Genomic DNA, 54730 nt, shown 5'->3' with positions numbered 1-54730 from the left:
CACCCGACTGCCCTCTGATCTGGCCGGCCAGAGGGTAACGGATCACCTTCCATTTGTTTTGCCAGGTCAGATCGGACCTGGAGGTAGCCAGATGTAAACAGACACAAGTCTGTTTACATTTGGCCCTCCATAGAGGAGAATGAAGGATCCGATCGGGTACGGCTAAAAAAACACACATCCGGACCCGATCAAACTACTTTGGGCTTCCTGTTGCACCCTTGGGACAGAAAGTGCAGAGAAATTGGTAGAGTGATATGGGCATAGACAAAAAAAAAAAAAACACTTTTAACCCTTTCGGCTATGCATACATTTTAACATAAAAACATGGGAGAGCAAGTGTGTAGAAATTTAAAGTAATTTCCAAATTACTTTCAAGATAAAGTTCACTATCTTTACTGGTCCCTAAGGACTACTTAAAAAAAGTCAGTTGAAAGGGATACCTATTTTTAAGATATATTGTAAGATGTACTGTAAGTTCTTAAGTCTGGCAGAAATGTGTTTGTATTGGGATAAGCCATCTCTTGTCTGCAGTAGGAGAAGAAGATATGAACACACTGCTTCTAGGCTTGTCAGTTTTCTGAAATTCTTGTTTATCAGCAAAATAGGTAGACCTTCAGTGACTTAATGCAGGTCCAAGTACAGTTAAACCTTGGTTTGAGAGCATAATTCATTCCAAAAACATGCTTGTAATCCAAAGCATTTGTATATCAAAGCATTTTTTTACAGGGTATAAAAGAGAAGAGAGGCACCTCTAAGTGTAGCAATAAGTTGCTAAATGTTGTACCTTCATTAAATGTAACCATATTGCTACACTTAGAGGCTCCTCTCTTCTTTTTTATACTCAGTTGTGACATGACGCTACTCTTATATCCAGACATTGCTTGTATATCAGGGCAAAATGTATTAAATCGTTTTGCTTGTCTTGCAAAACGCTCTCAATCCAAGGTTTCACTGTAATAATATCTGGCAGATTTTCCTATTGTGATTCATTATATGGGTCACTGACCTGAAAAATTACCCATATGTAAGAATTTAAATATATAAATATCCCATGCAGAGGATTTTATTACACCATAAAATAAAAAAGAAGTACAGAAATAGCTGAGAGAATAAAATAATGATATTTACCAATGTTGAGATGTATGCCAAAATCCTTGCCGTCTTCTCTTTCTGTCAACACTCTCTTCAGAAAAAAATATCTGGCTGCTTGGCTTTCACCTAACACTATATACTAGGTAAATACTGCTCCGCCTTTTAGGGGCTTACCACTTTACTTTTGCATAAGTAAAAAAAAAAACAATTATTTTAAAGGAAATGGAAAGGATGCAATGCTATGATCTACAGTATTCACATATTAAGAGGGTCATTTCTAAAAGTGTGGAGTAAACATGGCAGCTTCTATCATGCAAATGTCAGCAGTGCATTTCTCTCTGAATTTAAATGATACCTGTAAATTAGACGCTTGGAGTGAGAGGCCCATTTACATTATAACACCGGCATCTGACTGTCTTGTGAACTGCAAATTCCTTAAAACATGCCTGGTGTCACATACTGGGGGCTTTGTTCTGCCCATACCCCTGCACTATAGTCTATAAAATGTATTTCTCTTTCTCATTATAGACTGGTCCTATCTGCAGTAGAATCATCTACACATTGTGATGACCAAATCTGACAAAGTTGTTTTGGATAGATAATGACAGTCCATAGCATAGCATAGCATTGGTGGAAATAAAAATGGCTGTTCAAAAGCCCATATCAGGCAGAGTAGGAAGTAAAGGTACATCTCCTCATGTCCTGCTATTTGAGGGGTTACTGTCCTTACTAAATAATGATCTGTAAATAAAATTGTAATTTTGCTTCTATTACATGCTACAGCTTACTATTCATTTCCACTTCCTCCTGTGATGTTAAACAACTATGTAACAAATCCAAAGATTTAAACAGCAACACGTCTATTTTCGTGGGTCTGGTTCCACTTTAAAGGCATTTAAAAGAAACAACTATCTCTATGGCAGTGGTTCTCAACCTATCTAATGCCGTGACCCCTTGATAAAATGTCCCAAGTTGTGGGGACCCCTAAAGTAAAATTATTGTTGTAGCATTGGTTGTCAGCACCCAAGGCAAGACAAGCAATTTGCGCCCCCAAACCCATGGACATTTAGCGCTCTCTGAGTCCCTTCCACTCGTACAGTATTTAAACCCCTTGTGGTAAAATTTGGGATGTACCACTCGTTCTTTTTGTTCTCCTTTCTTTCCCTTTTATCTATCTCTATGATAATTTTTTTTCCCCCATCCCTCTCTCTAGCCATCTTTCTTGTTCTGTCTCTTAGGCCCCGTACACACGACCGAGTTTCTCGCCAGAATTCAGCCAGAAACTCGGTTCAGAGCTGAATTCTGCCGAGAAACCCGGCCGTGTGTACACTTTCGGCCGAGGAAGCCGACGAGGACCTCGGCGAGGAAATAGAGAACATGTTCTCTATTTCCTCGTTGTTCAATGGCAAAAGTCGGCCCGCCGAGTTCCTCGGCGGCTTCCACACTGAACTCGACGAGGAACTCGATGTGTTTGGCACGTCGAGTTCCTCGGTCGTGTGTACGGGGCCTGATTCTTTCTTTCCGTGTTTCTTTGTTCCTACCCCTCTTTTACTCTCCCTTCCATGTATTCTCTATTTTTATTCCTTCTCTTACTCCTTAAAGTGGAGGTTCCCCCTGAAAAAAAATTCTAACAATACATTCAGAAGACTGATTAACTGCGGGTATGCTGGGTTTTTTTTTCGTACATACCTCGATATCGCCGTTTCATCCCTCGGCTTCCGGGTACGATTCTTGTGGGGCTGGACGTTCCTAGTTGATTGACGTTCCTCCGACCGACGCATACTTGACGTCACGACTTTCCGAAGGAAACCGAACGTCGCTGCGCAGGCGCCGTATAGAGTCCGTCCGCTTCTGTCCGAAAGTCGTGACGCGCAGTATGCGTCGGTCGGAGTAACGTCAATCAACTAGGTCCAGCAAGAATCATACCCGGAAGCCGGGGGATGAAACGGCGATAACGAGGTATGTACGAAAAAAAAAAAAAACCCAGCATACCCGCAGTGTAATCAGTCTTCTGAATGTATTGTTAGAAAAATTTTTTAGGGGGAACCTCCACTTTAATGAGGGGTGAGGGGAATGGGATGAGTGGCAGTCCTGGCGTGGAGTTGGGATGAGTGGCAGTCCTGGCGTGGAGTTGGGATGAGTGGCAGTGCTGGCGGGGAGCTGGAATGAGTGGCAGTGCTGGTGGGGAGTTAAGATGAGTGGCAGTGCTGGCGGGGAGTTGGGATAAGTGGCAGTGGTGTGGGGAGTTCTGATCAGCCAACTTAGGTACCCTTGATTAAGGTCATCTGCTGATCCGAGAACTATAGTGGGGACTTTTAATCGCAACTCACATGACAGGTACTATTACTCACTGTGTCTCAGACTGTGTGGTGTCTCGCAGCAGTGACACCTATGCCGTGAACTGAATGGGCAGCTGCAAAAAGGCTGAGTGGGCAGCTGCAGGCTCCAGGAACAGCACCACCTTGGGGGCCACAGGCTCCAGGGACACCCTGCTGAACAGCTGAGAAAAGGCTGGGAGAGAAGCGTGGTGCTTGAGGAACAGCCCAGGATTTGGTGACCCCTGGCAAATCATCATTCGACCCCCAGGTTGAGAACCACTGCTCCATGGGGTTGATTTACTAAAACTGGAGAGCGCAAAATCTGGTGCAGGTTTGCATAGAAACCAATCAGCTTTCAGATTTTATGTCAAAGCTTAACTGAACAAGCTGAAGTTAGAAGCTGATTGGCTACCATGCACAGCTGCACCAGATTTTTTACTCTCTAGTTTTAGCAAATCAACCCCTATGTGTTGTGGGTGAACCTGTCGCTCTTTTGTTTGTTTTTTTTGCAATGACACATGCTACACAAGCACTGTATTTTTCAGACAAAAATGAGAAAATCAAAAGGGGAAATCTTTTATTCTTTATAAAGAGGTAAGGAAACAACATACTTTGCTCATCTCTTATACTCTAATTTCTGGAAATATGATAGAACATAATTAAAAGGAAGTGCAAATATAATGTATGTTCACATTTGAATTTGTTCTGGTTATGGTAGAGAGGCAACATTGAGCAGAAACTTTAGGAATTCAAAGGAGTATAGACCTAAAGGCTTTTTTTTTCTAAAATCCAGCTCCCCTATGTACCAATATACCAGTACAGTTGAACCCCGGATTACGAGCATAATCCGTTCCAGGAGTATATTCGTAATCCAAAGTACTGGCATATCAAATCGCGTTTTCCCATTGAAGTCAATGGAAACAAAAATAATTAGTTAAGCATTGACTTCAATGGGATGCAATATTGAATGCGGCCAGAGGTGGGGGGCGCCAGAGAGAGCGTAAAACGGCCAAAAAGGCCAGAGGACACTTCGGCTCGTTTTCTGCCCCCCTTACCTCAGGCCAAATGAGGTACTGCAGGCCAATGTTTGGCTTTTCTCGGCTCCTGCGCCCCGTACCTCAGGCCAAATGAGGTACTGCAGGCCTATTTAGCTTGAATTATGCTCATCTTGCGAGTCAACACTCGCAAACCAAGTCAGAATTTAAAAAAAAGTTGCTCCCAAATCAAAACGCTCTCAAACCAAGTTACTCTTAAACTGTTCGACTGTAATGTATCTTTCTTTGGTTTTGAAGACAAGGTCTACCTCCATCCATGTCTGTTTGCAGATCATTTCAGAACCTTCCTGGTATAAACACAGGACAGATAAGCCAGTATGACCCAGAAAAGAGTTTTCCAGCTGTCCTCATTAGCACACCTTCATCCATCAACTAAGTTTTCACAGCACCCCCGGCATTCCTCCATGTGTGAATTTGCCTGACTTCCCTAGCATCCCTTCAGATGGGCTCAGGGTGCATGTTAAATTCTTTGGGGCCACATGCAGCCCATGGGACACCCCTGATGTAGTGCAAGAGCCTTCCTGATAACAGTGATTGGATAGATGGTGTGCCCGTCTATTATATAGTTTTAACCTCCCTGGTGGTATGATTATGTCAGATTTTAGGTGCTGAAAGCGGTACAATTATTTTGCATGGAAATTTGGCGTTTTACATTGTAGGTCTGTAATTCTTAGGAATAACTCACTTAAATCTGTCCAAACAAGAGTTTGGACAGATTATCATACATCTCCGGTATGATAAAGTTTGAAACACAAAATCCTAAATTATAATATAAATAACTATAACAAATAATAATGTAATTATAATAAAAATGATTCAATAATATAATCAAATAAAAAACACTGAAATTTGCTCAGTTTCAGAATTGTCGCTGTCATTACTTTCAGTGTTTGATGACCAATTTCCCCACAAATCACTATCGCTCAATTCTGCAAGTGATTCTAATTTATTATCGCTGTTTTCTAGCTGCTAAAACCACTTTTGACGTAAACTGACACTTTTTAGTTGCTATGGACAATCTCCAGTTTCCAGGTAGAAAGAACAGTATTTATAATATAAAAGTGCATACAGGGCACTGGACAGACCACTAGGGACAAAGGGTGTGTGTAATAAGTTAATACAGTACTGTAATCTGTAAGATCTGTGCGTCGGAACGGAGCTCAGCGGCACTCGGGCACTGTGTGAATCGAGCGAGGAGACAGCTCGATCACACAGCAGGAAGACATCGCAGGATGCAGGGGACAAGATAAGTAACTCCCTGCCTGGATACTGCGATGCGATTCCGATTCTGGCTCATGAATACCGCTAATGGTACTGGGTTTCCACCCCGAGCCAGGTTAAGCTAGTGCATCGTTAGTTCACTTACCTTTTCCATCGATTTCCCTTCTAAATGTTTTTTTTTTTGTTTTCTTTGTCTGAATTTCCTGTTCCTCCTCAGTAAGCTGTTCTGGCTGACTAACCCCCAGCCAGAACAGCTCGGATGATGGAGGCAAGCTTACTGAGGAGAAACAGGAAGTGAGAAATTCAGACAAAGAAAAATAACATTTAGAAGGGAAATCGAATGAAAAAGGTAAGTGAACTAACAATGCACTAACTTAAAGGAATCTATTTAGAAAATAAAAAATAACCTTTACAACCCCTGTTATATGTCATATGTCAGGTTCTGAAAAAAATTAAATGCAGGAAGACTTAAGCCAGCAGAGGTCTTGACCCCTCCACTTAAATTCCAGTTCAAGTTTCAGTTTAAATGTAGTCAAAGTTAACTTAAGTAGGTGAATATTCCACACCACTACTTTGTACTTTAAAAATGACATTAGCATTTGATGCTACCATGGGAAACCCTTTATCGTCATCATAACATGGTGGATTTGATCTCTGTAGGTGCAATCCAGCCATTTTTCTCTTCATGTGATTTTGCCTTGTGCTTCGTAAACTCCTCTGTGATTTCTAGAAGACTTTTTCCTTTGGTCTCTGGGAGGAAAAATCGAACGTACAAAGCGGTGCTGACACAAACAACCATAAACGGGATATAACAGAAGTGACCGAGGCCTTGCTGAAATGGAAAGGTAGAAGTCAGTCAGCAGAAAAGTACCAAATGTACTGAGAACAATGTGTGAGGAAAAGAGCTTGATGTGTACCAAGAAATTACAAGGATTTTATAGTGCATGAGTACTATATGGAGCTATAACTAGCTAGAAAAATTTAAGAAAATGCACAGCAGAAGAGTGAGTAGAAAACTAAGGATCTCGGCAGAGAGAATGCAAAAGATAACCTAGCTAGGTAAAAAATAGTATGTCCAGACAATACAGAAGTATGAACTGTTATAGGTATGTTCAGAGAAAGTCAAATTTGAAAACAGATGACTATTCTTGTTCAGCACAAATAATATGAACAGTAAAATGTGAACTTGCTGGACCCAGTACTTAGTTAGCCTTATTAAAGTCACCACATTCCTGTGCAAATAAGTGCAGTGTGATTTAAGCCCATTCATTTTAAATGGGCTCAAATTGCACCACATCGCCACAAAGTAGTTCATGCACCAGTTTTAGAAATGCACTGCAACTGGATGGCATGATCATTTTGTACCATACGGTCCAGTGCATGCAAATGCACTGTGTTTGCGACCTGCATTTTAGGTATCTTTAACATTGCAGCGACATCCACTGCAGATCACAAGGGCAGTGCGATTTGAACACGGTGCAGGAAATGCACATGGATCACAGTTTTCCCACACCTCGTTCTAGTGTGAACTGGTGAAAGTGAAGAAATGTCATCACCACACCATGTAATCCTCTAAAGGGTCCAAAGCTTTATTTTTGTGGTCACATGCTAAACATATGGCAAAGAACCATGTGACCACGAAAAAATAGCTTTCAAGGAATCCTTGGTGTGCTGAGGACATATCTTCACTTTGATCGTCCACAGTTTTCAGCCTATGGTCATTACTGAACAGCCATTTTCTTGAATATGCGTGTGGGGAATATTGTATTTGGACCTAGTGTGAATCAGGGCTAAAATGAACTGAAGAACTCTTTGCCCCAAAGTCTCACATCACCAACATTGTAAAAATCGGCCTGCCTGAGATACTCCATTAAGTAAAATTATTAAACAAATAGGTAGATTCAGGTACGTTGGCGTAACTTTGCGGTGGCATAGCTTAAGGAATTTAAGCTACGCCGCCGTAAGTTAGCGAGGCAAGTACATGATTCCCAATGTACTTGCCTGCTAAGTTACGTCGGCGTAGCCTGAATCGGCGGGCGTAAGGGCGCCTAATTCAAATGTGTTTGAGGGGGGCGTGTTTTATGATAATGGCGCTTGACCTCACGTTTTCTAAGTTTTCTTTTACTGCGCATGCGCCGGGCGCCTACATTTCCCAGTGTGCATTGCGGCTAAGTACGCCGCACGGGCCTATTGATTTTGACGTGGACGTAAACAACGTAAATCCCGATTCATGGACGACTTACGCAAACAACATTAAAAAATCTAATTTTGACACGGGAACGGCGGCCATACTTGACATTACTATTCCAATAGGGCCTAGCTCTAACTTTACGCAGCCTATCTCTTACGTAAACGGCGTAAAAGTACTGCGTCGGCCGGGCGTACGTTCGTGAATCTGCGTATCTCCTAATTTACATATTCTACGCCGACCGCAATGGAAGCGCCACCTAGCGGCCATCCAAAATATTGCAATCTAAGATAGGACGGCACAAGCCGTCGTATCTTAGATATGTTTAAGCGTATCTCTGTTTGAGCATACGCTTAAACATAAGTCGGCGTAGATTCTGAGTTAGGTCGGCTTATCTACTGATAAGTCGGCCTAACTCTTACTGAATCTATCTACGTATATGTCTAGAAAGTGTGCTGACATTATATTTTTTATTCTGCAAAAGCAAAAACCAACTGAAAAAAATAATAACTCTAGCTCACCACAATGAAGGGAAATGCTAGCCCAACAATAAACAGCATGATCCAGATGAGGGAGCCGCAGACCATGTATGCAGCTGGGCGTGCCATTTGATCAAATATCTCTGCTGGCATGATTCCTGTGACCCCAGCTATTGTTCAGGAAGAAATAAGAAAATCGTTTTGTAAACAAAGAATCACTACTTATTTGCAAATGTCAGATACTATACAAAAAGAGTAACAAAGCCATAAGAGCCGGTTCACACAGGGGCGACCTTTCAGGCGACTCAGCCGCCTGACAAGTCGCGGTCCGCTCTATTCAATGGAACCGTTCTAATAGGAGCGACGCAAGTCGCTCCGACTTAGAAAAAGGTTTCTGTACGACTTTGGGGGCAACTTGCATTGACTTCAATACAGAAGTCATTTTGCAAGTTGCCTCTCAAGTCGTCTTGAGATCGCCTTGCCGAGTCGCCCCCAAAGTCGTGCTGCCTGTGTGAACCGGCTCTAAAGCTCCACTGACACAGCAAATAAATAAATAAATAAATAAATGATCTTAACAATAACAAAGTTCAATAAGAATTCATATCACATTTAGAATAAAACATGGTAGAGAGGATCTAAAAGTCATATAAAACATGAATAATATGGATCAAAAATACATGAGAGTAACAAAACAGTATAAACATAGACGATCACCAAAATGTTTAGAAAAAGCGTCACAGCAAACAAATAGAGTTGTTTAGAAACCCATATATTCCATTTAATAGAGAAATAAAGCATTTTGTCATGTAAGGTAAAGAAATTCTTTCCATTACCATGATAGTATCTATTCTCCTTACATTGTTTCATTGTCCTAACTGCCTATTGCAATATTTTTTAGATACAAAAAAAAAAAAATTAGACACAACAAAAAATGTCTTGGCTGTATATAAAGTCAGAAAATGTAAAAACAGATGACGCTTTGTATATATGGAAATAATTCAAGATCATTGTGCTAAGAGAACATTTTTTTTTTAATGAGAGTTGAAGATTGACATCAACATTTATAGCTCTGTATGTACCTGGACCAATGCCAAAGCTCAGGATGTAGGCAAAAATGCAGACCATGCTTAGGTATGGCATCCAGCTGACTTTTTCCTGGAAAGCAAAAAATAGAATTTACAAATGAAACTATAGGACCACTTTAAACATTAAATTGACACATAACATGACATTCAATTCAATATGGCAACCTGTAGGCCTTCTGTACACAGATGGTGTACAGAACTTCCACATAAATGTAAATTCCAGCTTGTGTGATTGGCCTACTGATTTTCCCAGAAGTCTGCACTACAGATACAGATACAGATACAAGTCTAATTTTAGGCAACCTCTGCAATGGGAATTAAGGGCCAGATTCACAGAGCAGATACGACGGCGTATCTCCTGATACGCCGTCGTATCTGTTGTTCTATCTATGCGACTGATTTATAGAATCAGTTACGCATAGATAGCCATAAGATCCGACAGGTGTAATTGTTTTACACTGTCGGATCTTAAGATGCAATACCGCGGCCACCACTGGGGGGAGTTCGCGTCGTAAACCAGCGTCGGGTATGCAAATTAGGAGTTACGGCGATCCACAACGGTTTTTCGCGTTCGCTACGTCGCCGCTAGTCTAGTTTCCCGTCGCAAAGTTAGTCGTTTTTTTTGCTGCCTTAACTTTACACAGCAATCGTATTGCTGTATAAAGTATGGCCGTCGTTCCCGCGTCGAAATTTAAAAAATAACGTCGTTTGCGTAAGCCGTCCGGGAATACGGAATTACGCTGCGCGCGTCGCCGTTCGAAAAAATGACGTCACTTCGCGCAAAGCACGGCGGGAGTTCGGAAACGGAGCATGCGCGGCAGGTCTGGCGCGGGAGCGCGCCTAATTTAAATGGCACACGCCCATTTGAATTGGCCCGCCTTGCGCCGGAGGCCGCTGGCGTAGGTTTTCATCGCAAGTGCTTGGTGAATCAGGCACTTGCGATGAAAAATTGCGGCGGTGTAACGTATCTAGGATACGTTACGCTGCCGCGATTCTACGTGAATCTGGCCCTATGTTTTTGAGATACTCCCTAAGGCCGGATTCACACTTGTGCGGTGCGAATTTCAGCTCTATTATCTCTGCAGAGAGATAAGACAACTGTTCAGCAGATCAGCTCCATTTTAGATGCAAATTTGGAGACCTGGCAGAGGGGAGAAGTGTATTGAGCTGAATGAGAGAAATCCTGAAGAGAAATGAACACATGTGCGAATCAGATGCATGCCCAAAGAAGATAATGGGCCTGAATTCGCACCTGAGCCGCACCGCAATGCCTAGAAAACACACACGTTTTTTCGGAAATGCGCAGTGCGAATGCATCGCACATATGTGAACCAGCTTCATTGGAATCAATGTATTTTATAATGTTATGCGAATTGGATGCGGTTTAAGCCGCAACCAATTCGCATAGGTGTGAACCCGGCCTAAGGGTTAATTACTTCTAAAGGAAACGGCAACTTTTCTCATTAGAACACTGCAAATGCATCTGCTGAACACAGACACTCCCATTCAGGAATCAGCCTTCCAAGGACATAGTGGAACATACAGCTTTTTGTTAAAGTGGCTGTAAAGGTAGAAGGTGTTTTAGCTTAAAATGATTGTAAATGAAAACCTTGTATTACAAAAAAAATAGCAAACATGCCATACTTACCAGCAGCCCTGATCCTCCTCTTCTTCGGTCTCCGTCTGCGTTAAAAAAACTAAAATAATGTGGTTGCATAAGTGTGCACACCCTCTTATAACTGAGGATGTAGCTGTGTTCAGAATTAGGCAATCCCATTCAAACTAATGTTAAATAGGAGTCAGTACCCACCTGACATCATTTAAAGTGCCTCTGATTAACCCCCAAATAAAGTTCAACTGTTCTAGTAGGTCTTTCCTGACATTTTCGCATCCTACATCAAAAGCCATGGTTGGCAGAGAGCTTCCAAAGCATCAGATGGATCTCATTGTTAAAAGGTATCAGTCAGGAAAAGGGTACAAAAGAATTTCCAAAGCATTAGATATACCATGGAACATAGTGAAGACAGTCATCAAGTGGAGAAAATATGGCACAACAGGGACAAGAACTGGACGTCCCTCCAAAATTCATGAAAATACAAGAAAAAAATGGTCAGGGAGGCTGCCAAGAGGCCTACAGCAACATTAAAGGAGCTGCAAGAATATCTGGCAAGTCCTGGATGTGTGGTACATGTGACAGCAATCTCCCGTATTCTTCATATGTCCGGGCTATGGGGTAGAGTGGCAAGACAGAAGCCTTTTCTTATGAAGAAAAACATCCAACCCCAGACAAATTTTGCAAAAACAAATCTGGAGTCTCCCAAAAGCATGTGGGAAAATCTGTTATGGTCTGATGAAACCAAGAAACTTTTTGGCCATAATTCCAAAAGATATGTTTGCTGCAAAAACAACACTGCACATCACCAAAAGAAAACCATACCCACTGCGAAGCATGGTGGTGGCAGCATCATGCTTTGGGGCTGTTTTTCCTGGAACAGGGGCCTTAGTCAAGATAGAGGGAATTATGAAAAGTTCCAAATATCAGTCAATATTAGCAAAAAACCTTCAGGTTTCTGCTAGAAAGCTGAACATGAAGAGGAACTTCATCTTTCAGCATGCCAATTACCCAAAACATACATTCAAATCAACAAAGGAATGGCTTCACCAGAAAAAGATTAGAGTTTTGGAATGGCCCAGCCAGAGCCCAGACCAAAATCTGATTAATCTTTGGGGTGATCTAAAGAGGGCTGTGCACAGGAGATGCCCTCGCAATCTGACAGATTTGGAGTGTTTTTGCAAAGAAGAATGGGCAAATATTGGCAAGTCAAGATGTGCCATGCTGATAGACTCATACTCAAAAAGTAGTTGTTTATTTATACTTCCTGCACCTAAAAGGTTTGTACTTAGGCATTTAGATTTGTTTTACCCTTTGGCATGAAGGGGTTAAAATTGATCACTCAGAGGTGAATGTTTTTTCTCAACAAAAGTGGAGTTACTCTTTAACACAAGTCAAAATTAGGCATACTTAATTTTTCCATAAAAGGTTCTTACAACCCACAACAACAACTGATGCATTGTTTGTTTAGACATTGAAACTGTATACAGGATTATGAATGGTAATAAATCTGCTAAAAGAATATGTGCAGAATTGGTACCTGCTGAGATAAAGCGATCATAAAAACCACAGCCCACACAGACATCATGCTATATCCTCCCATCACTAGAGCCCGACGACCAACACGATCAATAAATAAAGTCTGAAAAATGATTTACAGACAAAAAATAAGCAACAAACAAATAAAATGGTACAAACACTAGATATATAATTTCATAGGTATACAATAAGTTATTATAACATGTTTTGCATAGACAGCCATAGACCTGAATAGCATAACTTCAGATTAAACAATGTTTTATTTGTAAAATCAATTATTTGGCATCAGGATACTTACACAAGTGAACGAAGTAATGAGTTCACAGCTTCCTGTGCCAATAACAACATAGGGGATTTTCTCTGGGGGTATCCCCGCTTCATTAAATATGTAGGATGCATAAAAATACATCTGGGGAGAAAAAAAACAAGGACATGACAACTAAAGTGGGAGAAAGGATAAAGTGTAATAAAAAATGAATATTGGAAAGAAGGGAGAAAGTGAAATTGAATATACATATAGCGAATAGCAGTTATTCACATTTAACTTGACATGTTCCGGAATTTTGAAGACGTTTTGTTGCTAATCTAAGCAGTTTCTTCAAATTCAGCTATTGCATCACCTTAATGAATTGGAATATTCACATACAACATACATTTTGTGTGTACACCTGCAAACTGTATTATTACAGTATTTACATAACCTGCTACGCATGCATACACAGCCTAGCATATACTGTGTATGAACGATCTGGCAAGTGGAGTTTGCTATGTATGTTCTAGTGCCAGAGTGTATGGCAGTTAAGCCAATGCGTGCCTACAAATTTAAAGTGATTTTCTATGTTTTTGAGCCTTGCCACCGTTAGTATTTTTTAATATTTCAATATTTTTATTAGAAGTAATAAAAGTACAACAGTAAAAAATTTTGCAGAAAAGCAACATGAGTTTCTTAGGTTGCTATATCAATAAGAACAAAAATATCCATTATTATTTTTAAATGTACATACCACAGGGAAATAAAAATGTGTGCACAGCTACCATTAAAAAGTCTGTAAAAAAAGAAATTTTTAGAAAAATCTAAATGAACTGGTGGTAAATGGTGAAGCTGTACTATGTATGCGTGTATCTTTGTGCATATGTGCCTTAAAGGGTCACTAAAGGAATTTTTTTTTTTAGCTAAATAGCTTCCTTTACCTTACTGCAGTCCTGGTTTCATGTCCTCATTGTTCGTTTTTGCTTTTAATGTTGCTGTAAATCCTCTCTGTTCTGGACACTTCCTGGTTGCCTGTTTCCTGATAACCACAGTGCTGGGAGATTTCTCACGGTGGTCACTAATGTGATTATTGTGTGTAAAACGAAACTGGATTGGTGCTGAGGAGTTTTAGACAAAGTATCACTGCTCTCTATTGGCTGACTGCCCTCTAGTGGCTCTCTGTACATCAGAGAACCAGGAAACAACAACAAAAACGAAACTACACTGCAGGCACATTATATGATTGTTTTTTAATCATTTTTAAAAGGAATCAGTTAACTATTATGTCTCTATGCCCTGTAAACAGTCATTTCAGCTAAAAAAAAAAATTCCTTTAGTGACCCTTTAAAGCACCAGCCGAAGTATAAGAGTCCATAAAGTGATATTTGGAATGGAGATTCTAATGATAAATACTGTACCTGTACATATGCTACATTTTTTCTGATGACAGCATAGCTTTTAGCTCTCTTTTTACATGCCAGTTGGCCTGGGGATTGCACATTTTATTACTTAGCAAGTTGGTCACATTTGTTTTTATTTCATGTTGTATTATTTTTTAGGTAAAATGTTGACTTGTTAATTTCATACACCTTCTAGAAACAAAATGCACAAAAACAGCATCATTTTGATGTCCATAGCAAATTAGGACCACACCATACACTGTGAACACCAACTAGAGTCACAAATGCTATGTGCATACATCCGCACATGCATGTAGGCCTGCAATGCAAATATCATAACAATTTATGCCTGCTCTTATTAATTTGCTTTGGAAAATCAGGTCCATACTGTCTGGGAGAGGATGTGCTCACCATAACACTATAATACCCAAATCTTGTACCAAGTACAAAACCAATAAAACTAAAAAGAAAACCCCTAAAAAAAGAAAAAAGAACGGGAAGCTGCCCACATACAATATCCTGATACAAGATATAAGAAACTTTTCTCAGAAAAATGCTGTACTGTCCCTTTAAATAATGTTACATATGAAAATACGTATTCCATTCAAATACATAATCAGAGTGCAAATTCAGTAAATCCAATCAACTTTAACTTAACTTAACTGGACTTAAAATGTCCAACATGTCCCATAAACAGCTGGTGTTCAATATGAAACTTAATCCTATGCAATATTTACGCAACAACTTCTCCGATGACTTCTCCTCCACCACAATAAGAAATAGAGACTCTTACCAAAGAGATTGGACCCCGCAATATACAGTAGAGGTCATTTTCTCCATTAACAATATAGGTCCGTACTCACTGTTTAATCGCGTAGTAAAGTTTCAGACTCCCCACGGGGAATGGGCGTTCCTATGCAGAGGGCTCGTGATTGACGGCCGGCAATGGCGCGTCACGCTTCACAAAAATAGCCGGAGTAGGTCTCGGCTCTTCGCGGCGCTATACGGCGCCTGCGCACAGACATCGGAGCTGACTGCGCAGGCGCCGTGAAGAGAAAACTCCTATTTCGGCTATTTCCGTCAAGCGTGACGCACCATAGCCGGCCGTCACTCACGAGCCCTCTGCATAGGAACGCCCATTCCCCTGAAACTTTACTACGCGATTAAACAGTGAGTACGGTGCCAAAAAAATATATAAAGGCATACTGTAGCTCACGCTACTATGCTGAATGACATGCTAGAAAAAAAATAAAATTTTGTAGGGAGAACCCCCGCTTTAAGTTCCATATTGATTCACCTTTATTGTTCATAGGACGTTTTGGACTTTAATGAAATTAAGTTAATGTTCTTTTCCACATGTAACAATATTTAAAGGGACAGAGCAGCATTTTTCTGAGAGGTGTGCTCATCATAACCCAAACACAATGGGAAAGTTAGTTATTCACCTTAGATATTTTTTCAGAGTACTGTGATAGCAAATATGAATTCACACTGATATTCTTACAAAGACGGTATGCGATTCATATACTGCGTGTTCCGTTTTTTACATACTTAGAGAATAGAATGGTCCAAAGGAAGAAAAAAAAGAGGCACTTGATCATTTAAAACCGGAAATGTATTCACAAATGTTGACTTACGGAATCATTTCCACACAGTTGCATGGCACTGCTGAGCACTACTATAGTAAGAAGCTGCCGTCGTAGTAATGGATCCTGGACTAGGCTAAGCAGATTCTTTGGCTTTTGACCTTTGAGGGCTGCCTGCTCTGCCAGCATCTCCTCCATCTCATCGCTAAGATTGCAGTGCCCACGCAGCCGCTGTAATGCTGCAAAGAAATTAATTTCAGTAAGCAGTACCTCAAACATGTGGCAGAAGTTTATTTTCTGAAGTGCCTAAATATCCTAAAACTTAATGCAGAGTGTTCACAAGATACTCACCAGAGACACAGGAATCCCTGTCCTTCAAATCTATTAACAAGTATCGAGGACTCTCTGGGAGCCATGGAAGGACTAGAACTTGCAGAATACCAGGAATCACATTGCTAGCTAATAGAAGAGGCCAGGATTCTTCACTGCCAAGTATCTCCCTAGGAGACAAAACCCAAGACAATTATATCCTAGAGATGCCAGCAGTGATATCTCTCTCCCCAACATCTAGCTTTGTTTCTGCCCAATTGGAATTCCCCAGAGTTCATAATAAAAAAGAAATAAGAAATTTGACAAGCAGAGAAGGTGGCACTGTTGTGCAGACCTAGAAACACAAATGAAAAGCCTGTGTCACTGTGGTCCTCAAAAGAAGATACATTTAGATCGTTTCAGCTAAAATATAAGCTTTGGGTGCGCTGCACCTTTAAAGCGGAAGTAAACCCATCCATAAAACAGTTTCATTGCCGGCACGTGCCGGAAATGCAACACTCCCATTGGTTGTGCTCTCAACCAAACTGTCAAACCATCCAATGGCTGGTGTCATAACTGATCACATGTGCAGCATCATGGCAGTTGTAGATCAAACAGAGGCAAAGATGGCAGCTTCCCTGTCTGGAAACGATAGGAGGGTTTACTTCCACTTTAATTGTTGTTTTAAAGCAAAATTCTGGGTAAATATAGTAAAAAAAAAAAAAAAGAAAGAAAAAGAAACCTAAAATGTACTTTAAACGTTACAAGTAAAAATATGTGAATCTCTTCCTATATTAGAGAATGAGATAGGGTGGACATGCACTGTTAACCAATCAGAGCTCTACATTGCTCAGTGCTGTCAATCTAATACTGGTAGCTTGCTGACAGTGATAGGATTACTTTCACATTAAAGTCAGGATCTGGCTGAAGACAACATATACAAGCTCAGCCATGAGCTTTTTTTAAACACTTCAGTCTCTGGAAGTACTATGTATGTCCACAGAGCTGAAATTGTTAACCACTTGCTGATAGTCTAACGACGACACACATCGGCAGAATGGCACGGCTGCGCAAAGCAAAGTACCTGTACGTTGCTTTGAATTTACCGTGGGACCCGATGTCTGCCGGTGTCCCGCGATAGTGTCACGGAGCTGCAGAACAGGGAGATGCCTATGTAAACAAGTAATTTCCCTGTTCTGCCTAGTGACAGGACAGTGATCTACTGCTCCCTATAATCGGGAGCTGTGATCACTGTCGTGTCACTTGTAGCCCCCCCCCCCAAGTTAGAATCACTCCCTAGGACACACTTAACCCCTTCATCGCCCCCTAGTGTTTAACCCTTTCCCTGCCAGTGTCATTTACACAGTAATCAAAAAAGTGTATAATGTATAAAAGTATAATGTCAAAAGTGTCCGATGTGTCCGCCATAATGTTGCAGTCAAGATAAAAATCGCTGATCTCCGCCATTACTAATAAAAAAATAATAATAAAAATGCCATAAAACTATCCCCTATTTTGTAGAAGCTATAACTTTTGTGCAAACCAATTTTTATTTTGTTAATTTTTTTATATATATTTTTGGGGGATATTTATTATAGCAAAAAAATAAAATATTGCTTTTTTTTCAAAATGGGCGGTATTTTTTTTTTGTTTATAGCGCAAAAAATAAAAATTGCAGGAGGTGATCAAATACCACCAAAAGAAAGCTCTATTTGTGGGAAAAAAGGACATCAATTTTGCTTGGGTGCAACGTTGTACGACCACGAAATTGTCAGTTAAATCGAAGCAGTTCGAATCGCAAAAAGTGTTCTTGTCAGGAAGGGGGCAAAAATGTTAGGTTCTTGAGAGTAATCACAGTTTCACCACCGTGTTACCTGATTCCCACCACTTGCCCCATCACCAGTCCAAAGGCAGTAAAGACAGCAGAGGATAGGGCTACTGTACCACGGAGCTTCTTGGGAGCACTTTCTCCAAGGTACATAGGCTGGACATTCATGCTGACACCTGAAAAGGAGGTGATAAAATTACAGTGCTATTTTTTTACTTTTTTATAAACAAAATCTGAATATACATACATTTTATATATATCTATATAAATATAGATATATACACACACACACACACATCTCACAAAAGTGAGTGAGTACACTCCTCACATTTTTGTAAATATTTTATTACATCTTTTCATGTGACAACACTGAATAAATGACACTTTGCTATAATGTAAAGTAGTGAGTGTACAGCTTGTATATGTAAACTTGCTGTCCCCTCAAAATAACTCAACACACAGCCATTAATGTCTAAACCGCTGGCAACAAAAGTAAATACACCCCTAAGTGAAAATGTCCAAATTGGGCACAATCAGACATTTTCCCATCCCGTTGTCATGTGACTCGTTAGGTCTCAGGTGTGAATGGGGGGGAGGTTTGTTAAATTTCCCAAACTGCTCTAAAGATGCTGTTTGCAGGACTTTTTCTAACGTCCCGCAAGCGCACCGCCCTAGTGTGAAAGCATTGGCAGACAGTTTTCAGGCACTTTACAGGTGTTTATGAAAAAATGGGGGAAACTGCACTAAGATGGTAATAGTAAAATGGACAACCTGGTTGGACCACAAAAAATTACTATAAATGGAATTAATAAAAAAATGTGGAAAGCAGCAAAACCTTCTGCAAAACATACAGTGAACAAAATATGAGAAAAATATGGTTGCGCTAACCCTATAGTGCTTACACAACTGAATGCGAAACTAAACATATTGTGAATACATCAACACTTAAAAGAAAATTACGAATAATCCAAGAAAACACACTTATAAATAGCAAAATAAATGTAAACCGTAAATATATAATAAAATGATCTAACAATGATATCTAGCTTTACAGGTGCTATTTATAGCGCTAAAACGCTGGAAAACTGCCTCAGTGTTAAAGGGGTTTTATGAATACACACTAATGCCGCGTACACACCATCACTTTATGTGATGAAAAAAAACGACACTTTCTGTGAAGTAAAAAATGACGTTTTTGAAACTTCAATTTTCAAAGACGAAGTTGCCTACACACCATCGTTTTCTCACAATGATCTTGCAAAGTGAGGTTACGTTCCACCACGTTTTACCATTGAAGCTTGCTTCATAAGTAGCTTCTGGGCATGCGTGGATGAAAAAACGTCTTAGAAAACGACGTTTTTTTTTTCTACACACGGTCAATTTCTGTGAAGTAAAAAGTGCACTTTTGAAAAACGACACATAAAATTGAAGCATGCTTCAATTTTTTTTGGTCGTTTTTTTACAAGACATAAAACGACGTTTTCCCCCACACACAGTCAATTAAAGTGACGTTTTTAAAAACGTCATTTTTTTTCATCACATAAAGTGATGGTGTGTACGCGGCATTAGAGTTTCACAAACACTGCATTGAACACAGACACCGAGTAGGAAATTACCAAAACTAGAGCAGACAGAATCTGGAGCAGTTGTGCATGGCAACCAATTAGCTTCGATCTTCGGCTTGTTAAATTAAAGAGGAGTACCCAAAAGTACCCAGCTCCCACTTCCGCTCAGAGTTCTCCTCTCCCCCTCCCTCCCTGCAAACTTCTGGGACTTGTCACAGGTCCCAGAAGTTTGCCCTGCCATTCAGGACACGCAGCGTGACTCGTGCATGCGCAGTGCACACCCTATTTTAAAGCCGCAAGCTGTCACCACCAGGTGCCCACACTAGTGATGCCAGCACCGGGGAGGGGGACTGAGGCTTCGGGCAGCCACATCGATGGACTGTGAGACAGGTGAGTGTGTGTTTAATTAAAGTCAGCAGCTACATTTTTTGTAGCTGCTGACTTTTAATAAACACAGAAACGGCTGGAACTCCTCTTTAAGCTTTAAACATGAAATAAGAAGCTGTTTGGTTACTATTCACAGCTGTTCTAGATTCTGTCTGCTCCAGTTTTGATAAATTCTCCACTGCCTGTTCTGTGTACATTGTACAGTACATAGCTAGAAAATGAAATGGTGCCAAAGAAATAGAAAAAAAAAAGAAGATGCTTGATCATTTTTGTCAGTGACAATGGTCTAACCCAGGGGTCTCAAACTCAAATTACCTGAGGGCCACAAGACAAGTTTTCATATGCCATGGGGGGCCGCATGCAAACTTTCAAACTTCAAAAACAACAGTACTGGTGTCAGCGAACACATTATTAACCCCCAGCACTGGTGTCAGCGAGCGCATTATTACCACCAGCACTGGTGTAAGTCAGGGTTTGACAAATTTGCTTGGAATCTAGGAGCCAGCTAAAAAAGTTAGGAGCCAGAAAACGCACCCCGTCCCGACGAGCTTGCGTGCAGAAGCGAACACATACGCGAGCAGCGCCCGCATATGTAAACGGTGTTCAAACAACACATGTGAGATATCGCCGCGATTGGTAGAGCGAGAGCAATAATTCTAGCACTAGACCTCCTCTGTAACTTAAAACATGCAACCTGTAGATTTTTTTAATCGTCGCCTATGAAGATTTTAAAGGGTAAAAAAGTTTGTCGGCATTCCACAAGCGGACGCAATTTTGAAGCGTCACATGTTGGGTATGAATTTACTCAGCGTAACATTATCTTTCATAATATTAAAAAAAATGGGGATAACTTTACTGTTTTATTTTTTAATTAAAAAAGTGTAATTTTTTCCCAAAAAGTATTGCAACGATCGCCATTTTATTCTCTAGGGTGTTAGGATAAAAAATATATATAATGTTTGGGGGTTCTAATTAGAGGGAAGAAGATGGCAGTGAAAATAGTGTAAAATGACATTAGAATTGCTGTTTAACTTGTAATGCTTAACTTGTAATACCAACGGCCACCACCAGATGGCGCCAGCTTACATCTGGTGGTAATAACTTGTAATACCAACGGCTCACCACCAGATGGCGCCAGCTCACAAAAAAAATGTTTGTTTTTTTTTCCCCTCTTTGCTCCCCCCACTTCCACTCTGCCTGCGGGCCATTTATAACTGGTCCGCGGGCCGGTACTTTGAGACCACTGGTCTAACCCTTCTCTACTCTATGAAAAATTATTTTAAAAAATCATCTTTACCTACACTTTAATGTAACATGTTGATTTGATATGCACAAGTTGTCAATATTTTTTTCTTACTTTTTTCTTCTTCAATACATTTTTATTAAAGTTCAAGCGTAAACTAACACGTGTACATATAAAATTCACACAACATAACATAGTTCACAGGTCCATAGCTTAAAAAGAAGATTTTAATCAGTAATGGCCCAAATAAGGAACTAAGGGGGTTATTTACTAAAGGCAAATCCACTTTGCACTACAAAGTGCAAATTACAAGTGCAAAGTGTACTTGAAATTGCACTGAAAGTGCACTTGGAAGCGCACTCGCTGTAGATCCGAGGGGGACATGCAAGGAAAATAAAAAACAGCATTTTAGCTTGCACATGATTTTATAATAAAATCAGCAGAGCTTCCCCTCATTTCAGATCTATCCATCAGATTTACAGCGACTGCACTTCCAAGTGCAATTTCAATGCAATGTCCAGTGCACTTTGCACTTGTAGTGCAAAGTGGATTTGCTTTCGTAAATAACCCCCTAAGTATTGTAGTCTGAGTAGCCTCTCAATTAGGTAGTCAACATAATAGGTTGACTAGAACATTTTCCAACATAATGGATTATGAAGAAAGTGTCTTGAAGAAATTACTGGAGGCTTACCCAAAAAAACAGTGCAGGCAGATTGCATGTTTACTGAAACGTCTGGGTTTTCTTACTTTAACAATTAACGTTTATGCAGAGCACAAGTTCAAATGGTAATATGTAGTTTATAGGCTGTTGTAACACCAAGTGCAATGTGAAGGGGCCATCCTTTATAGCTTATTTGTATTACAGGTAAAAATAACATCACTTTTCTCAGGAATATGGATTTATGACTAGTGCACTGTGCAGGTACAAGCAAACCATAGAGACACAAGGAGGATGAGAGGCAGTGTTGCCAACCGTCCGTATTTTTACGGACAATATGTAAAAACGGACACTTTTTTCCCCAGTTCGTAAATGTCCATGGTTGCAGGAATGTGCCAGTAAAAAAAGCAGAGATCGGTTCGGCTTGGAACTGCGCATGGAGATAGGAGGCAGGGGGTGATGGTGGCTGCAGTGGCACTGCAGAGGGGAATGGAGGCAGGGGGAGATTGGAGGCAGGGGCTGTTAGTGGCAGGGGGTGATTAGAGGCAGGGGGAGTTGGTGGCACCGCAGAGGGGGATGGTGGCACCGCAGAGGGGGGGGGGGGTGGAGGCAGGGGACGATGGAGGCAGGGGGCCTGGGGGAGATTGGAGGCAGGGGGAGATTGGAGGCACCGCAAAGGGGGATGGTGGCATCACAGAGGGTGGGGATGGAGACAGGGGTTGTTGGTGGCACCGCAGAGGGGGATGGAGGCAGGGGGTGATTGGAGGCAGGGGGTGATTGGAGGCAGGGGGTGATTGGAGGCAGAGGGAGATTGGAGGCAGAGGGAGATTGGAGGCAGGGGGAAATTGTGGCACCGCAGAGGGGGGTGAAGGCAGGGGGTGTCGTGGCAGAGAGGGATGGAGGCAGGGGGTGATGTGACTAAATAATTTGCCCTTATTATATCGAAAATAAAACACATATGTTTTTTTACCTTAATACCTTAATATCTACCTTAACCTCCCTGGCGGTATGATTATTTCAGATTTTAGGTGCTGAAAGCGGTACTATTATTTTGCAATTATTGCATTATTTTAAATTATAATATAATAAATAACTATAAATAACTATAACAAATAATAATATAATTATAATAAACATTATTCAATAATGTAATTCGAGATTTTCCTAGCTTGTGACGGAAAATATTGATTATATGAAGACAGGAGGCGAGTATCTTATGCATTATCTTTCTTTAATAATGCCCATAGCAGAAATACAGTAAACATTTATTGTAACTTAAAAGAAAAAATTCAAAGAACTACCCTTCCCAGCAGTCCCTGGGCCAGCGTAGCCCCTTCCAGACCGTAATCTATATAAGGGACTGTCTGAGGTAACCTATTCCTCTTTCTTCATGCGAATTAGTGTAAACAGGAACCGAAAGTCCAATTAGACATCTCCGCGGCTGCCGGGAACCTTCCGACCGGAACACAACATCTGAATCTGGAGGAAACGAAAGGACAAGGCCAACACGGACCAACCTCATCCGGACCAACTTCATCCCAACGGGGACTATAGGAAAACCAAAACCATTCGGAGCCGACCGGTCAGTCGTCTTCAGGAACATGGACCAACGGATTCAGTCAACGGCATCCCGACTCCGGATCTGGAACGTAGTAGGAGCCTCCATCTGCGGTGAACTAAACCCATGGATCGAAACGGAACAGCAATCCCGACGGGGTTAGTGAAAACGAACTGCCGGGGCGTACCAGCCTCCGGCTTGCAGGGTGTGTGGTTCAACAGTCTAGAACAAGAGAGAGACAACCTCGTGACAGGGTTGTGTCGGGAGGGAAGATACTCGCCTCCTGTCTTCATATAATCAATATTTTCCGTCACAAGCTAGGAAAATCTCGAATTATACCTCAGACAGGAGGCTCATATCTTATGCAAGTTCAATGCTATAACAATGCATATATAGATGATAACAAATGAAACAACTACAAAATTGATATAGATATGTGTTCCTCCGATCCAAGCAGAATTGGCGGAAAGCAATCGTGGTTACCAGTCCGCCGCTAGCCGTAAATCCTATAGGGAGCCGCCCGGGGTGATGACCTAGGAGCCACCGCTCCTCTGGAGGGGTGGGCGCCCAACGGGGTTACGTAAGACCCTGCCATTTCCATGATTGATCGTACCCCTCTGGCTAGCGTAGCTGAGGAAACCGGAAACTGAGGTTTAGCGTAGGAATGAGGAGTAGGAAGAGATGCGAAGATCGCAGTGGGACCGTGAAGGACTAAGAAATCCGTAGACAACGGAGTACGATGTGCGGGGAAGAACGGGTAGAAAAAAACCAAGAAGTCCCGCCGCTGTCCTACGCAGGACGGAAAAACCCCGACTCTCCGAGGCGGGATCCGACGCCTGGAATGGCCAACGTCGTGACACCCGATATGCGTCTGACGGAATCAGACACGAGGGGGCAGTAGCTCAAACGACAATAACCTCCGACAGAGTGAGATTGTCCCCCCAGTCCTGGCGCGTGGTCAGGACCACTGATCACCTCCCAAGAGCGTTGATACCCTGGGTGTGATGGGCGTTGAAACTTAAACGCTTACTAAGTCGGTACACCATGGGTGTTATCCCACCGGTAGTAAGTCTACAAGGGAGCGGTAGTCCGAGTTCGCAGCGCGGAAGGCGCAGGGGAGCTATAGGACCTCCCGGACTCAAACGAGTCCACCAGGTAGTTGGTCATCTCAGACGAACGCCTTCATGAGGTTAACTTGTCGTTGATCACCAACTAACCCAGAGTCCTCCGGATGATCGAAATGTATATCTAGTCCCAAGGCCTAGATCAAGGCAAGTGGAACCCCCGTTATAAAAGAAAAGGTCGCTGTCCGTGACCGACACCCCGAAAACCCAACCATGCGAAGAGAAGTAGGACGTGCGTCGTGAATAGAGGGTGCAGATCCCCGTACAGACTGGGGAGAGAAAGGATCCCATAAGGGAGCAAGGGCCAGGAACACTGACCGGTTCAGTCGTCAGTCGATGGAATTGGGCGGGTAACGAGAATTCCAATCTAACACCATAGCGGAAGTGCCTGGGGTACATTTCGCAGCTGGAACGATGTCGCGTTCCAGGCAGAAATGTCAGAGATCTTGCTAGATCCGTCAAGGACCCCCCAAGCGAAGGTCGTACTGGACCGCGGATACGGTGTCCATACGCAAGAACACACCATAGGTGGACGTGTGTGGCATTAGAGTCCTGATGGCAAGGCGGTCGTCAGGATTTCCACGTGTGAACGTGCAGCAGAGACTCCGCTGTGGGCCACGCCCCTCCTGTGGACGAGGGAACGCATCGAGTACCCCAACCGAGGTGGTTGGCAACCTATTCCAAGATGAATCCGTCGTGGAGTTGCAGGTGGACCTGCCGTGCCGTCTGTCGACCTGACGTAGCCACCACCGTAGTTCAATTATGGCTTCCGTGTCCAGAGTGACGACGTCTGCACAGTGAAGCCCCTGGCAAAGACGTAGGGACTGAGACTCTGAAGGTCTCGATAGTGAAAAGAAGCTGGACAAATGGCCTGGATTAACGCCAGAAACAGGCCGACCAGGCGAGCCAGTCCGCGTAAGGATACCCGTCGTTAGCCCAGCACGATACTGACCTCGTGCAGATGGCGGCCAAGTGGTCATGGGTAGCCGAAGGAGCACTAGGTTGGTGTCCACCAAGAACCCTAAAACTCTACCTCCTGAGATGGGGAGAGGATAGACTCCCCGTGATCTATGGGGAACTGTCCCGGAGGCGTGTTCGTTCGCCAGGCGAGGGGTACGAGCCATTAAGAGTAGGTCGTCCAAGTAGATAATCAACCTCACCCTTTGTGTCGCAGAATGTCGTCACTGTATACGGTAATTACGAGAGATTTCTCAAGTTACTACCGGGCGATAACCGCCCTCCTTTCCTGACCAGGAAGACGTTGTTGGGGAAACCCGGGGAGAGCGGGTCCGTCTCCACTATCGTTTGGGTGAACCAGAGGCCCTGCAATTCATTGTCTATTAGGGTGGTGTTCAGGTCTGAAGACCGAGGAAAGAGGGACTAGGTCCATCTCCGGTCCTATAATCCTGATAGACCGGCACTGTACCGTGTTAGACTTTGATGACGTTTGGGCTCATCCGGGATGGAATAGAGCCCTACCGTCTTGGAATATCTTAATCAGCGTGATCCCGACTAGCCTGCCCTCGGTGGTCGGACCGGGGTCTGATTCGGCTAGGTGAGACAGCTGGGGAACAAGCCACATTAAGATTCGAGCGGCGGTGTCCAGTCGGACCCGTAGTGTCCACGCATCCCAGGAGGCGACCGCCTGTTGGGCCCAGCCCCGATTTGGGACAGGTCAGTCGGCTGTTCAGCGGCGTGGCCTGCTCACTAAGGTGTGGGATGATAGTGATAGGTCCCAAAGATCCAAGGCCCTGGTCTGTATGATCTGAAGGACCTCTCTATTCCCAGCTTGGGGGATTTCCCGTGTATGGTGGGATACCCCCAGGGTATGGGGTTCACCTCGGGAGTGCGCACAGCCATAAATGGTAAAGGAAGGGGGTTACGCCCTGAAAATGATTCGGTGAGTTTTTCAACCGATCTCGGGGTCCATTATGTGATATATTGGATCACCTCGGGCGGAGGTGCCCAGTCATCGGAGTGTGGATGGCATATCGCCCCCGGATCTATAATGGCTCTCTACGAGAATCCATAGAGTGTCACCCTGGGAACAGGGTTGGCGTCGTCATAGAGCGCCATGTGCCCACTGCCCTAACACTCATCATCATTCTCATCATCTACAACCTCAGACTCAAGGTGTTAGCCGCCTCAGACTCCGCGGACAACTCTGGAAGAGTCCACGAATGGGTCTGGCTTAGTCCGTCTAACGGATCGCTGCCTCTGCATCTCCCCGAGGCTCGGGGGTCGGTCGGAGTCTGGGAGGGCAGTGGGTCGGCAGTCCGGGTAGGGTACTGCCTGGGACATATTATTTACTTCCCCTGTCGGGGAGTCAAGGGCCACAGAAACGTGGCAGCGTTTTGGAACGCCCAGTCCTTCTCAGGGGCGGTAGACCGTTGCCGGATGGTCCGGGCATATGGTGTGCAGGCGGGGGTAACCGACGCCATGGTCGTAAAGATTGGTCTACCGATCAGTTTTGGCAACTGTGTAACACTGTTGAGATTTGGCCTCCTAGGACTGTGTCCACCCTATCCGGGGTACCGGCATGAACAATGCCATGATATTCATTAAATTGTAGAATCTTTGTACAATTCAATACAATTTTTAATACATATTTGTATAATTTATTTATATAATGAATATATAATTTGTATAATCCATCTATAATTTATTATTTGTAAAATTGAATAATGGATTTAGTTATATATTATAAGTAATAATATATATTAATAATAATATCATTAATAATAAATGTATTTATTCATTCATCCTTAGATAGTTATTTAATACATTATTTATTAGGAGTATGTTGTAGGGAATAAATTCCCCGGAGATAAACATGCTATAATTTCTTTATTTAATTTATTGATTTATTGATCTATCTACATATTGATTATTTATTTATTAGGATAAATAAGGTATATGTTCTAGGGAATAAATTCCCCAGAAATATAATTTGAGTATCTATTGAATTATTTAATTTAATTTATTTATTTATTTATTAGATATTGATTCATTGGAATGAAATATATATATTTATATATATATATCTGAAAAGATGTACTGCCATCTAGTGGTTGAAAGCATGGTGAAACAGCAGCAGGTTCCTGGCTACGACACCGCTGGGAAGGACATCCTGCGGTGTGAGGGGAGCCTGACGAGATTCTAACTCCAGAGGCGAAGTCTCGCGAGACTACGGCCTCTGGAGTTCTTATTGGCCCAAGGTTGTGAGGGACGGAACGGTCGATGAGAACCATTCTCCCCCGTCTCGCTCTCGATACCGAAAGAGAGGAGAGGAGGAGAGGAGCGGCCGCGGCGGAGACCCCGCCCCCCACCTGAGTGCGCGAAGGGGAGCGTGGGGAGGGAGGGGGGGGGGGACAGTTGCCCAGGCATGGCGCCCGCCGAGGGAGCGAATGAAAAACAGCGCAGATCCCGCACGGACGCCGCAGTGCTCCGGCGTCAAAGAAAGGGAAAAAAACCCGAGCAAAGAATCAAAGAATTGGAAACAAACAAACGTGGCCTCTCAAACATATCTGCCTGACACCGCTCCGGTGTCAGGCAGACAGAAATAAAGCGCAAAAACGGGGGATAGCAGGGAGAACCCCCAGTATTCCACATCTTCCAAAAACTACAGAACAATCAATTCCGACAAAATACCTGACACCGGGGCATTCGGTATCAGGGAGGAATTCCAGGGAAACTCCCCATGTTCCACAATACCTCAAACATATCAGTCAAGACTGAACAAAATCACCCGACATCGGGGCACTCGGTATCAGAGACCATATATACAATCAAACAATAAAGGTACATGAAACACCTATCTTGTAAATAATAAAGATACAAGAAGTACCTATCCTGTAAATAATAAAGGTACATGAAATACCTATCTTGTAAATAATAAAGGTACATGAAATACTTATCTTGTGTGCTCTGCCATGAGCAGAAAGAAAGAGGAATAGGTTACCTCAGACAGTCCCTTATATAGATTACGGTCTGGGAGGGGCTACGCTGGCCCAGGGACTGCTGGGAAGGGTAGTTCTTTGAATTTTTTCTTTTAAGTTACAATAAATGTTTACTGTATTTCTGCTATGGGCATTATTAAAGAAAGATAATGCATAAGATATGAGCCTCCTGTCTGAGGTATAATCAAATCAAAAACACTGAAATTTGCTCAGTTGCAGAATTGTCGCTGTCATTACTTTTATTTTTTTATGACGAATTTCCCCACAAATCGCTATCGCTCAATTCTGCAAGTGATTAGAATTTATTATCGCTGTTTTCTAGCTGATCTAAAACCACTTTTGACATAAAGGCCCAGTTTTTGGTTGCTATGGACAATCTACAGTTTGCAGGCAGAAAGAACAGTTTTTATTATACAAAAGTACATGTAGGACACTGGGCAGACCACTAGGGACAAGTATACAGTATACTGTATGTATTGTGTTTATTTACTTTTTTGAATTTGGCGTCATTCTCCGCCCTCGTGCGTTGTAACGTCGCAGGGAACGGAGCTCGGCGGCACAGGAGGACACTGTGTGAATCGAGCGAGGACACCGCTCGATCACACAGCGGGGCGGCATCGCAGGATCCAGGGACAAGGTAAGTAAACCTTACCTGTGGATGCTGCGAGGCGATCCCGGAATCTGTCTCGGGGTTACCGCTCTTGGTTCTGAAATTCCACCCCGAGCCAGATTCGGGAATACCGCCAGGGGGGTTAAATAACATTGCTATTTGCCTAGCATACTTGTTTGTAGCCTTAATACTGAAATTTGCACCTAAAAATGTAATTTAGTAACTTTTGTCAAATGCCAGTAAAAACGTGGCTGTGCCAGTAAATTTTGGGTGTCGTGCCATTAAATTTCAATCTGGTAGGTTGGCAACACTGATGAGAGGATAGTGATGAATACGGCCCGCCAAGGTGATTTGCCCAGCCCACGGCACAGACTGTCCCTTTTAAAAAGATTGCTGCACTTCCCCCTCCCCTCTGCTACATTAGTCACACAAGACACGAAGCGTGACAGGTCCAAACAAAGGGCGGGACTTTTCGAGTTAAGAAGCGGGTAATTGGTTACTAGGCAGTGGGGCGGTCCCAGCAATCAATCATTTGCCTTTCACTTGAAAAGTCCCACGATTTGTCCGATCCTGTCAGGCTTCGCGTCGTGTGTGAATAAGGTGGGGGGGAGGGTGGAGTGCTGTGCTGTGATGTGCGGGGGGGATTGCTGTGATATGCGGGAGGGGGATTAATTGCTGTGACATGCGGGGGGGATTGCGGTGACATGCAGGGGGGATTGCTGTGACATGCGGGGGGGGGATTACTGTGACATGCGGGGGGGAATTCCTGTGAATATGCGGGGGGATTGCTGTGACATGCGGGGGGGGGGGATTGCTGTGACATGCGGGGGGGTTTGTTTTGACATGCAGGGGGGGGGGTTGCTGTGACATGCGGGGGGGGGGGGATTGCTGTGACATGCGGGGGGGAATTCCTGTGAATATGCGGGGGGATTGCTGTGACATGCGGGGGGGATTGCTGTGACATGCGGGGGGGGGGGGGTATTGCTGTGAAATGTGGGGGGGGGGGGTTGCTGTGACATGCAGGGGGGGGGTTGCTGTGACATGCGGGGGGGGGATTGCTGTGACATGCGGGGGAGGATTGCTGTGATGTGCTGTGATATGCGGGGGGGATTGCTGTGATATGGGGGAAGTGCTGCTTTGTGATGTGGGGGAAGGGGGACTCTGTGATGTGGGGAAAGGGGGACTCTGTGATATGAGGGAATCTGATGGGGGGACTCTGATATGAGGGGATCTGTGATGGGGGGACTCTGATATGAGGGGATCTGTGATGGGGGAACTCTGTGATATGAGGGGATCTGTGAAATGGGGGGACTCTGTGATGGGGGGACTCTGTGAAATGAGGGGATCTGTGATGGGGGGACTCTGTGAAATGAGGGGATCTGTGATGGGGGGACTCTGTGAAATGAGGGGATCTGTGATGGGGGGACTCTGTGAAATGAGGGGATCTGTGATGGGGGGGACTCTGTGAAATTAGGGGATCTGTGATGGGGGGACTCTGTGATATGGGGGGGGTCTGTGATATGGAAGGAGTCTGTGATATGGGGGGATCTGTGGTGGAGCTTTATGATTGGTGGATCTGTGATGGGGGGGGCTTTGTAATGGGAGAGATCTGTGATGGGGAGCTTTGTGATTGGGGGGAGTCTTTCACGGAGAGGAGTCTGTGATGGGGGGATCTATGATGGGGAGGGGGGGGGGGTCTGTGATGAAGGGATTATGTGAAAAACGTATTAGTATATGTTGATTAACTGTTTTTTGTGCACTACAAAAAAAATATGTGCAGTGTACAATGGTATTTGTTTATATTTTTTTTCAAACTATAGTCCGGCCCCCCAACAGTCTGAGGCTGCAGTCACACCTTAGCGCGGCGTTTTGTACCGCGATAAATTGCGGCGTTTTGTACCGCGATTTGCCGCGACAAAGCGTGTCGTTTTTAACCCAATGTTTTTTACAGGTCATTGTCTGCTATGCCGAACGCCGAAGCTGCCTGAATACGCGCAACAAAAAAGGGTCCGGGACTTTTTTGAGCTTCACGCGATCGGCGTTCGGCGTGGAGATGTGAACCATCTCCATAGACAACAATGTTATTCTTCCCCTCCAGCGTATCTGAGCGTCGCGATTCAGGCGTTTTGTCGCTCAGGTGTGAATGGAGCCTTAGGGACCGTGAACTGGCCCCTTGTTTAAAAAGTTTGAGGACCCCTGGCCTAAAGTCTGTTGCTGGAATACAACACCTTTGCCAAATAATTGAATGAAGTAACCTAGTATAAATAATTACCCATATGGTCATATTATTAGCTGGTGGTTAGGCCAGAAGAAAAATAGCATCTCAAGTTTTGTCCTCTATTATATAAATTTACATTATTTCATCTGATCTATGCTTAAACAATATACTAGATAGCTGCTTAAAAATGTGATGCTTTAGGTACTTCATATTAAAGCCACTATGGACTAAGCCTTCCCAGTCATGTACTGACATATTAATATTGCTAATATTGATTTTTTTTCTACCTTGTATGTCATAAATTATTTACCTGAATTTACCCCAGCTAACATTCTTCCCAGTATGATCATCTCAAAAGACTTGGCAAGTTGGCTGAAACCACAGAGGACAGCTGACAGGACAATGAAAATGTTATTGATAAGCAGAGACTTCTTTCTGTAGAGAGAATATACTATTGCATAAGAATACACCAGCATTATTTTGGAAAGGCAATCTCAATAATCTGGAATTTATAGCAAAAACACAAAATACAGTATATTACATTCTGCAAATCCTTGTCTGGTTACCTTTTAGTCTCTTCGAAGGATAGAGCAACAGATTTACTTTAAGTCTCCAATCCCCAGAAGCACATATTCGCCCTTTTTTCAATCTATTTCATCAGCTGCAGAGAAATTCCTAATACTTTCAGCATAGGTGTACGCAGCCTTTGGCATTAGGGTGTGCACCCCAAAGCTCAAACAAACTCTACCGATCACTCACAATGTTCATTCAGAAAGGGAAGAGGCCGGTAAATGGCATATTTACTGGCCCCTCCCCCCAATCATCTTAATGCCCCATACACACGATCGGAATTTCTGACCATGTGTATGCCCCATCTGAGTTTTTCCATTGGATATTCAGAGGAATTTCGTCGGAATTTAGATAGAGAACATGTTCTCTTTTACTCCGATGGAATTCTGTCGAAATTCCGATTTGAGTTTGGCCGGGCAAAAGCCTGATCGTGTGTACGGAGCATAAGATGTCCACAGCAACAACCGGTAGGAGAGGAGGGAAGCCTAAAGTGCTGTGGGGGGAAGGAGGGGGAGCCAGGTTAGGAGGGGGAATCTGTTCTGCACAAGGTGATTAGGGTGTGCCTGGACACACCTGGCACACCCTGTGCTCACGCCTATGACTTTCAGGTATAGAGTAGCATGAGACTTGTTCCAATACCTCTGATGTGACAGTATTTGTGGTTGGTCATTGGCTCAGTTCTGTCACATGGAACGAGACCTCAGCCATGTGTAAGCTCCCACTAGAGCAACTCTGAAGGCCTTCTTTCCTCCACTTCCAGGGACTTTCCTCCACTTCCAGGGGCTGAACGGGACAGCTGAGCAGCAAAGCAAAGGTGAGTATACAGTGTAGCCTCGTACACACGACCGGTTTTCTCGGTAAAAACCAGCAAGAAAACTGCTTCTTGCCGAGATTACCGGTCGTGTGTACGAGGCATTCAGGTTTCTCGTCAGGAAATCTGGCCAGAATCTCGACGAGAAAAAAAGAGAACCTGCTCTCTTTTTTCTCGTCGAGATTCTTGTCGGCCTTCACGACGAGAAACCAGACAGTGTGTATACTTACCTGTCGCCATGAAAACTCGCGCATACTCGAAATGACTTTGACGCATACGCGGTAGCTTCCACGGCATAGGTAGGGTGAAGCAAGATGGCGGCGGCATCGAATGTGAAGAGCGCAAGCTCGTCGTACGCGATGACGTCACTGCGTTCTTTCCTTTCAAGAGAACCGCGGTTCTTTTGAAACGAGAGTCTGTACACTCGGGCGGCAAGAGTTTCTTGCCAAGAATCTCGTCAGGGAAAACAAAATTTTTTTCCTGACGAGATTCTTGCCCGTGTGTACGAGGCCTATGCCACTGGGAAGGAGGCAATATAGCAAATGTGTTGTTTTGTCCTGCATTGTACATTTCTTAGTTAAAATATGAAATCCCAAATATGAAATATGTACAAGTTTACGGTTTTACTTTTATGTGAAAATTTGTTAAGCAACTGTTGTAATTTCAACACCACTCTGCTACTTTGCAGAGACAAGACAATCTCTCTATAGATAACAAACTATGATTCTTGTGAGCTGCCACACACCCAACCAATCAATAAAAATAAAATAAAAATGAGAAACAGCTGCCAGCACTTCCTCCACATATAGTGAGATAACACAAATAATATACTTAAAGTGCAGCGATATTATTAAAGTGCAAGACTGTCATAACACAGTATAATATATATATATATATATATATATATATATATATATATATATATATATATATATATATATATATATATATATATATACACAGCCAAAAACAACCACAATCATATTTGATAGATGTGCAAAAAGTGCTTATGTGCATAAAAAGATAGTTTCAGTTCCTCTGTGTACTATATACTGTGCAAATCCACACCGTTGTGATACTAAAACAATCCTTAATAAACATTTTAAATTCCACCGTGCTTAATCCTTTTCTCCTAATAATGTGCCACCTCCAATGTTTAAGATGTGCCCTCACCTTAATATGGTAGATAATACACCTTTAAGACTTATTCTTAGTCTTACATACCGATCCTTAATTGTCAGCATGCCCCACACTCCTCACTCTGCATACAGCGATCTCTAGCCCGATAGCTCAATATAATCATGCAAAATAACAAGGGTATGCAATAGTGCTTTATTGTTTTAAAAAACCTTTATTTTATAAACATGTGCCAAATGAACACTCACATTTACATCATAGAACATAAGCATAAGTAGTGTAATCGTAGCCAGATTAGTTACTTGCTGCCAGTCCTGCAGTACCGACAATAAGAACACTCATCCATGGCTCGTACACTACCCTGAACCTCTCGTAATCCCTTCTGCATCAGTCTTTCAGGTCCCTCCTACATGTTTCGTCAAACCTTGTGACTTCCTTAGGGAGATATGATAGGCTGACGCTATTCCCATTATATTTATAGTCCCGGACTACTCCATTTTCTCGCAGCCCATTGATCTAGAATGTAATTTCCCCTTGGTTTAATTCTATTTGCGGCTCCACCATTTTAAAGTAATTTACATATCACCATTTTGTTGTGGATTACTACCATATACCCCTATGCACTTATTCTCAGATTAAACCATATTTGCATAACTCTACATGTCTATATAACATAGTTGGCACAATAATATCCAATCTAAAAGCATCATATAACATATTAGACTAATAGATCAAAGAAAATCTCTGTTACTTTCTGATTAACCTTTTTGGAGACGAAGAGGTGATGTGGGAAGCTGCATTGCTGAACCAATAAATAACTGTGTCACCTGTCAGTTTGTGCAGATGAGACTAGCTATACAGAACTATTTTTTTTTTTTAGTAGATGAAATGTTTATGCATTTTCTTTAGCGGTTTCCTTGGTGTTCAACTTTAAAGTATATCCCAGATGGTATTTTAAGAAGCTCAAGGTAAATTTAAAGGCCCCAAATTCTGGCTGCTGAATCAGTCCTGATAGCACCTCCCAACTAGACAAAAGTCGATTTAAAAATGGACTGATCCTGATGAAAATTATTTTCCGAACAGCAACTGCTTCCCAGAGATGCAGTCACTGCTCAGCAGCATCCCTGCACTCAAGCAGCTGCAGGTGTAGTTGTTGCCGAATACAACAATCAGCAGTAGAAACATCTCCATTTGAATCGTGTGGTGGCTATAAGTGACAACCCCCATTTGTAAAATCTCTGCATAATATAGCAAGCCCTAATTGTTTTATTGTTATAGCAGAATGCAATGTCAGATTTTAAAAGTAGTGCTACTTAAAATGCTACATTACCGTCCTAACTTGATAGCCATTGGACCAGCAAGCAGTGCCCCTAAGAACCCACCCAGTGGGTACACAGACACTATTATTGACCAGATAAGGGTGATGATCCAACTGTCCAATTTTGATCCACTGCGTTCCAGCCATGTTTCATTCACAAATTTCTGAATATGCTGTAATAGGAGTGAGAAGAACATTTATTATCAAGAAACTTGCATTTGACAGACTGCAATAGAAATAAAGTTGCAACTTCATAAACACTAGCTGTACATTGCATTCTTGCAGTGTTAAATATAGAAGTGGGTGCTATTTACCCAATAGGACAATGCTCTTACTTGTTACATACAGTAGCTAATACTTTCCCATGCTTCATCATTCCTCCCCAACTAAAGTCTTAGGCCCGGATTCACATACATTGGCGCATATTTATGCCGGCGTAGCGTATCTAACATACGATACGCCGACGTCGCGCAGAGAGGCAAGCACCGAATTCTCAAAGCACTTGCCTCCCAAACTGCGCTGGGTTCCCTCTGCGTAAGCCGTCGTAGGTGGAAGTGGGCGTGAGTCATGCTAATGAGGCGTGACCCCATGATAATGATGGGCCAAGCGCCATAGAAGTACTTTAAACGAACGGCGCATGCTCCGTCCCGTGGCGGCATCCCAGTGCGCATGCTCAGATTCACGTCAAAACAACTGCCTAAGATACGTCGAATCACTGCCTACGAAGTGAACGTAACCTACGCCTAGCTATATTCACGTACTACGTAAACAACATAAAATACGACGGCTGTGTTCCCTGGTCCATACGTTTGCATGAGTTGCGCCTCCTATATGGGGAATAACTTTACGCCAGACGTACGCCTTACGCAAACCCCGTATATTATGCGCCGTGCACAACTACGTTCATGAATCGGCGTATCTCCCTCATTTGCATATGTGCATAGAAAATCAATGGGAGCGCCCCTTGCGGCCAGCGTAAATATGCGCCCACGATACGCTGGCGTAGGAAAGTTACGTTGGTCGGATGCAGCCTATTTTCAGGCGTATCTCAGAATGTGGGCACGGCGCACAGATACAACGGCGCATAGTTACACTTACGCGGCGTATCTCGAGATACGTCGGCGTAAGTGCTTTGTGAATCCGGGCCTTAAAGTTTAAGCTCTTGTCCACATTGGAGCGACTTGTCATGCGATTTGACAGGTGAAATTGCATGACAAGTCGCACCCTACTGCTGGCAATCGCACTGTTCAAATCGGTGCAATGCCGACTTTGCGGTGCCACATCGATTTGAAAAAGTAATTCCTGCACCACTTTTGGCGATTTCGGGTGCGACTTAAATAAACATTTGGGCATGAAGCTGCACAGGTGTCTTCCAAGTCGCACCGGAATTCGCACTGACAAGCAGCTTTGAAATTGTGCGATGTCAGATGAAGTCGCACAAATTCAAAGCGGCAATCAATGTGAACGAGGGCTAAAGGTGGGTATACACTATAAGAAATTTGGCGAAACAGGGGATGGAAATAATGTATGAAAATTCTCATCCAACAAAGGCTATTTTTTTTTTTGTTTATTGTTTCTGATTATGCGCAGTCTTTTGTATCTGATTATTCTCATATGAAAACTGTACAAAAACAGTATACATTAAACGAAAATTATTCGATATGTTCAAGTGCGAGAACATTTTTGCGAGTTTGTCCCTTTGGAAATTTTAGTTTGTAAAGTCTGAATCGGATGTGGAAAGTTCTGTACACACAATACGAAAATCAAACGATAATGCCTTGTGCGGAATTTTTTATCTGATTCTCTCATAGCGTGTCCCTGTGTGGTTCAATTGTTACCTGGAGCTTTGTTAGAAAACTTTCCTCTCATTTACCGATTTACAGCGACATTGTTTCACCCGACAGAAGGTGAAGCAAAGAGGACTGTTTGGGTGATGTCTTGAGACAAGGTTGGTGATGTTACTTGGGACAGAGCTTTGTATGTTGTTAGTATTTCACATTTTATTCATTTGTCAGGCAAGTTGAAACCAGTGGAGGGATTAAGCAAAGAGGGGTGGCAGACACTGAGCGTCTGAAAAGATAGTGGGGTCTGGCAGTAGCATTCATGACAGACTGATGAAGGGATGGGAGGGAGGACGTGTAGTGACGTCACCACGTAGAGGAGGAAGGGCTCCGTTCACTTGCCGGCCGGCAATTTTTACACTGCTTGATTTTAACTATGTTTTTGTAAGTATAACTTACTTTTTTAAATAAAATAAGTTTTGCGGAGTTACGCTATGTTGCATCCTCTCTGTTTATATATGACCATTTGGTGGAGCCTGTGGAAGTGAAAGAAGCCAGTCCCAGTAAATCTGCAATCTGTGGGCTTACTACAACTATAAAGGCCGCGGCTGGGCTATAGCTGACTGCAAACTGAGCTTGCCCCATCGGGTAAGCTCTTGGCTTTGATATCTGGTGACGGGTCTTCACTGAGAGTGTGCAATATCTGTGAAAGTCACGGTGGTGGTTATGAGCATATCATACAGGATGTACAGTGAAAGTGTACCCCAAGGACTGTATATACAGGTTTAAGAACATTTAGTCTCATTGGACTCTAAAAAGTTTGGTGCATTGGCGCAGCTTTAACCCCTTGTTGATGAAGGGATAGCATGAGTAGAGGTAGGCCAATGCAAAGGGAGTTGCAATAGTCAAGGCAAATGAGTGGAAGAGGATAGTGACGACAAGCTCAATATTTGCAGGAAAGGTGAAGGTCTACATATATATTTAACTGACCATAGCAATGTGGTTTACAATAAAGTTACTCTTTGCCTTATATTTTCCTATTATATGCTTAGTTTAAGTTGCCCAAGTTTGTGACTGAGAAAGTTTTAGATAACTGTCAGAAAAACATGAGTAACATTTTCAGTAACTGCATACTCACAGTTGTGGGGGCATTGATTATAGTAAGATTATATCCATACTGAAAGGTGCCCCCAATGCCGGCAGCACACATCGTAAGAAGTAGCACCCATCCCTGAAACACAGAAGAAAAAGAAAGGTGACATAATATATTGCAGAAATACAACCAGTTATCTGAAGTAGCCAAATAAAAACACTTGAGCAATAAAGCCTCGACCAGCATCTACTTGCTTGTGGTGTCCCTTAATTCACTTCTAATGAAGATCCCCACGATTGTGAATTTTGGTCTGTGTTTCTATGGCTCTGGTCACCTAAGCCAAAAGTACAGTTAGATCTGGACAGTGACCACATCATTGGCACATGAGCAATATACATTTTCTGGAGGCTGCATTGCCAAATGTTTTTACATGGATAGGTCCAAAAATTTGCAAACAATGTAAAATAAGGTATTCCAAAGCGCTTGCAAGCCTTAGGCCCCATACACACGAGAGGATATCCGCTGGAAACGGTCCGCCGGACCGCTTCCAGCGGATAAATCCTCTGGCGGATTTGGATCTGATGGCTGTACACATCATCAGATCGAAATCCGCGCGGAATACATCCGCGGTGACGTGTCGCGCCATCGGCGCGACGATGACGCGGCGACGTGCGCGACGCTGGAAGGTAAATACTTCCACGCATGCGTCGAATCATTACGACGCATGCGAGGGAGGGGAGCGGACGGACTGATCCGTTGAGTCTGTACAGACGACCGGATCAGTCCGCTGGACTGGATTCCAGCGGATAGATTTCTTAGCATGCTAAGAAATTTTTATCCGCTGGGAATCCGTCGGCTGGATTTTTATCCGCCGGGAAATGTCCGCTCGGACATACACACGACCGGATCTATCTGCTGGAACTGATCCGCGGATCAGTCCCAGCGGATAGATCCGGTCGTCTGTACGAGGCCCTAAAGTGTATCTATAGACAAAACATTTTTAGTTTTGGATAAGTTGGGGACAGGTTTTTATTGTTTTCTGTGCTCACAGTAGGGACATTCACCTCATTATTTGTACTGGTAATCATTATCCTTGAGAAAGAACGTGAGGAGAAATCCAAAGTTCCTAGAAGTATGAGGAAATCTTCCATTATAGATACCTGTCCCAGGGACAACTCTCTAGTGCTGCATACACACGATCAGATTTTCCAATGAAAAACGTCAGATAGACTTGTTTCATCAGAAATTCCGATCGTGTGTGGGCCCCATCGGACTTTTTTCTATCGGAGTAAAAAAATAGAACATGTTTTAAATTCTTCCGATGGAAAAAAATCAGATGGGAAATTCCGATCGTCTGTGTGGAATTCCGTCGGAGAAAAATCCACGCATGCTCAGAATCAAGTCGACGCATGCTCGGAAGCATTGAACTTAATTTTTCTCGGCTCGTCGTAGCGTACCTCGTGGCTATTCCGCCATCCTAGGGGTGTATGGGGCTCTTTATTACCCAGCGGGGTAAAAACATTAAAACTTGTGATGAAGAGTAGAGGTGAAGTAAAAGGAGAAGTAGCAGACTCAGGCACAACAATAGGGAAACAGTCCTGCTCCAAACAATGCTTTGTATTCTTCTCCACTCTAGCCAGAGTGGGTATAGCGTACCTGGACAGGCCCAATCTCACTGACCTGGCAGCCAGGGTATCACTCGAACTTGAAGGAAAAGACCTCTGCTACAGGCCCTCCATGTGTTTGTGATTACGGAGATGATCCTCCTTGGTAGAATAGCATCTGGATCTCCTTCAGATTCTTTTCAGGTACCGACTGACAGGTGACCAGCCTCTCAGTGTCCGGCTACCTTGATCCCCAGTGGTTTGTCGAGACCCTATTGGATCGCCAGTCTCTCATTGGCTCTCCTCAGATGGACTCCCCACCGAACAGCTATCTTGCTTGGGATCTTCAGGATTGGGAACCCAGTCGACTACTGGGTTCCCTGCCACAGCTTAAATGTTCCGGACCAACATGGTCCCGGAACCAGGAACGCCGCGTGGCACGCGCAACCCGGTCTGGAAGGCCATTACGCCAGGGCACCGTGATGCAGTCACCCTAAAGGTGGGTGCCACACTCGAAGAAGAACCCAGACTAATGGCGTCTGCCCCATAAATACCCTCCCCCAGCATGCACAGCGAGGCTGAGCCCTCCTGCTGGGGAAGAGCACCCAAACCTTGACTCCACTGCTGCCACCCATCGCCCTGGGGTAGGAACTACACCCCAGTAACAACAGACAGCCCACAGCACAGCCAAGCTGAGACAGAGACCAGTTTTGAACATAATAATTTAATCAGAGTCAGTTAACACTCTGATCCCTCTCTAAATTCAACCAGCACTGGTACTTTTTTAAATAACCAGGCTCTACACTCATAACAAAAAACACAGAGTGCTGCTGGCAAATATCTCCTGCTGTAATCCGTCCTGTTAGGTTTACTGACATCACTTGCGCATGCGCTTCCCTTCCCCTCATTCACAGCGGTCTGTATGTTCTCCATTCATGACAGTGTGCCATGAATGGGATTTCCTCTCCCAGCGGTACAGCATTGACTGCCCTCTCCTCACGAGACTGCAGAGTTTCTTCTGTATCCTGGAACTCCCCATGTAACCGTGTGACTTCAAGTGCAAGAAGATGGCGGCGGATGGAAAAAAACGCCCCCCCCCCCCCGCTGGTCTCGCCACCTAGGAGCGGCACCCATCCTCAGTACCGGCTTTCCCCGAGCACAGAAGGGGTAGAAGGAGCCCATCCACCACCCCTTCCTGGTGTGGAAAAGGAGGACTATCTCTCATTAAAAAAGATACATTGTAAACATAAAAAAGATACAAAGGTAAAGCAGGAAGCCTGGTCTTTCAGGACAGCCCCTAAGAGCCCCTGGCTCCCCACCAGGTGTTCCCCTGCTGAAGCCTCCTTTTAAAGTTTGGTGGAGTTAGAGCCACTTTCTCAGGTGCTTTCCTGAAAGACGTTTAGGGAAAACTAGCAAAACAATGTAGACATTGCTCAGCAAAGCAGAGAAACACGTCCATTCTCCTGGACACTAGCAGAAGAATTAAATTATGCTGGGGGTAGGAGGGACAGGGGCGGACTGACAACTCATTGGGCCCCTGGGTAATAGAAGATTATGGGATCCCTGGGCTTACAGATGGCCACCACGCCAGGAGGCAGTGCAGAGGCAGGGCAGCTAAAATCTCAGGATTTTCACATCAAAAGCATGTCAGTTTCAGACATATCAGGGACAGATGTAAAAAAAAACCACAGATTTTGACATACTGTCCCTGGTTTTATTGAGCCTGGCAACCCTGATGGGGCCCTCTTAGTGGCAGTGTCCGAGAGCCCCAATAGTCAGTCCACCCCTGAAGAGGGATTATAGTAGACTGGCACAGTTTTTTGTTTACCAGTGTCCTAATCCTCCTGTAGGCAGCAGAATAACCCAACAGTCTGTACATTTCCATGTCCCTCAAGGTAAAGAGAGGTATATCCACAATAAAAATGCCATATTTGTTCATTTTGACCTCGAATAACCAGACTACCCAGAATGTGGTCAACTAACAGAACAATGAGCCAAGTTTTAAAAACTCATGTCACTATAAAAACAAAGTAAATTATGAAATATTTATGTTTACTTTTAAACATATTTTAGGTTATATATTATGCCAGCTATTTTCTTAACAAGAAACAGATACAAATGCACAGGATATACAATCATTTCATTACTAAGACTAAGAAAATGTATTTCCCATGACCCTGGTAATAGGTTTAACCATAATAGAAGCTTAGTGTGAAAAATTGAAATGGAGCCACTGTAGTTAGGTAAAAGGATTAACAGACTACAATAACCCTGACGGGAGAACAGATTCCATTGTTCAAAGCTAAAAGTAAAATGTAGATGCCAGGCTATTTTCATTGTATAGTTTCGTGATAGTACTCATTTATGTATTGAGAGGTAGGTTTGACAGATATTAATCTTGACAATGAGCTAAAAAAAAATTCACTGGAATCATGATGATGTAACTCTGGAAAAATTCCAATAGTCAGTGCTGCATGAGGCAGCACTTAAAAAAAAAAAAAAAACTCATTAGAGGAATACAGATGATCTCATTGTTCTTTCAATTTAATGATTTTAATACTTTAAGTAGTATTAAAGTGTTATTAATCCCAAAGACAAAACTGTATTATATTGCACCTCACTAACTATTCGATGTGGTACACTGTGAGAAATATTGCTCTGCGCTTAAGAATAGAGCACGTGAAAAAAAATATAAACAATACATTTATCACAATTATTTGTAGCTGACACAGTTAGCCCTATGTACTAAAAAAACACAAATAACAACCATATAAGTGTAACGCAAACCGCACTGCTACCTCATATTAAATTGATAAAGGGGAGGGAAAGGGGAGGGAGGTTTTGGGACTTTGCGATGTGTTTTTAACAATATGCAATGTTCAAAAAGAATTAAATATATATATATATATATATATATATATATATATATATATATATATATATATATATATATATAAAAATAAAAAAAGGAGGACTGGGTCACCCCCAGTCACCTGCCCATTATCTATTGATTAGCACACCTGTGCTCCCACTTAGGAGACTTTAAAATGTCCTAGTTAGGACTGCAGTATGCAGAGAGCCTTGACGGGGCCTGCAGCTTACACAGGTATTTGCAAATGCGTGCAACCAAACCTCTGTTTTTAATGCCTACATTTATCCAGGTCAATTTGGTTAGTTGCTTTTTAGGTTGGTAACTTTGAGCCTTGTTATTATGGAAAAAAAAATTTTATATATATATTTAATTCTTTTTGAGCTAAATTAGCATATTGCTAAATACACATCTCATTCAAAGTCCCAAAACCTCCCCCCCCCCCCCTTTATCCATTAATAGGGATGGAGGTCTATGTTTGTTGATCATATGCCTCATACTAAGTCCCAACCTTATTCCCCTTTTTTTTACATTATCTAGGGATGGAGATGCGTTTCAGGAGTGGAATAAAGTGCCTCCACAGATATACCATTGACAGTTAATTGTGCATTGTCATTTATTGACTAGCTGACCCGGGTTGATGTGGTCCGCATTTATTTTAGTGGTGTTTTGGTTTGTAAGGCATGAATACTTCCACTCCTGTATTCCTTTTGTGATATCTTCGTACATACACATGTGTTTTTTCCAGTGCTCTTTATTGTTAAACCGGCCATAGGTAGGGGCATGGACAGGTAGCACACCAGCATATTTGCTTCTATGTGCTGGGTGTTTGGTGTGCTCCTGCCCCTTTAAGGAGGACTGGGTCACCCCCAGTCACCTGCCCCGTATCTACTGATTAGCACACCTGTGCTCCCACTGAGGAGACTTTAAAATGTCCTAGTTAGGACTGCAGTACACAGAGAGCCTTGACGGGGGCCTGCAGCTCACACAGGTATTTGCAAATGCGTGCAACCAAACCTCTGTTTTTAATGCATACAGTTAGACAGGTCAATTTGGTTTGTTGCTTTTTTAGTTGGTAACTTTGAGCCTGGTTATTATGGAAACATTTTATATATATATATATATATATATATATATATATATATATATATATATATATATATATATATATATATATATATATATATATATATATATATATTAGGGTTGTCCCGATACCACTTTTTTAGGACTGAGTACGAGTACCGATACTTTTTTTCAAGTACTCGCCGATACCGAATACCGATACTTTTTTTTAAATGTTATTTTGACAGTGGCAGTAATATGCAGTACTGACGCTTGGACTGTCAGTTATTTTTTACAATTCATTTTTTTTAATATTCTTTACTATATATATATATATATATATATATATATATATATATATATATATATATATATATACACACACATACACACAATGCTTTCTTTGGGGGGGGGGGGGGGCGGTGTCAGTGTGTCAGTTTTTTTTTTTATTTAACTTTATTATTTTTACAATAATATCTCCTATTTGTGACAGAGAAAGGGACTAAGGACACAGATTCCCCAGTCCCTTTCTCTGCAGGCTCAACTGCGCTGTAAATGAATGTAAAGGAGACAGCGGCTTCTCTACACCCATAAACTGAGACATCGTTACACAGTTACGATGCTCAGTTATGAATGGACAGTCAGTGATCACTGACTGTTCATTCAGAAAAGGGCTCCTTCCTCCATCCTGACAGATCGAGGACAGAGGGGGAGGGGGGGGTTAGCACGGCGGGGGACCGGAGCGATACACAGAGGGGAGTGGAGGACGGCGGGGACCAGAGCGGTACACAGAGAGGAGTGGAGGACCGGAGAAGAGCATGGAGGGGGACCGATGCGGAGCGCGGCGGGGGACACGAGCGGAGCACGGCGGGGGAAACGAGCGGAGCATGGAGGGGTACTGATGCACAGCACTGCTGGGTACAGGAATAGAGCATGGACGGGGACCGGAGCGGTACACGGCGGAGGACAGAAACTGTACACGACGGGGGACACACAGACAGAGGCGTACCTAGAGCATTTGGCACCCGGGGCGGATCCTATATCTGGCACCCCCCCCCCCACGGTAAAATGTAAAAACACCCCACTGTGCCCCCTGCATCCTTCAATATCTCTTTGTCACTACTGTGTTCCCCTCTCCACAACTGCACCTCTGGACCCCTTTACATTACACAGCACCCTGCACCTCTGGACCACTTTACATTACACAGCACCCTACACCTCTGGACCCCTTTACATTACACAGCACCCTGCACCTCTGGACCCCTTTACATTACACAGCACCCTGCACCTCTGGACCCCTTTACATTACACAGCACCCTGCACCTCTGGGCCCCTTTACATTACACAGCACCCTGCACCTCTGGACCACTTTACATTACACAGCACCCTGCACCTCTGGACCCCTTTACATTACACAGCACCCTGCACCTCTGGACCACTTTACATTACACAGCACCCTACACCTCTGGACCCCTTTACATTACACAGCACCCTGCACCTCTGACCCCTTTACATTACACAGCACCCTGCACCTCTGGACCCCTTTACATTACACAGCACCCTGCACCTCTGGACCCCTTTACATTACACAGCACCCTGCACCTCTGGACCCCTTTACATTACACAGCACCCTGCACCTCTGGACCCCTTTACATTACACAGCACCCTGCACCTCTGGACCCCTTTACATTACACAGCACCCCTTTACATTAGACTGCAAATCTGGACCCCTCTACATTACACAGCACCCTGGACCCCTTTACATTACACAGCACCTCTATATCTCTTTACATTAGACTGCACCTCTGGACAGTGCAGACCCCCCTCTACAATACGGAACCCCCCATACAGATACCACCCCCCTACAATACAGAACACCCCCCTACAATACAGAACCCCCCCATAATACAGAACCCCCCTATAAAGATACCACCCCCCCACAATACAGAACCCGACCCCCTATACAGAACACGCCCCCACAATACAGACCCCCCCTCATATACAGTAACCCCCTATACAAAAACCCCCCCACAATACAGAACCCCCCATACAGAACACCCTCCCCCCACAATACAGAACCCCCCTATACTAACACCCCCCCCCCCACAATACAGAACCCCCCCCTCATATACAGAACACCCCCCTCATATACAGAACCCCCCCTATACTAACACCCCCCTACAATACAGAACCCCCCTATACCAACACCCCCCCCCCACAATACAGAACACCCTCCCCCCACAATACAGAACCCCCCCATACAGAACACCCCCCCCACAATACAAAACATCCCCTCATATACAGAACACCCCCCCCCTTACAATAGTGCAGACTGCAGAGTGACTGTGACACCCTCTTGTCTTCAGACTCAGCGCGCCGCACAGAGCAGAGCACTTGTACGGAGGAGGAGGTGGGAGGCGGCGCCGCAGCTTCACACTCGGCTGTGTGACTGTCAGACAGAGACAGTCACAGCTGAGCCGATAGTATCAGAGCCGCGGCGCTGCCACGGAGAAGGGGATCATTGCGGCGGGTCCCGGGCGGCGGGTATAACTCGGGTACGGCTCGCAAACCCCCCCCCCTGAATAGCCCAGCCTGTGTTTTACCTAGTCTGCCATGCCATCAATCATGCTGTCACCGCGGCCGCGCCATGCTTTAGTTGCGGAGGGGGGGGTGTCGGCCTGACGCCCCCTGCTTAGTCCGCCGTTGCACACAGAAGCTGTACACGGCGGGGAACATTACAGCTTTGAACAGCTGTAATGATTCGCTCCGCGCTGCGTTTAGACACTCCCCCTTGCTCCGGATTGGACAGTTCACCCGAGCAAGGGGGAGTGTCTATACGCGGCGGGGCGGGAAAGACTACAGCTGTTCAAATGAATGCTGTAATGTTCTCCGCCCGTATTAACCAAGCGGGGATGCGGCGGGATGCGTCGTAGAGGCGGGATGCGGCGGCGGTGGGGGGGGGGGGGGGTGGAGAAGTATTCTATTCTGGTATCGGGGGTATTTGCGGGAGTACGAGTACTCCCACAAATACTCGGAATCGGTCCCGATACCGATACTAGTATCGGTATCGGGACAACCCTAATATATATATATATATTTAATTCTTTTTGAACATTGCATATTGCTAAAAACGCATCTCATTCAAAGTCCCAAAACCACCTCCCCCCTTTATCCATTAATAGGGATGGAGGCCTATGTTTGTTGATCATATGCCTCATACTAAGTCCCAACCTTATTCCCCTTTTTTTACCTCAAATAAATTAACCCTTAAAAATATATTAATCCTTATGATGTGTGACATAAATATACTGCGGTGTAAACAAACAAAAAGACCAGTACAAAGTCCCAATAGAGCGGTGCTCTCAATATAAAGTGTTCATCCTCTTATGGAAAAATATAGTGCTCCACTCCAAAGTGCTTCAGGTGGACTGACACTCACTAGAAAATGTTGACCTACTATTTCAAGATATACAGCTGGTCTAAGGGGGAAGATGGCCGCTGCCGCTCTGATCTCGGAAATGCTGGGCGTTCCAGCAACACGTTTGAACGTCATCAGCTTTCTGAAGACATCCAATCAGGACAAAACGCATTGAGATGTGGTTTACGGGCTTACGCCACTTCCGATTAATCCACATGCGATCACACTGGAAAACTTGTCGTTTCCAGGATCAGAACTGCGGCGGCCAACTTCCCCTTACACCAGTTGCATACACCTAGTGCTGGTTGCTTGGCATTGTTACAAGTAAAATACCTTTTTTTGTTTTGTTTTTTACATTTTTAATAAACTTAACGGTTTTATGCTGTGCGACCTCTCCCCTGGTATCTTCTCCTGAGCAGAGGTGCAGTACATGAAGAAGATCATCAGGGTGTAGTGTGAATGGTAAAGGTAATACACAGGGGTTACCCCACAAGCGCAGTGTGACCTATCTAGAAATATTAGGTCAACATTTTCTGTTGAGTGTCAGTCCATGTGGGGACACCTGAAGCACTTTATACGAGGTAGCAGCACAGTTTGCATTTCACTTATATGGTTATTAGATTTGGTGGCTGCATTAGTTTTATTTTTAGGTTTTCTTTACACCTGGTGATCCAGCCATGGAGGCTGTTATTTTTCAGCTTCCTGTAACTGACCAACCTGTCCAGAAAAAGTGGCAGTTAGAGAGTTGAGACAAACAAATTAACATTGCCTAAAATGATCAGCCTTTATTCATTTATGTAAAAAATGTATCCCAAAAGTAAAAGAAACCTGTTGCTGTAACTGCTTAAAAAGCATCAGCTGAAGCTAAGCTTTCGTTGACAATGCTGCTGTTCAAAGGTGAATCAGTTGCTCTTCCGTCCAGAGACGGAGGAAGTGGCAAGAGCATCAGGTTAAAGTAATGTAAAAGAAAAGCCAGCCTAAAAAAGAAAACCAATGCAGACATCACATTTAAAGTGGAAGTAAACCCTCCTATTGTTTTCAGCCAAGGAAGCTGCCATCTTGGTCTTTGCTTTATCTTCAACTGCCATGATGCTGCACATGTGATCAGTTATGACACCAGCCATTGGATGGTTTAACAGTTTGGTTGAGAGCACAAACAATGTGACAGTTAGCATTCCTAACACATGTCGGAAATGTAACTGTTTTTCTTACTTATTGGTCATGTCTGAGTAGAGCTGGGCAATTTTCTCCCCCCAAAAGTCGATTTACGTTTTGAACACCGCGCCGGTCCTGAGGAGCTGCGGGCAGGAGTTTTTAGGCGAGGCCGCGGCTTCGGCCTAGTCCTAGTAACTATGTACTGCATATACTATACCTGGACAATGCTCCGGGAAGCGGAAAATCATTGAAGTAGATCTTGAATTGCTTCCCAGTCCTAGGCGGAGCAGCCAGCCTGATGCACTATGAATACATGAGGTCAGTTTCTTGACACGGGTGCCATTCACAGAATGCTTTGCATTTTCAGATTGAATGCAATGTGTTCTTAGACTGGATGAGGTGGAGATCATGACTTCACCAACCTGCCTCTTCACCTCACCCAATCAGGGAAAGCTATACATTTATTCAGAAAATGCAAAGCATTTTCTGCATGGTGCCCGTGCTGAGCGACCGAACCTCTATGTTTATAATCCATCAGGCCAGCTGCTCAGCACAGGACCTGGAAGCAAGTGGAGATCACTGGAATAGAGGGGTCTAATTCAGTGATTTCCAGTTTCCAGGGGCATGGGCCAGGTATGGTATATATTATATATGCAAAAATATACCATGCATGGCATTCTTCTTTCGGAAATGGCAATCTGCAATACAGTATATTACATTTATGTTTTTGCGTTTAATATTACTGTAAATCCTCAAAGAATTTTAATAATATGTCCCCAATGATTTACATTTCTTAGTTATAACAGCAAATCTGTATTGTTCAGCATTGTTTCCCCAAACTATTTTTTGGGAAGAATGAAATCATAACCACTCCAATACCTTGTTTATGATAAAGCGCTGTCTCCAGAACTGCTGTAAAATCAACTGTTTAGGGCAGGGGTCTCCAAACTTTTCAAACCAAGGGCCAGTTTATTGTCCTTCAGACTTTAGGAGGGCCCGATTGTGGCTAGCGGGGGTAGAAAATGTCCCAGGCCCAGCATCAGTGAGAATAAATATGGCCTTAAAGGTTGGTGGTCAGTTAAAGGAGGAGTAGTGCCCCTATTAGTAGGAGGAATAGTATGCCATCATTGGTATTAGTGGAAGAAATAGTGCCCCCTTGTTAGTGTCAGTGGAAGAAATAGTGCTCCCTTGTTAGTGTCAGTGGAAGAAATAGTGCTCCCTTGTCAGTGGAAGAAATAGTGCCCCCTTGTTAGTGTCAGTGGAAGAAATAGTGCTCCCTTGTCAGTGGAAGAAATAGTGCCCCCTTGTTAGTGTCAGTGGAAGAAATAGTGCCCCCGTGTCAGTGGAAGAAATAGTGCCCCCTTGTTAGTGTCAGTGGAAGAAATAGTGCCCCCTTGTCAGTGTCAGTGGAAGAAATAGTGCCCCCTTGTTGGTGTCAGTGGGAAGAATAGTGCCCCAAGGCCCGGATAAAGGCTAGCAAAGGGCCACATCTGGCCCTCGGGCCACAGTTTGGAGACCTCTGGTCTAGGGAGAGGAGCAGGGAAGTGGCTTTTAGTCCTGGTTTGGAGATGCCTGTTTCATTCGCTGTGACATGCATGTTTCCAGCTCATGGTACCAAGCCCTTCCAATAGCAACCTAAACTTTATTCAACATCTCATTGGCTAAAATTTACCCAGCAACGTATGCACATAAATGTGCATTAAAAACATAAGTGAGATGTACAGCAACACACATGGAAAAGTGTGAACCCAGTGTTGAACTTACGCTATCACCCTACCCCCTTACAGTGCTTAGGGCTTGAAATTGCCCCAAGACTTTGTAATTGACACCAAAATTCCTATGTGGGAGCACCAAATGTATGTCACATGACCAGCAAATCACTCTATTACCTTATTTGATGAACATACAGCTGGTCAGAACTACCACAGGCCCTAGCCCTCTACAGTGCTGTGCTCAGGCCTTGCAGGTTTTGTGAGACAGCTGCTCCCCTTTGGTCATAGCCTGGGCTGCTGATAGGGCAGTACAGCCGGCCCTATGTTTGTTATATGTTGTCATTATAGACACAAACCTATGAATGAAATGTTATGCAATGATTATCCAGCAATAAACATTGCGTTTTTTATATTGCCTCTGTTTCTGTTGCCGCACATACTTCATATAAAGTCCCACCTTAGTTCTCGTTTGTTTCTATCTGGATGAGACATCATGAGACATCACATCAGCAGTCTGTTTAGACCCCTGATATTTTACCAAAGGATCCCCAACAGGGCATTTAAAAAAAAAGTAATATTCGAAAAAAGTTATTTAAAAAAAAAATTAAGGACTTGTTAAAATGTGCTGTGCTCTCTGAAGAGCAGTCAGCACTATGGATCGCTCGTCAGAGAAGCATATGGCCGCTTCACCGACTGCTTTAAAGTGTTTTTTAACAAAAATAAAAAAATGTAAATAAAGATCCTGTTCTTAAAGCAGTGGTCTCCAAAGTGCGGCCCTTTCCTTGCTTTTATCCAGCCCTTGAGGCACTATTTCATCCACTGATACCAACAATGGGGCATAGGTTCTCCTACTGACACCAACACTGGGGCCCAATGACCCCAACAAACGGGCCCAATGACCCCAACAAAGGGGCCCAATGACCCCAACAAAGGGGCCCAATGACATTAACATTGGGTCACAATTCTTCACAATGAAACCAATGATGGGACACAATTCCTCACAGTGACACCAAGGGTGGGGCACAATTCCTCACAGTGACACCAAGGGTGGGGCACAATTCCTCACAGTGACACCAAGGATGGGGCACAATTCCTTACAATGACACCAATGATAGGGGACATTTCCTCACAGTGACACCAACAATGGGACCCAATGACAGGGCACAATTACTCCCACTGAAACAAACAATGGGGTGTTCATTTTTCCCACTGATGTCGGGACCTTTTCGACTCCCACTGACCACAGTCCAGCTTCTCGTAAACTCTGAAGGACAGTAAACTGGCCCTTTGCTTAGAAAGTTTGGAGACCCCTGCTTTAAAGCATTATATACAGCACAGTGCTTGTGCTGTGTAATTTCCCCCCCGTATCACCTGAAATACATGGCTGATCCTGCCAGTTTCTGCCCTCCCCTCTGTATGCTGACCACAATATATCAGGGCTGACACCGTTGTCACAGTACGGGCCTCCGTCAGCCACAGCCCTGCTCTGTGTCTTCTGTATCCTCTCCTCAATCCTCTGATCTTTGATGGTCTGCTCTGTGTCCACGGCGCCCCCTCCATTCCTGCTGCTCAATTTAGGGTTAACTTTATATTATCCTCTTTGTTGATTCATCCAATGTCCCCTTGTGACTGTGCTGTGTTAAAAATGCAGCTATATACCTTGTTTACCAATCACAGATCGGCGATCACGTGACATGCCGCCTCTCTTCTCTCGCATGACAGCTGCAGTGGGCGGGGCCGCCTCTCCCTCCTCCTCCCCTCCTAAATGACGTCAGCAGGGGATCCTCTGCCCCATACGCTGCATCTGTCGGGTCGAGGGAAGAGAGAGGCGGCATGTCACGTGATCGCTGATCTGCGATCAGTAAACAAGGTATATAGCTGCATTTTTAATAAAGCACAGTCACAGGGGGACATTAGATGAATCAACAAAGAGGATAATGTAAAGTTAGGGCCCTTTCACACGGGGCGGATCAGTAATGATCCGCCTCCGTGTGTCCGTAAGCTCAGCGGGGATCGCTCCGTATATCAGCGCTGAGCCAGCGGCTGACAGGGCGGTCCCCGCACACTGTGCAGGGACCGCCCTGTCTTTTCTCCGCTCTCCCCTATGGGGGATCGGATGAACACAGACCGTGTGTCCGTGTTAATCCGATCCGATGACGGAAGAAAAAATAGGATTTTCTTCCGTCCGCAAAATCGGATCTTTGCGGAAGCGGGTGATTACGGGTGTCAGCGGATGTTTATCTGCTGACACCCGCAATCACATAGGGACCAATGTATGTCCCTTTTTCATCCGCAAACGGATGGATGAAAAAGCAGACATACGGTCCGCACATGTGAAAGGGGCCTTAACCATGTGGGTTAACAAACCCTTCAACCCCGCACTAGCGCACCGAAACGGCATGCTTTGCTTGTGGGCGACTTGTAGAGCAGTGCTATTTAATTGTATGGGTGAGGGTATGATTTATGCCACGGATGCGAAGCATAGCCATTTGATATTTTCAGGGAAGGGGGGGTGGCCTGGCAGGTAGGCTGTTTGGGGGGCCCCGTTATTTCTAACTGCAGCAATGGTCATAGGGAAGGGGGAGGAAGTATCTGGAACTGGAAAAGCCCCCCTACTACACCTACTATACTGTCCTTCACAAGCAAAGTATGGCTTGGCATGCATATTGCCAGGGTATGAAATAGATATATGAAATAGACCCCAGACTAAATATGTCACAGCCTGGAAAGCTATGTTGTAGAAAAAGAACGTGTGGAAGTATCCAGTGCTTTATATATATGAGAGGATAAAGAAGTACTCAGTGTTTATATATGAGAGGATAAAGTCCCACCACACACTGCCATTACACATTCCATTCCTACTATGTGTACGTCCAAATTCAGCACCACAACGTCACGACGTACAAGCGTCTACGGTGCCCTTACCAGCGGTGTCATTCTCACCTGACAGTGCTCCTGTGTTCGGGGCTCGTCCTCGTCATCCTCCATCCGTAGCGGAGAGTGTGAGGGATGGAAGGAAGGAAGGAAGGATTTCTGTGTAGGACCCGCTCACCGAGGCTGCATAGTCTCTGTGACCGGCGGCGGCGTGTGCAGTCCGCACATTGAGCTCCTCTACATCCTGCAGACAGTGCACAGCTCCTTATTAGAGAGCCAACCCCTTTCCGCATGCTGAAGGTGAATGGTACTCTATTTACCTCATACACTGCAGAGGAAGTACTATATGTAAATGAGCACATGTACAGACAGAGAAGGATGTGCTTCCAGAGAATTCATCCCAGCTATGACCTCCTGCGCCTGTCAAGCCTCAGTCTCACTGTACCTGGATATATTCCCATCACACTCCATGCCTCATTCAGACCTCCTTAGGAATTCATTTTAGCCCTGCAGCAGCCCCAGCAATTGGCATTGTGGTAAACGAATAAAGCTGGTCATAGGTGGATCCAAATTCAGCTGCTTCACCAGGACCCAGGCGAATTTCGATTCATCTTTGGCCGTTCCCGTTCAATCTAAGGTCCAACTGTTCTCAAATGGGCTTGTTGGAAAAGTTTGCTTCGATCAGTGCTGTAGCCAATTGGCTGCATCGTTGATATGTGCATTCTGACAGCGGGGACTCCTAAAATATCGATGCAAGGTAGACTCTTTCGCCCACATTGAATGACTGAACCACCTATGGCCAGCTTTAAGCACTTGACCTCCAGAAGATTTACCCCCCCTTCATGACCAGTCCATTTATTTGCGATACAGTACTGCGTTACTTTAACCTCTTAAGCCCCGGACCTTTAGGCAGCTAAATGCCCAGGCCAGGTTTTGCGATTCGGCAATGTGTCGCTTTAAGAGACAATTGCGCGGTCGTGCGACGTGGCTCCCAAACAAAATTGGCGTCCTTTTTTCCCCACAAATAGAGCTTTCTGTTGGTGGTATTTGATCACCTCTGCGGTTTTTATTTTTTGCGCTATAAACAAAAATAGAGCGACAATTTTGAAAAAAATGCAATATTTTTTACTTTTTGCTATAATAAATATCCCCCAAAAACATATATAATTTTTTTTTTCCTCAGTTTAGGCCGATACGTATTCTTTTACCTATTTTTTGGGACCATTGTCATTTTCACACCAAAAAATGCATTTAAATTGCATTGTTTATTGTGAAAATGACAGTTGCAGTTTGGGAGTTAACCACAGGGGGCGCTGAAGGAGTTAGGGTTCACCTAGTGTGTGTTTACAACTGTAGGGGGGTGTGGCTGTAGGTCTGACGTCATCGATCGAGTCTCCCTATAAAAGGGATCACTCGATCGATGCAGCCGCCACAGTGAAGCACGGGGAAGCCGTGTTTACATACGGCTCTCCCCGTACTTCAGCTCCTGGGAGCGATCGCGAGGGGACGGCTAGAAACGAATAGCCGCGCCCTCGTCCCGGATCGCTCCCCGCGGGTTACCGACCGCCGCATGTACCGGGGGGGTCCTGATCGGACCCTCGACCCGCGGAAAGGCGGGGACGTACATGTACGCCCATATGCCTGTACGTGCCATTCTGTGGACGTATATGTACATGCGGCGGGCGTTAACCGGTTAAAGAATATCTAAAGCTTTGTTAAAAAAAAAAAAAAAAAGTCATACTTGCCTCTTCTGTGCAGTTGGTTTTGCACAGAGTGGCCCTAATCCTCGTCTGGCTTCTCCTGTTCTTGAATTGGAGAGCCTCATTCCATGGGGCGCACTCCTGCGTCCTACTGCTGCGTCCATTGACACAGACAGATCCCATGTCATTGAATTTGATTGACAGCAGCGGGAGCCAATGGCTGCGCTGCTATCAATCTATCCAATCAGGACCCGAGACACCGAATGGAGCTGATGTGCCCATCCCCGTCGCTGGAAAGACCGGGTTTTTAGGTAAAAGGTGGGCTCTGGGGGGTTGCTG

The 54730-nt window shown here is 43.9% G+C and overlaps 1 protein-coding gene across 1 annotated transcript; it reads right to left on the bottom strand.

Annotated features, from left to right (window-relative positions):
- Window positions 1-6284: 6284 nt before the first annotated feature.
- SLC2A11 (solute carrier family 2 member 11) lies at window positions 6285-52982 on the bottom strand. The gene is made up of 12 exons (XM_040349096.1): window positions 52761-52982; window positions 38040-38132; window positions 35133-35293; window positions 31595-31719; window positions 18009-18138; window positions 16177-16325; window positions 15877-16064; window positions 12888-12998; window positions 12591-12692; window positions 9433-9508; window positions 8396-8523; window positions 6285-6518 (listed from the first exon to the last, which is right to left on the bottom strand). Exons 1-12 carry the CDS (start codon window positions 52803-52805, stop codon window positions 6318-6320), a joined length of 1509 nt encoding a protein of 502 aa, XP_040205030.1. The 5' UTR covers window positions 52806-52982; the 3' UTR covers window positions 6285-6317.
- Window positions 52983-54730: the final 1748 nt, after the last annotated feature.

This window comes from Rana temporaria, chromosome 1, assembly GCF_905171775.1.
Source record: "Rana temporaria chromosome 1, aRanTem1.1, whole genome shotgun sequence".
Classification (NCBI taxonomy): Eukaryota; Metazoa; Chordata; class Amphibia; order Anura; family Ranidae; genus Rana; species Rana temporaria.
The sequence above is the reverse complement of the archived record's forward strand: the minus strand, read 5'-3'. Positions and strand labels throughout refer to the sequence as shown.

What these genes read in the sequence shown, in the direction of transcription:
- SLC2A11 (XM_040349096.1), bottom strand. Translation starts at nt 52,805, where the DNA reads ATGGAGGATGACGAGGACGAGCCCCGAACACAGGAGCACTGTCAG. An exon ending in GAACACAGGAGCACTGTCAG is followed by an intron (nt 38,133 to 52,760) that starts GTGAGAATGACA and finishes TCTGTGTTTCAG; the next exon opens with GGATGGGTGCTACTTCTTAC. An exon ending in ATGGCTATCAAGTTAGGACG is followed by an intron (nt 31,720 to 35,132) that starts GTAATGTAGCAT and finishes TTCTCTCTACAG; the next exon opens with AAAGAAGTCTCTGCTTATCA.